Source organism: Phascolarctos cinereus, unplaced genomic scaffold, assembly GCF_003287225.1.
Source record: "Phascolarctos cinereus isolate Bilbo 61053 unplaced genomic scaffold, phaCin_HiC Scaffold_5;HRSCAF=322, whole genome shotgun sequence".
Taxonomy (NCBI): domain Eukaryota; kingdom Metazoa; phylum Chordata; class Mammalia; order Diprotodontia; family Phascolarctidae; genus Phascolarctos; species Phascolarctos cinereus.
Window position 1 is genome coordinate 332,999,919 of NW_027555958.1, and position 72,047 is coordinate 333,071,965.

The 72,047-nt window shown below is 39.3% G+C and overlaps 2 protein-coding genes across 2 annotated transcripts; one reads left to right on the forward strand and one right to left on the reverse strand.

The window, feature by feature from the left end:
* Positions 1–30,228: 30,228 nt before the first annotated feature.
* On the reverse strand, positions 30,229–40,511 carry EXOC8 (exocyst complex component 8). The gene has a single exon (XM_078156228.1). It carries the CDS (start codon positions 40,405–40,407, stop codon positions 38,230–38,232), a length of 2,178 nt encoding a protein of 725 aa, XP_078012354.1. The 5' UTR covers positions 40,408–40,511; the 3' UTR covers positions 30,229–38,229.
* Positions 40,512–40,842: 331 nt separating this feature from the next.
* Positions 40,843–57,631, forward strand: SPRTN (SprT-like N-terminal domain). Its single transcript, XM_021000426.2, has 5 exons — positions 40,843–41,165; positions 46,994–47,093; positions 51,288–51,416; positions 53,399–53,672; positions 56,778–57,631. The coding sequence occupies exons 1-5, from the start codon at positions 40,933–40,935 to the stop codon at positions 57,248–57,250; spliced, it is 1,209 nt and encodes a 402-aa protein (XP_020856085.1). The 5' UTR covers positions 40,843–40,932; the 3' UTR covers positions 57,251–57,631.
* Positions 57,632–72,047: the final 14,416 nt, after the last annotated feature.

Consider the following 72,047-nt stretch of genomic DNA (forward strand, 5'->3'; position numbering starts at 1 on the left):
TCATGCACACACTTTCATTGTTACTTATGTATTTATTTGTATTCTGTATCCAGATAAATATATTGATAAAGTAAAAATTCTTTATATCACCTAGACTCAGACCAACCATGATACTCTTTGGCCTTCTCCTTCCAGCAATCTTGCTCCAATCCACCCTGGCTCCTATTCTAAGGCTCTGGGCTTGTAAGTTGTGAGTTTTCCTTATCTCTCCTAGACAGATTCAAGACATTTCTCTCAGGCAGTCTTTATGCCATGTTGCTGTACACATACTCTTCTGGGCCCCCTGCCCAACTTTCCACCTGTAGCTCTGGAAGAAGTAAAAAAAAAAAATCAATCCTTTATTCCTGGGAGGGATGAGTCAGCCAATTGTTCTGTGGCTGAATTCATCCCTGTGACTTCCCTTACCAAAACACACCTCTCAAGCCACCTCTCCTCTACATATATTGTCTTCTATTAGAAAGTGAGAGCCTTAAGGTCAGGGATTATTTTACTTTTAATTTTTTTGTCCTCATCACTTAGCACAGGAACTATTAGTAAGTATTTAGGGGTTTTTTTATTGGTTCATAGCTTTATTCATTCTCATTTGCACTTGTTGATATGTGAATGTCTGTGACTGTTTATGAATATTAATACTTTTTCATTTGTATATCCTTTATTCCCAAAACAGATACTAATTTCTTGAAAGGTAGGGGCCTTGTCTTTTTTCATTTTTTTAATTCTTATAGAAGATCCTGATCCAGATGAGCATAGAAGGTTCTCACTAAATAGTTCATGAATTAATTAACTAATTAATTCATTAAAATGAGAGGAGAGAAAGAGGAGCAAAGAGCTAAAAGTTTTCAGGACAGCCGTGGTCAGAACATGGAATTTTTAAAAATCTTTTTAACAGCATTTTATTTTTTCTGATTACATGTAAAGACAATTTTTAATATTCTTTTTTTTTTAATTTTTGAGTTCCAATGCTTCCCTCTCCCTTCTTTTTGTCCCCCCTCTCTAAGACAGTAAGCAATTTTATGTAGGTTATGTATGTACAGTCATATAAAACAAATTTCTGTATTAGTCATGTTGTGAAAGAAGAAAAAGACCACAAAAAAAAAAAGTGAAAACAGTATGCTTCCATTTGCATTCAGACTCCATCAGTTTTTTCTCTGGATGTGGATACCCATTTTCATAATGAGTCCTTTGGAACTGTCTTGGATCATTGTATTGCTGAGAATATCTAAGGCAGAGGGGGGGAACCTGTGGCTGCACCTTTTGACTGAGTCCAAGTTTTACAGAACAAACCCTTTTATTGAGAGCATTTGTTCTGCGAAGTTTGGATTCAATCAAAGTACTGAACTTGAGGACCTAGAGGGGCCACATGTAGTCTGGAGGCCACAGGTTCTCCACCACTGAGCTAAGTCATTCATAGTTGATCATTATACAATATTGCTATTACTGTGCACATTGCTCTCCTGGTTCTGCTCACTTCACTTTGCATCAGTTCAGGTAAGTCTTTCCGGGTTTTTCTGAAATCATCCTGCTTGTCATTTCTTATAGCACAATAGTATTCCATTACATTCCAATACCACAACTTGTTCAGCCATTCCTCAGTTAATGGGTATCCCCTCAATTTCCAGTTCTTTGAATGGTCAAGACTTTTAAGAGACAAAGTCTTCACAGAGTTTTGAAAAGTTGAGTAAAAAGGCCTAGATGGCATAATAGTATATGTTAAAGTAGGGCTTAAATGAATAAATTAACCAAACCACTCTACTTCTCCTAAAATAAGGGATACCTTAATGAGGTAAGAACATGTATTAATAAAAAGTATCAATTAAAAACTTTGATCTAAGTGCAAAAATGTCCTTCAGCAACCAGAGTAACATTGAACAGGAAGTATGTTCAAATTGGCTAACAAATCTTGGAGTCTTCTATAAAATACTCCAGTGCAGAACTCATGATTGGAGCAATCACAAGCCAGAATAACACCCCATCCTCCAGAATTGAATCACTTGGGGATGGAGAAAGGGGGAAGGTTGGAGAATGCATCTGCTTCTGTGTCAGCTCAAATCTCCTCCCTTTCCCCTTTGGGTGGAGTAAGACCAAGTGAGTTTTGAATAGCTCCGAGAATTTTAGAATTCCATCTTCCCATCAGTGTTTTAGGATTATCCTCCAGGATTACAGCAACTGGTGGCAGTGTCTATATCCCAAGCTAAGAACAGACTAGGTACAATGCAGAGGCAGATTCATGGCTCTACAAGGAGACTAGCAAAGAAGCTATACCATACCTAAGGGGAATTTCTTGAACATCTGATAGGGGAGCAAGAGCTCCAAGTTACCCCTTTGCCATATATACTCTTACAGCTTGAGTTTACTTTCCCCTGAATTCATTATGTCCTGCTGAGAGAGTAAGTGCCAGGCTTTTGAATTTTTTGGATTTTGAAGTTCTGAATGTTTTGAACCAAATATTCTTGCTATACCACCTTAGTAAATATTCCTTTCTGAAAATTAGTTAGAGCTGGCTAACTAATTGCTATCAACTGAAAATCATAGTGGGAAGCACATCAGCAGGGACCCGTGAGCTATGTAGCATCAGAAAGATACCCTGCAATAGTTCAGAGATAACTTTAGACCCCTGAGGGGATATCTGGAATCTGACCTGTCAGTGCAAGTGAGAGTTAAGACAACCCTACTTGTACTTTAAGGTTTACTTAGTACATTCTTCATAACATCCTGGAGAAGTAAGTAATACAAGTATTGGTATCTCTGTTTTACAGATAAGAAAACTGAAAATGAAAAAAAAAAAGTTAAGTGATTTCTCTGAGGTTGCACAAGCTAGTTTCAGAGGCTGGATTTGAAGTCAGGTCTCCTGAAATAGCATTCTTTCCACTATGTCATGCTGAAAATGTATTTGACAGAAGGATTTAATATCAACTTAATTAGGAAAAGAGACAGAAGGCTACAATAGTTTACCCGGTGCTGACCAGAATCTAGACAGAGGAATTAAGGGAATGGGGAAAAATAGTATGTCTGAGTCACATAACGTAGGAAGAAGTTGTCAGTTTACATGACTGAATTGCTTTAAAAGATGGAAGGATGGTACAGAGACAAAAACAATTGAGGCTGTAGAAAAACTTCATCCAGTATATGAAATATTATAGGTATGAGTCTGCCCAGAATTTGTCAGAAAGTCTTTGTTCCTTTACCACACACTAACCCATTCCCCATATCATCTTCCCCACTGATTTCCAATAGGCTTTCAGGAGATCTCAGGCTATAAGAAATGAGACAAGATGAGAAACCGACCTTAGACCTTTGTCACATCCAGGACAGATCTGAGTAGGAATTGATTCTTATGCTACTAAAGTTAATAATTCTTCCCATTACTACCTTATCTTCTTTTCCAGCATAATCCACCCAATGCCCTGCAGAAACTTTGAAAGTACAATCTCCATCTCTCTGCCTTGTTCCTTTGATTCCTCGTTTCCCTGGATGAATTTGTAATTAACTCTGGCCATTGGAAAAATGTCAACACCCCAGCAGGCATTATTTCTGGATTTCTAAGCTCCACTGCATTTACTAACATAGCCTAACAGTAATTTAAATGTTTAAATTAAATAATTAGACTGCATAGTAATGGAACAGTTTCTGGAAGGAGTGAAATTAATACACCTCCCTTAGGGGATTGCAGGGAACAAAACATCTCCACTTATCTCTGCCTACCTGGTAGAACACTCTGGAGAAGTTCATAGACACTTGCACTACTAGTAGCTTCCACTTGGTCATTTCCCTCACTTTATCTCCTTCCTCCTCTGGTAGTATCCTTCAGAGAGATTGTTGATATAAGTAATACTATTAATAGCTAACATTTAAATAACATTTTAAAGTTTACAAAGCATTTTACATGCATTATGTCATTTGAACCTCAAAACAACCCTATAAGGGAGGTTATTAGTTAACATTAGCTCTGTTTTAGATGAGAAAACTGAGGCAAGAAAAGTTAAGCACTTTGCCCAGGGTCACCTGGCTAGTAAGTACTTGAGGCAAGATTTGAACTCAGGTGTTCATGATTCCAAGTTCAACATTCTATCCCCTGCACCACCTAGCTGCCTATATAATTAGTACTCAACTCTCTTCCACTGAGTCATAGACCACCACAGTCTCTGATGAATTAAAGCTGCAGACCAGTGAAATGGAGAGGTGCATGATGTACAAAACATGAGTGATGATGGCTGATGATGAGAAGGGGGAGGAGGAAGAGAAGAAGGAAGATGCATTCATGGATAATGATGCTGCTGCTGCTGATGGGTACAAGTAGACTGTGGCATATTATCAACAAAGTATTGTGCAGGAGAAGCAGCATAAAGGATATGAACTGAGAACTCTCATAGGACCTCAATATCATTAATTTAAAGTTGACATTAGAAGTCAACTAATCATACTCATTCATTTTACACATAAGGAAACTGAGAGCCAGAGAGATGAATTGGCTTGTCCAAGGTAAATGCCTGAATTAGTATTTGAGCCCAGGTTTCAAATCCAGTGTTTCTTCCAATGACAAGGAAATTAGGATCCATAGAATGTAAAGAGATCTAGATCAAGTCTGTAAGCCTACTGAATGGGCCCACTCAGAGACAGGGTCAAGAGTCACATAGGATGAGGTATTAATAATAATAATAATAGTTATATTAATTAGCATTTATGTAGGCATTAAGGTTTTCAAAGCCCTTTGCAAATATTATCTCACTTGATCTTCACATTTACCCTGGGAGGTATGTGTTATTATTTGTACCATTTTACAGATAAATGAGTTGTGATCTCTTTCAGAGATGAAATATCATACTCCCCAAAGTCTGAAAGCAAATCTCCTTCAGACTTATATAACTGGAATAGATATCCATATCACCTGAAAATATGCTAACTTTGTGAAAAATTGCCTGTCTGGGGTTTTATAAAATAAATAAAAGAAAATCAGATGTGGACAAGGGATATAGAAGATATTAGAGGTGTAACAGGGAGTTGATCAGGGGACTCTCAGTCAATCAAATCCCCTCAATACACTTGATAAAATTACTGGATATAAGGAGCAGTTGACAGAGACAATAAGATGTATGAAGGGGCCCATCTAGTTCTTTCTAAAGTTGATTCTTAACCTTTTCCCAAAGAGGCCACAGACCCTTTGGGATGTTGGGTGAAATCTATGGTCTCCTCAGAATAATGCTTTTAAAGGCACAAAATAAAATATGTAGGCTTTTAAAGGAAGTCAAGTAGTTATCAAAATATGTCTATTTTTATTTAAACCACAGATTAAGAGCCTCTGTAAAGTGCACTGCTTTGACTGCCCAGCTAAATGATATAAAGAAGTGTTTGCATGTGAAAAAATTCCTTGATCATTCTGATGCAACTATAGGGCATTAGCTGACTAAAGGATCAGCCCCCTTCTGGTCTTAAAAGCAAGAGCATGCTCTTGGATAGTAGCAGCGAGCCCAAATAGCTATGGAAGAAGACCTCAGCTCTTGAAATTGCTTTTCACCTTTTCCATTGTGCCTCTTTCATAGTGTACCTGGAGAGGGAGAGGATTTCTCTCCTCTTCCCTCCCCCCATTAGCAATTAAGTGGTACAATGACTAGAGCACTGAGCCTGGAGTCAGAAAGACTCATCTTACTGAGTTCAAATCTAGCAGACACTTACTAGCTGAGTGATCCTGGGCAAGTCATTTAACCCTATTTGCCTCAGTTTCCTCTGCTGTAAAATGAGCTGGAGAAGAAAATGGCAAACCACCCCAGTATCTTTGCCAAGAAAACCCCAAATGAGATAATGAAGAGTCAGACATGACTGAAATGACCAAATAACAACAACTGGCAGTGAAACAGCTCATCTGATAGGAGAGGCTACATCCAGCAGGAGTACAATGCAGAGCCCAGTTCAACAGTCTAACTGAGTCATGGAGAGGGGTAAGGCCAGAGAGCCATAAGGGAGTGATATGCCCAGCAGAGTGCCTTGAGCCTAGGCTAGCTGTCCGTCCTCTCCCTGCCCCACTGCTGCCAGGCACCAACCTTGGAAAATGAGTAAGGGGTGCCCCCCAGGGGTGCTACAGAGGCAAATTCTTAGATTTAAGACTCTTAGGCAGCAAATACCTCATCGGCTCTAGAGAATATGTAACTAACCCCTTAACTTTCCCGGTAACACCAGTAGATGCAAGGAGCCTGTGGCAGATATTTATTAATAGCGTCCCTAAGAATGTTTAAAATCAAGAAAATTTTCTGAGAAAAATAAACATGCTTGCAGCAAAACAGGGGGGGAAATGAGGAAAAAAAGCAATCAAGTCAATGTCCCTGAAAATCTCTGTGGAAGGGCCCAGGAAGGATGTTTGCCAAAATCATCAATTAATTAAATGGGGGCTTAAAGGATTAACAGTTTTTTAAAGTTTCTAGAAGGAAAAGGGTAGAGTTTTATGCCGAAAAGTGCAATAGGTTAGTCCTGGGACAATGCCAATAGCTCTAGCATTCTCGTGAAGGATCTCATATGCCACCTAAGGATAAGCAGAATGCCATTCTTGAAGATAATTTATTTAGTCTAGAGAAAGGATCATAGGAATGGAATAGCTATCTTCAAAGATTAGCAGATCTTTAATATGGAAGAGAGATTAAGCTTTGCTTGGCCCCAGAAGTTAGAACTCAGAGAAATGGGTGGAAGTCACAAAGAAATTGATGTAAGAAAAACCTCCTAAAAGAGCTATCCAGAAGCAGGATGGGCTATTTCATAAGGGAACTTTAAGCAAACGCTAGACGACCATTGTGAAGAAGGGATTCCTGAGAATTTCCAGCCAAGACACCTGGCTGCTTGAAAAAGAGGCAGACTGCCCAGTTCCCATATATCTACTTAAACAAGATCTTCCCAGATTGAATAATGATAAAGAAATCCAGTGAGAAACCACAATACGTGACTTCTTCCATCCCCAGAACGACACAGAAGTCATCTAAAGGCCTATGGGAAAGAGAAAAGGGATTCATCTGGCAACAGGGGCAGGACTCTGTTGCACTGTCTGTACTTGGATCCTGGGTCACAGTCCTGGGTCTTAGTGTCAAGAGTGAGCACTAGCACAACAGAACTTGCAGCCACAGAGGAGCAGCAAGCCTGGTTACAGCTCCAGGGTTGAAAAGAGTGCTTGTGGTCACTTATAGACCAGTGCACAGTACAGCAGAGTAGTAAACACACTTCTCCCTAGATCATACCACCTTGGAAGAGCCCAAAACTTACAGATCCCCAAAATTACCTCTGAAAACAGCTGTACAAAAAACCTGAAGCTTGGGACAGTGCCCCCTCCACTTGGTGAAGAAGAGCTCCACTTTAGTTAAAATTTAAGAAATAGGCTGGAAAATAAGCAAACAACAGAAAAAAAAAATTCTGACCACATAAAGTTACTAAAGTGACAAGGAAGATCAAAACACATACTCAGAAGACAACAAAGTCAAAATTTCTTCATCCAAAACTACAAAAAAAAAATGAAGTGGTCTCAAGACATGGAAGAGCTCAAAAAGGATTTTAAAAATCAGGTAAGAAAGGTACAGGAAAAATTGGGAAGACAAATGAGAGTGATGCAAGAAAATCATGAAAAAAGAATCAATAGCTTGGTAAAGGAGACACACACACACAAAAATACTGAAGAAAGTAACACCTTAAAAAACAGAATAGGCCAAATGGTAAAAAAGTCACAAAAATTCACTGAAGAGAAGACTCCTTAAAAAGTAGAATTGGTCAAATGGAAAAGGAAGTACAAAAGCTCACTGAAGAAAATAATTTCTTAAAAGTTAGAATTGGGCAAGTGGAAGCTAATGACTTTATGAGACATCAAGAAGCAATAAAACAAAATCAAAAGAATGGAAAAAAAACCAGCAGAAAATGTGAAATATTTCATTGGGGAAACAACTGACCTGGAAAATAGATCCAGAAGAGATAATTTAAGAATTATTGGACTAACTGAAAGTCATGATAAAAAAAAAAGAGCCTGGACATCATCTTTCAAGAAATTATCAAGGAAAACTGTCCTAATATTCTAGAACCAGAGGGCAAAATAGAAATCAAAAGAATCCACCAATCACCTCCTGAAAGAGATGCCAAAATGAAAACTCCCAGGAATATTATAGCAAATTTCAGACCTCCCAGGTCAAGGAGAAAATACTCCAAACAGCCAAAAAAAAAAATTCAAATATCATGGAGCCATAGTCAGGATAACACAAGATTTAGCAGCTTCTACATTACAGGATTGGTGGGCTTGGTATATGATATTCTGGAGGGCAAAAGAGCTAGGATTACAACCAAGAATCACCTAACCAGCAAAACTGAGTATAATCCTTCAGGGGGAGAAATGGAAATTCAATGAAATAGAGGACTTTCAAGCACTCCTGATGAAAAGACCAGAGCTGAATAGAAAATCTGAATTTCAAATAAAAGATGCAAAAGAAGTATAAAAAGGTAAGTAGGAAAGAGAAATCATAAGGGATTCAATAAGGTTAAACTGTTTATATTCCTACATGGGAAAATGATATTTATAACTCCTAAAAACTTTATTAGTAGTTAAAAGGAGTATACATAGACAGAAAGCAGAGGTGTGAGTTGAATGCGATGATATGATTACCTAAAAAAAAAAAAATCAAGGGATGTAAAAGAAGAATGCACTGGGAGAAGGAGAAAGGAAGAGGCAGAATGGGATAAAATTTCTGACATAAAAGAGGCCTGAAAGAGGAAATGGGGGAAGAGGGAAGGGGAGCACATGAACCTTACTCTCACTGGAATTGACTCAAGGAGGAAATAATACACACACTTAGTTGGGTATAGAAATCTACCTTACCATACAGGAAAGTAGGAAGGGAAGGAGATAAGAGAAGAGAGAGTAGGGGAGCTGATAGAAGGGAGGGTAGTTTGGAGGAGACAAAAATCAGAAGCAAAACGCTTTTGAGAATGGACAGGGTAAAAGGAGACAGAAAGAGTAGCATAAATGGGGAAATAGGATGGAGGGAAATACATAGTTGGTAATCATTACTGTTTCACAAAAAAAAATTTTTTTACAGTGAGTTTTTCTTACAAAGACTTCATTTCTGTAGGTCTTACAATGAAAGGTACTATCCATCTCCAGAGGAAGAACTGGTAGAGTCTGAATGCAGATCAAAGACACTTTTTCTTTATTTTTCTTGAGGTTTTTTTGTCTGTGCTTTCTTTCACAGAGTGACTTACATGGAAATGTATTTTGCATGATTACACATGTATAATCTATGTCACATTGATGGCCTTCTCAATGCGGAGGGGGAGAAAATTTGGAACTCAAAATTTGAAAAAAAAATGTCTAAATTGTTTTTACATGCAATTGGGAAAAATAAAATACTAAATAAAAAAAGAAAAGAAATTTAAGTGATCAAGATGGAATGTCTATCTTCTGACATTGAACAACTAGAGCTTCAAACAGTGGCTTTTTGACATTTTGTGATAAAGCATTTTTTTGCTCACAACAAAAGACTTTTGAGGTTGATTGACTCCCATAGGAGTTGATAATGATGCTGAAAATTTCCAGATGCTACTGCCCACATTTATTTTGCCTATATTCAAAATTGTTTAAAGGTGTATTCCATATGTCTGTCTCCAAACTTTTGGTTTGGAAAATTTCATCATCATAACCACAGAAAATATTAGTCCCATCCTCACCTGATGTAATCTGTTCATACTAGAAGTCTTCCCCTGCACGTCCTCAAGATGGTGGACAGAGGGCCTACAGACAGAAACAGCTAGAAGGATTAATGAATCCAATAAATGCATATCCTTAAATACCTAAGGAATTTTAACAATTCTTGTGCTCCTCCTTTCCTAGATTACTCATGACTGGCAAATTCAAAGGTGGCTGGGGCCTGATTATCCCAGATTGGTACTTTTGTAAAGCTCCCTGACTATTAAATATAAAATAATGATAGCCCTAGTCACCTTAAGTCACTCAGAATTAGCTTGAAACTCTAGGCAGCACTGGTTTCCTGGGCCTATTACAAATACTGTTTGATCTCTTGGAACCATAAGCAACACTGAGACTTTCATGGCAGTAGGCATATGTATCTGTATTTTGTGTCTGTATGCCATCACTAACCCTGCAACTGGATCAGCTGAGTGGGGCTTTGTCAATGTTCCTTGAAATCCCTGAATAGGTGGTAAACTATGTAAAACTAGAAGAGAATTAGCTTTACTCATCTGAATATGTGTGCCACAGAGATAGGGACCTAATCGATTGTGTGATGCTATCATTTAATCTCTAAACCATCTCTAATGTTACTTTATAAGTCAAAGACTCTTCTGTGTTCTAATGAAGTATCTTCACCAACTTAACTCATTTTTTAATACAATGAGGACAGTCAACATCCTAGGGATCCTTGGTAAATATGAGTGATGGTGTAGCATAATGGATAAAAGGTCGGCCTTGGGGTCAGGAAGACCTGAACTCAAGATCTAGGCTAATTACTTAACCACTCAATGCAATTCTTTAAGACTACAAATTGTAGAACAGTTGCTCATCTATATTAGTTGAGGAAGTTTTCTTACTAAGAGTTCCTTACATGAATAAAAATTTTTAAATCTAGACAAAAATCAGTAACAAAAATAAAAACCAGGCTATGCTTTCTCTTGGAAAATACATTGGTGATTGGGACAGTTTGAATAACTTTATGGTATGGGTCATCGGTGAGTGTGTTGACTAACACCTTGATAAGTAGAACTTAATTTTAAAAACAATCCAGACAATGTAGGCAGTGTTAAACAGTGGTAAGAAGATTGGATTTGGAGACAGAAGAGATTGGTTAAAGTTCCAATGTGGACATTTTCTACCTGGATATGACCTTAGTGAGTCACAAGCTGTCTGGGACTTAGTTTTATAAAATGAGGGGGCTAGAATACATGACCTCTTAACATTCCTATTGGTTCTAAATCTGTGATCCTAACACAGGCATACACACACACACACACACACACACACACACACACACACAGAGTGTATGTATGTATGTATATGTATAATGGTATATATATCATGGAATAATGGGGTGGGTGTGTATATATAAACACCAATAACAAATACAGAAGATTTGGGGGGAGGTAAGATACACACATTTACACTCATAATCTAGGCAGATTTCTTACATGAGGTAGAATTTTTCAAATGTGGAAAATGAGACAAACGGGTTGACTGATTAGAAGTGGAAAGGCTATCTTTCTTGATGTGTTCTCAATGTTACATAATTGTTTGATGACAGGTAAAGGGTAGGACCAGTGAATTAGCAGCTATTTAAAATTTATAATTAAAAAACAAATGAGAAATTCTTGCTGCCTTTTCCACTATTGTTACACATATTAGAATTAATGAAACTGGCCAGAAGCTAAATACTTAATAAGCATTTCTCCTTCTGAAGGAAGGGTAAATATGCATCATCTTCCAATTAACTATTGCCCTAAGCAATTACTTTGATCAAATGAATGGCCCAAGTGACAGGAATGTAAATGGCAGACATGGCCAGTTTCATTAATCGGGAAGCTATGTTTCCCTAAGCTCAACTTCCATAAACATCAAAATAATTTTTTGTGTTACTTCTGCCTTCAGGGTAAAAAGAAATACAAATGAAGAAACTCAAACAAGGAAGGATATACATTATATAAAAATGACTTATTGTGTCCTGTTTTTTAAATAGCAAGAAAAAAAAGCTTTTAATTTCTTGAGTCTTATTTACCTATCTTTATTTGAAAATAAGTTTGAAAAATATTCATAGTAGTACTGTTTGTGGTAACAAGAAACTGGAAACAAAGCAGATGGCCACTGATCAATGAATGGTAGAACAAATATGGCATACAAATGGAATGGAATATTATTGTATAATAAGAAATAAAGTATTAAGACTTTCGAAAACTGTGCGAAGGTTTATAATGAATTAACACAGAGCGAAACAAGCCAGACCAAAAGAACAAGATTCACAATGACTACAACAATCTTATATAAAAAATATCACTAAAAGGTAGTTGAATTCTAAATAAATAAGAAACCAGCAAAGGTCCCAGAGTCCAGTATATGCCATTTGAAACATACCACACCTACTTCCCTGTAGAGAGGTATGGGACAACTACCATAAAGTATTGTATACATTGCCAGATGTAGTCACTGTCTCAGATGTTTTTACTTAATTGTTTTCTTTTGTCACCAGAAAAGATTCACTCTAAAGGAGGGTTTGAAATGATATGCTATAAAGACAAGATGTATTAATAAAATGTATTATAAATGAATGAATGAATAACAAAGTTAGGCTGCTTTTCAGAATTATGCAGTCAAATATCTTCCCAAGCATATTCTGATCCTGAATACTTCAATGTTTCTTCCATGAACCAACATGAGTGTTCCATTCATCAACACAGATGGCAACATATCTATGCCTTACAATCCTGTGATATTATCTCCTATGCTGCATGCCTTCTTATTGGCTGTCCCCTATGCGTAGAATGCACTCCTTCACCTCTGTCTCTTAGAATCCCTTGTTTCCTTCAAAACTCAATTCAAAAACTGTTTTCTACAGCCCTACTATTGCCTTCCCTCCCCAAATTGCCTTGCATTAATTTTTGTATGTGTTTTGCATATCCTACGGGAACATGTTGTCTCTTCTGATATAATGTAAGCTCATAGAGCACAGGGACTATCTCACTTTTGTCTTTGTATATCCAGGGAACTGGCACACAATGCACAAAGCAGGTAGTTAATAAATACTTGTTGCATGTCCCTGTTTCCCATAGATCCTCCACAAAAGTTACACTCAATATGCTAGAAGCCTTACTCTAGGTCTTTTGTGATTTCATGGGTACCAGCGTAGCACACAGGTTGTCTATCTGTTATCACACTCTTCTCACATGACCAGCCTATTACTTTTGAAAGAATGAATAAATCTGGAGCCTTAATAAAACACAAAGGATACTTATCCCAACTCCCAGTCTCACAAATGAATCTAGTCCTCCTGTACCTTCTCATCAGGATGTTATGAGTATCCTGTCTGGAGTGGGGGTGGGGGTGGGGGTGGAGAACAGAATGTCTCTAATGGTACTGGGGTTTTTTTTTGGGGGGGGTTATTAATTTATTTTTAGTTTTCAACAATCACTTCCATAAGCTTTTGAGTTTTAAATTTTTCTCCCTCCCTCCCCACTTCCCTCCCCAAGACAGCATGCAATCTGATATAGACTCTACATATACATTCCTATTAAACATATTTTCACATTAGTCATTTTGTAAGGAAGCATTAGAACCAATAGGAGGAACCACAAGAAAGAGGAAATAAAACAAAATGGAAGGAAAAGAAGAGCAAATAGTATGCTTCAATCTGCATTCAAACTCCATAGTTCTTTTTCTGGATATGGATAGCATTTTCCCTCATGAGACTTTTGGAAATGTCTTACATCCTTGCATTGCATTCCCCACCCCTGCTCTAGACTAACCCACTTTACTTTACAGTTGAGGAAAATGAGGCTCAGAGCAATGAAGTAAGTTGCCCAAGGTCAAACAGATATTAAGTAGAAGAGCCAGAACTTGAGGTCAGGCCTTCCAGTTCTGGATACAGCACACAATTTACTGTGCCATCTATCTCTTCCCATGTGTCCCCGACTAGAAAATGAGTTCTTTGGTACTGTTGGCATGCCTCCCCCCCAGTTGGTAGTGCCTTACCCTCCAAGTTTACCTTGCATCTGCCTTATATGTGTACAAGATGTATCCTCCTTTGGAATATAAGGTCCTTTAAGAGCAAGGACTGTCTCTTTTGTCTTTGTACCCCTTGCACCTAGCACTCTGCCTGGCAAATTGTAAGTTTATTGATAAATACATTAATAAATGCCTGATTATATACTTGGCACTGAGAATATTGACTTGCACATGCACAGTAGTTATTTAACAAATGAATGTTTGTTGAAGAAATGCTTGTTAAATTAAGTGTCTACCACTTCTACTTAGATCAGCTTTTTTCAGTTTTTAATTTGCTACTTAATTTAGGGGTTTGCACGGTGGACCTGTGGATAGCGTGTCAAGCCTGGAGTCAGGAAAATTCATCTCCCTGAGTTAAAATCTGGCCTCAGACACTTACTAGCTGTTGTAACTCTGGGCTAATCACATAATCCTGTTTGCCTCAGTTTCTCCCTCTGTAAAATGAGCTGGACAAGGAAATGGAAAAACCACTCTAGTATCATTGCCAAGAAAACCCCAAATGGGTCATGAAGTCAGCCACAACTGAAAAAACAAATGAACAACTTAATTTAGAAGCAGTACTTCTATGGGGCAATGCTGCCCTCTCCTGGATATTGATTGACTCTGCCTTTTACAGTGTCAGCTCTACCAGATTAAGTTCAGCAATCACCATGGATGAGAAGAATGCAGAAAATACCACTTTTGGTAGCAGCCTTCACTTCATAGCTAATGCTTTGCAAGTAGCTTTGCAATTGTTTGAGATGTTGATATTAGTGATAAATATTGACTGGGAAACTACTCCATAAAGTCATATTTTGACAGCATTTGGGTTATTTCATATTGTTTTTGGTTTATTTGTTTTTTAGTTTTTGCTAGGCAATGGGGTTAAGTGACTTTCCTAGGGTCACACAGCTAGTGAGTGTTATGTGTCTGAGGCTGGATTTGAACTCAGAGCTCCTGAATCCAGACCCAGAGCTCTATCCACTGTGCCACCTAGCTGCCCCTTCATATTACTTCTGGGAGAAGTTTATCTCCAACCCATCTTCCCCAAGTGATCTCAGTTTGGTGGGGTTGTTATACTAGCAAATTAATAAATCACATTTCTAATAGAAAGCATCAGGTAAATAAATTTATATAGAGACGCAAAGCAAGTTTCTGGTGCCTGTTTTATGTTTGTTCTTCTTGTCTAACAATAAAACATGCCACAAATAAAAAGATAGGTCATTTCATGGTAGCAGGACATACAGAAAGACAGTCCTCTGCAAACAGAGAGAAGATGCCCCCCTGGCTGTTTTCAAAAGTGAGTCTTGAAAAAGACCATATCATTTCCCCTCACCTGGAGGAAAAGCTATTTTAAGACGCCTTGATGTCCCCTAGGACACAATGATGAGCAGCATGTTCAACTGAGAAAAGTTAGAACAGGCAACCCAAGACAGATGGACTGCAGAGGAGACACGGAAAAAGGTGTCAAAACAGCTAGCAGGGCCAGAATGTGAGTCTTTCCTATGTTGCTACCACCATTGCCCCCGCCTGTCACAGAGTGGTACAGTTGAAGCCAATTAATGCTAGCAGAACTTCCCTTTCCTTGAGACCTGATAAAAGATACTGGTAGGCCCTGTCTCTTCTTCTTCCTACTTCAGTTTGAGGAAATATTAAATCCAAAATTTTCTTATTCTTCAGGGTTTGTTCACATTTTTGTGTAATTGGTATTAATGCTAACTAGATAAAGTTATGATTAATCATAGCTATTTCTGAACTGTGTGCTTCATTATCTATGAATAGAGAATTGCAAAAAGAGATAGGGCAGTATGACAAGATGCAAAGAGGACAGAGAGCCTGGATTCACTCTCTCTAAATTTTATCAGAGTGATCTGGTTTGGAGCTCATGAGCTATAGAAAGAGGATCTAATGCATTGTTGTATTTTACAAATTTCTAAATATCAGAGGAAGGTTGAGGTGGGTAGATTTGGTCCTCTTTTTCCACTAGGGCAAAGGGCTTAAAAAATAGCAGTGGCTACTCTGGTGACTCTGGGCCGTCATGTTGATCATATTGCCTTTCCTCTACTGATTGCAAAGATCCTCCTGCCAGAGTAGAGCTGTGGTTAGTGACTGGAGAATAAGTCATAACCAGTGGGAGAAGAATAGGAATGGCTAAAAAAAAAAAAAGACTGGTGATGTCCACATTCCTAGAGGGAGTGGCTGGCTAGCTTGCTTCTTCTACAGCCAAACTTTACAGAGATATTCAGCTACATAATTAATATATTCCATATTCCTCACATAAAGATTCCTAGGATACTAATATTACATAATATTCATGAAGTTTTCCCTTATGTTTTCTTATACCATTAAACACTCCACTTTGGATTTGGGTTTATTTTGTTTGTTTTGGGGTTTTTTTGCTTTTTGGTGAGGCAATCTGGGTTAAGTAATTTACCCAGGGTCACACAGCAAGTAAGTGTCAAGTGTCTGAGGCTGGATTTGAACTCAGGTCCTCCTGACTCCAAGGCCAGACCTCCATCCACTGTGCCACCTAGCACATCTAACCCTTACTAGAGGCAGACCATATCTTATTCATCTTCATATATATGATAGCACTGAGTATAGCCTTTTATACTATATAGCTTTTCAATTTCTAGTGATGATTTTTCTCCTGAGCTCTACCCATATGTCTCCACCTGCTTGCTGGGCTTTAGTCCTCCTATATAGTTTTCATTTAGAATTTCTTGAAACTTAACTCTGGGAAAATGGGCTTTTTAAAAAATGATTTTTGGGCGGAGCCAAGATGGCAGAGTGAAAGCAGTGACTTGCTTGAGCTCTCCCCCAAGCCCCTCCAAATACCTATAAAAAATGACTCGAAACAAATTCTAAAGCAGCAGGACCCACAAAAAGACAGAGTGAAACAAATTTCCAGCCCAAGACATGGACGGTTGATCAAAAAGGTATATCACACAAGGCTGGTAGAGGAGCACAGTGTGGCATAGGCGTGCAGGCCTCAGAGAACTGAATTGCGGGCAGCTACGGCAGCTTCCAGACTCCTCAACCCAGGAACACCAAAGACAACTTAGAAGGTCAGTGGGAAAAGTCTGTTTCTGCGGTGCTGAGAGAGGAGTGCAGGGGCGCAGCTCCAGTTCCCCAAGAGCGCAGCCCTTTGTGGGAGGGGCAGGTGCCTTCTGAGCTTCCAGCACACAGACTGAGGGGGAATCCAGTGGCTGATCAGAGGGGGATTGCAGGAATCTGTCTGCTGGTGCTGAGGCAGGAATCTCTCGCTTTGCCCGTGCTTGGATCTGGGTCACAGTTCTGGGCAGGGGTCCTGGGGCGAGGAGGAGCGCTGGCACGGTGGAGCTTGTAGTGGCTCTACAGCGGGAACCCTCCTCACAGTTCCAAGACAGAAAGGAGTGCTTGTGGTCCCTCTCCAGACCAGAGCACAGACCAAGAAAGGAATGAACACCTCGCCCCTCATCATACCCCTTGGAAGAACTGAAAATTTACAGGGCCCTACAAGTATCTCTGAAAACAGCTGTACAAACCCCCGAAGCTTGGGGCAGTACATTCTTCACATTGGAAGCAGACCGCTACCTTAATAAAGAGTTTATAACTCAAGTAATTGGCTGGGATTATGAGCAAACCTCGTAAGAAGTGTCAGACCATAGAATCTTTTTTTGGTAACAAAGAAGATCAAAACATACAACCAGAAGAAGACAACAAAGTCAAAGTTCCTACATCCAAAGCGTCCAAGAAAAATATGAATTAGTCCCAGGCCATGGAAGAGCTCAAGAAAGATTTTTAGAAGCAAGTAAGGGAAGTAGAAGAAAAACTGGGAAGAGAAATGAGAGTGATGCAAGAAAATCATGAAAAAAAAGTCAACAGCTTGCTAAAGGAGACCCAAAAAAATACTGAAGAAAATAACACCTTAAAAAGTAGCCTAACCCAAATGGCAAAAGAGGTCCAAAAAGCCAATGAGGAGAAGAATGTTCTAAAAAGCAAAATTAGCCAAATGGAAAAGGAAGTCCAAAAGATCACTGAAGAAAATACTTCCTTATAAATTAGAATAGAGCAATTGGAAGCTAATGACTTTACGAGAAATCAAAACACAGTAGAACAAATCCAAAAGAATGAAAAACTAGAAAACAATGTGAAATATCTCATTGGAAAAGCAACTGACCTGGAAAATAGATCCAGGAGAGAGAATTTAAAAATTATTGGACTATCTGAAAGCCATGATCAAAAAAAGAGCCTAGACATCATCTTTCAAGAAATTATCGAGGAAAACTCCCCTGATATTTTAGAACCAGACAGCAAAATAGAAATTGAAAGAATCCACCGATCTCCTCCTGAAAGAGATCCCCAAAGGAAAACTCCTAGGAATATTGTAGCCAAATTCCAGAGTTCCTAGGTCAAGGAGAAAATATTACAAGCAGTCAGAAAGAAACAATTCAAGTATTGTGGAAACACAATCAGGTTAACACAAGATTTAGCAGCTTCTACATTAAAGGACCACAGGGCATGGAATATAATATTCTGGAGGGCAAAGTAGATGGGATTACAACCAAGAATCACCTACCCAGCAAAACTGAGTGTAACACTTCAGGGGGAAAAATGGTCATTCAGTGAAATAGAGGACTTTCAAGCATTCTTGATGAAAAGACCAGAGCTGAATAGAAAATCTGACTTTCAAATACAGGACTCAAGTGGAACATGAAGAGGTAAACCGGAAAGAGAAATCATAAGAGACTTATTAAGGTTGAACTGTTTACATTCCTGCATGGAAAGATGATATTTATAACTCATGAGACCTTTGTCAGTATTAGGGTAGTTGGAGGGAAAAAATTATATGTATGTATATAGATAGATAGATACATAGATAGATACATAGATAGAGGGCACAGGGTTAGTTGAAGATGAAGGGGTCATATCTGGAAAATAAAATTAAGGGATGAGAGAGGATTATACTAGGAGAAGAAGAAAGGGAGAGGTAGAATGGGATAAATTATCTCACAAAAAAAAAGAAAAGAAAAGGCTGTTACAGTCGGGGAGAAACAGGTGAAGGTGAGAGGGAATGAGTGAATCTTATTCTCAAAGGAGTGAGCTTACGGAGGGAATAACATACACATTCAATTGGGTATGGAAATCTGTCTTACCCTACAGGAAAATAGGGGGAGAAGGGGACAAGAGGGCAGGGGGATGATAGAGAGGAGGGCAGATTGGGAAAGGGGGGTAATCAGAATCTGAGGAGGGATAGGGTCAAAAGAAAGGATAGAATAAATGGGAGAACAGGATAGGATTAAGGGAAATAGTTAGCTTTTCATACCATGTCTACTACGGAAGTGTTTTATATAACTGCACATGTATAACCTATATTGAGTTGCTTGCCTTTTCAGTGAGGGTGGGTGGGGAGGGAGGAAGGGAGAAAAATTTGGAACCCAACGTTTTAAAAACATATGTTTAAAAAAAATGTTTTCACAAAAAAATTATTTTTGAAAAAGTCCTACAATTCTCTGGACCGGCCCATAGCGTTTAAAAATGGAGCTACCTGACCATGCCTTTTGGCATAAAAACTATGGGTTTACCAAATCACTCTGGCTTCCACTGAATGGCCAATGAATGGCCCAAACCTGTATGGCTTGTTTGTTTAGGTTTTGGTGGCTTAGAATGAACGTAAATAGCAATTGTTTGAGGTTCTGGCTAGAAACTTTGAGGGTCTTCCCCTCCCAGATTGATATTTGTGTGATTATAAATGAGGCCATCTTTTGTCTCAATTCCTACCTAACTCTTAGTCATTGAAAGGACATTGCTTCAAACAAACTGAGGCCTGGGAAAGATCTTAATGTAGAAAGGCCAAGGTCACCCACTGCATCCTTGGTTACCCTCTTGATTTATGTCTTGCCACTGGACTTTGATGACAACTTTGCAGTTTTGCCTCACTTAAATCCAATTCACTTCAAGTCAAAACATCACCCTGGTGATGTCATTGGTCCTCTTCAAGAATAAAGGTCGAACTGCAACTGGTCAGGTACTTGTATGTTCCATTAATACCTCTAGCTGAATATTTCTTTTTTTGTTTTTTTAGGCAATTGGGGTTAAGTGACTTGCCCAGGGTCGCACAGCTAGTAAGTGTCAAGTGCTTGGTTTGAGGCCAGATTTGAACTCAGGTCCTTGTGACTTCAGGGCTGGTGCTCTATCCACTGCGCCACCTAGCTGCCCCTCTAGCTGAATATTTCTAAAACCAAACTAATCATCTTTCCTCCAAAATATATTGGTTTTCCTGACTTCCCACCCTCTATGACTGGCTCCATGTCCTCCTAGACACCCAGTCTTACAACCTTGGAGTCATTTTTTTCTCCTTCCTGTCTCTGGATTCCCCTGGTCCCTAATATCAGCACAGCACCTTGTACATAGGAGGTACCTGAGAAAATATGCTGTTGGAAAAAGAATCACAGACTCATAGAATTTCAGTGTCAAGAGAGACCTCAGCTATCAACCTAGTTTAATTCTTATCAAAAGCATGTATTATATCAATAATATCCCCCCTCAAAGTTGTCATCTTCTAGCCTATGCCTGAAGCACGTTAAGGATGGAGATTTCACTCCTGCACAGTGCAATCCATTCAATTTTGGAGCATCTGTAATTTTTAGGGAGATCTTCCTTATATTGAAGCAAAATCTGACTTCATGTAACTACTACTCATGAATCTTAGTTCTGCCTTCTGAACCAACCACAAGTCTAATTCAAGAATCAGTGATTTCACTGGGGGTAGATTCACCTTTAAAAAACATACACAGTAAATCCTTACCGTCTTAGCAAATGGTCTTCATGAGTTGCTGTGACAAAAAAAAATTCTGTTTTCCAACCTTCTCATCATGAACCTCTCCACGTTGGTCTTTAGATGACAGACACAGTCCGGCCCTTAACTGCCTGACCACCTAGACCAGGGACATGGGGACTTCTCCTTTCCTCAAGGCACTTGGGTCCCTGGGTCCGTACTGGAAACTTTTCAGCTTGGTTGGCTCTGTTGCGACTTGCATGCCACTGTCATAATCTGTAAGAATTCAGGGGGCAGCTAGGTGGCATTTTTAAGAAAATCTCACTCGATGCCCATTATCACCAATACTATTCAATACTGTATTAGAAATGTTAGCAATAGCAATAAAAAAAGAAAAAGAAATTGAAGGAATCAGAATGGGCAATGAGGTAATAAAACTATCTCTTTTTGCTGACAATATGATGATATACTTGGAAAATCATAGAGATTCACCTCAAAAGCTAGTTGAAACAATTAACAATTTTAGCAAAGTAGCAGGATATAAAATAAACCTACATAAATCATCAGCGTTACCATATATCACCAACAAAACCCTGCAAGAAGAGATACCCCATTTAAAATAACCATAGGTAGCATAAAATACCTGAGAAAACACCTGTCAAGACATAATTATATGAACATAATTATTAAACACTTATTAAATAAAGTTAGATTTAAATAATTGGATAAATATTAATTATTTGTGGATGGGCAGACCCAAAATAATAAAAATTCTAACTAAACTAATCGATTTATTCAATGCCATCCCAATTAAATTACCAAAAATTATTTTATTGAGCTAGAAAAAAATCCTAACAAAACTCATTTGGAAGGTCAAGAATATCAAAGGAATTAGTGAAAACAAATGTAAAGGAAGGAGGTTTAGCAGCAGCAGATCTAAAACCATATTATAAGGTGGTAATTATCACATATATCTGGTACTGGCTAAGAAATAGAAAGGTGGATCAGTGGAACAGAGTAGACATACAATACACAGTAGTAAATGATTATAGTAACATTGTTTTGACAAATGTAAAGATTTGAGTTTATGGGATAAAAATTTACTATTTGGTTAAAAAAAATTGGGGGGGGAACTAGAAAGCAGTTTGACAGAAATTGGGCATAAGGGGCAGTTAGGTGGTACAGTGGATAGAGCTCCAGCCTTGGATTCATGAGGACCTGAGTTCAAATCTCACCTCAGACACATGACACTTACTAGCTATGTGACCCTGGGCAAGTCACTTAACCCCAATTGCCTCACCAAAAAAAAAAAAATTAGGTATAGATCAATATCTTATACCACTTACAAAGATGACCTAGATATAAAAGGAGACATTCTAATGAGGGAAACAACATGCAAACGTTTGCATGTTGTTTCCCTCATTAGAATGTTAGCTGCTTGAAGGCAGGAACAATTTTTGCCTTTCTTTGTGTCCCTAGTGTTAGCACAGTGCCTAGCACATAGTAAAAACTGAATAAGTGCTTGCCAACCTGACCCATGTTTTGGATATGTTTACAAACACCCGAAGCCCTGCTGGCTACTTGCCTAGATTCTGTTGGCTGTGAATTTCTAGATGTCTCTGCTGATACTCTATCTACATTGTAGCTATTCTCTATAGTATTTAGGTTGGTATTCAAACAGTTTTATTCCCCCTGCCCCTTCTTTTTCAGTCAAAAGCACTTTTGATTAGATTTGCAACCACCCTTACCATATTGTTTTGGGTTTTTTTGGGGGGGGGTTCAGGCAATTGGGGTTAAGTGACTTGCCCAGGGTCACACAGCTAGTAAGTGTCAAGTGTTTGGTCTGAGGCCAGATTTGAACTCAGGTCCTCCTGACTTCAGGGCTGGTACTCTATCCACTGCGCCACCTAGCTGCCCCAAAAGAACTCTTATAAGGCAAGAGTTCACAGGTACTCCTGACTTCAGGGACCGTACTCTATCTGCTGCTCCACCTAGCTACCCCCCTTACCATGTTGTTTTGAGGCAAGTTCTTTATAAACCTTTGGGTGCTACACAAATGCTAATAATTGTTATTATTCAGTAAAAGGTGAGTGCAATTAGATCACATTTTTAAAATTGTGCAATGGTTTCATTAACCTCGAAGTGTCACTCTCCACCAAAGGCCATATTTTTAATATCGTAATTATAACGCTGATGGATAAAAATCCTGGAACACCATCATCCCAGCAAACTTTAAACTGCAGGTGACCCAAATAGTCATAGAAAGATATATGGTAGGCACATTTAGCATAGAAGAACTGCTGGAAGTGCTGAGGTAGGGGTACTTATCCTTTCTTGTCCTATACCCAGTTAGGCAGTTGTGGACCTGGTTTAGTCCTGCAGAGTCTGCCTCTAATTAGAGTAATTAGGCTCCCCTTTCTCACATTCATTGGCTTGTCAACAAACTCCCATCCTGACATTTCTCAGACAATTTTACTAACGTCTTATGTTATGATGTGTGTTTTGAGTCACCCCAAAACATGGAACAAATGTACTCAATGTACTATACAAATCACACTTATAGAAGAGGTAGCTTATTCCTATGCAGGGACAAATGCTAAACAAAGAAAGAATCATTGTGAGCTTTAGCAGTACAAGCATAATTCAGTAACTCAACTTATAATTACTCTTATAATCTGCTGGGAATCTGGTACTTAAATCTTATGGGGACATCAAGCATTTTGAAACACTGCTAATTAGTCATTCTGCATTTACTTCAAGTTCAATCCAATCAACTCTGTTTTTAAAACTGGCCACTCCTGATAGTGGCCAATCTCATCAAGTCCACTAAAGTCATTGCTGAGAACTCTTCTGTTGCCACCCTTCAGTTCCGGCCTGCAGATGATACCTTCGTACCCCTCAGAACTCACAAGGTCACTTGTTCTGCATGTATATATTGTGGGATCTTTGGAAAGCATAAGCATAGAAGAAGCAAAGGCAGCCACATGCTCATGGTCTTATAGAGGCTATGTGATAGCAAGGGCAATCACCCATGGATAGAGCACTGGGCCTGGAGGCCTGACAGCACCTACCTCCCAGAGTTGTTGAGAAAATATTTGCAAAGTGCTTCATATAATGCCTGGCACATACTAGGTACTTAATAAATGTTTCTTTCCTTTCCCTTCTTTCCCCTTCAAGATACAGATGGAGCCAATTCACATAAACTTCAGTAATGGAAAGGGGAAGGGACTCAAAGAGCCTAGTAGTCTGTTTTTGTAAATCCCTCTTCATCATCACACAGTGCAACTCCTCAGCAATGAATCATACATGGCCAAAAGCTACTCCCAACATCCCAAGCTTTCGCCTGAATTACTGGAACCAGGTAGGAAATATCTAGGTAGGTTCCAAGGAATGGTCTTCGTAGTTCAATTAAACCACTGGAAGTATATTACCAATAATAATTCATATACAGGAAGTGACATTAAAAGCATCATCATAGGAACAAAAAGGAAATAGGCTGGTTTTATAGTAAAAGAGAATACAATCCACGCGTTACATTGGCATGTGGAAAATATTTTAAAATTCACAAGAAGACTTCCGGGACACTGGGCAGATGCTGTATGGAGGATTTGTTGGAGGACATAGGTAAAAGTTGCACAATATAATAAGAGATAAATAAATTGTAATATCTACCGGAGAAAGTAGTCTCTATATTGATGAAATTAGGGATCCATTAAAATCTCAAACTATCATTTTTTTTAAAGATTGTCTCCCTGGGGCAGCTGGGTGGTGTAGTGGATAGAGCACCAGCCCTGGAGTCAGAAGGACCTGATTTCAAATCTGGCCTCAGACACATAACACTTACTAGCTCTGTGACTCTGGGCAAGTCACTTAACCCCAGTTTCCTTCCCGGGGAGGAGGAGGGTAGGAGATTGTCTCCCTAACACTCTCAGGACAGAAGTACACAAGTCACTTGTGGGCTCTATCCTACTACTAATCATCATGGGAACTTAGACCTTCAATGAGCTGGTCTACTTCTGCTTCTAAAAGCTCACCTAACAATGGTTCACCAAAGCTCACTGTAGCTCAGAACTCCCAAGTTCATGAGATTTGCCAACTTTATCCTCCCTATTAGGTGGTATTTCAGGTGTGCACCATTACTCTTATTATTAGGTAAAATTCAATCCTATTCTAAAAAACAAAACAAAACTAATAAAAACTAATGAGTTAACTCCAACCTAAATTTCTGTGATACCTAGAGTCACCACAAGATGTCCCTATCCTCTATCTTAATAATTTCAATTCTTTCATTTGTTAGAGGGAATTATTGAAGGTATTACATGGTATTTTATTGATTCAAATATAAAATAGACTTTCCCCCCAAGTTTGGCTTACATTAAATTTTAATTTGGTTTCTAATCATGTTTCCAGTAGTATGGATTATTTTCATATTTCCCCCTATGTATGAACTCCAGCGAAGCATTACTATGTCATTGTTTGGGAACAAATATCTTGAGAAATCAATGGAGTTTCAATTCATTTGAAAGTCTAGACCATTTTCATATGCCTCCGTCCACTATATAACAAAAGCTGTCTTTTAAGAGAATCTCATTTTAAAAATGAGACTGCTATCCTGGGGCAGCCTGCATTTGGACATCATTCACTGATAATCATCTAGCTCCAGGAACTCAGCAAATTCACAAGGCTTATATTCCCTCAAAACAGAGAGTATGGTACAGCAGAAGAAGCACTGGGTTTGGGATTAAAAGCCCCATTCTGAAGTCAGAAGTTACTTCCTGTGTGACCTTAGGCAAGTCATTTAATTTAGGGCCTCAGTTTCCATAGGTGCCAAACGGCTGAATTGGACTAGATATTGTAGTACAAAGTGAAAAGAATTCTGAATTTGGAGTCCAAGGACCTCAGGAGCCAACCTCAGCCACTTGCTAACTCTGTGACCTTGGTGTACCGCTCTGGACCTCAGTTTCCTTTTCTATAATAAGTATCCTGCTTTGTATCCTGTGATGTTTTAGCCAATCACTAAATTGGATTAAGCATCTACTATGTGCCAGGCACTGTGCTAAATGCTGGAAATAAAGGAAAGCTAAAAGATGATCCCTGATCTCTAGGAGCTTACTACCATCTAATGTACCCAAAAACTACCTAGCCCTTTGAATCAGATTGTTACCCGATGCAAAAAAAAATCAGATACCATTCAGTAAATCATTTCTTAGCCTTAAAGAGATGTGGAAATCCTATGAATTCAATTCAACAAACAATTACTAAGCATCTGCTCTACCCCAGACACTGTACTTGGCACTGGAGATACAAAGACAAAAACTAAATGGTTTGCCCTCAAGGAGCTTATATTCCACTGAGTAGGAAATGACACCATACAGAAGTAAATAAATACAAAATGTTGTTGCTATTCATTTGTTTCTTGTTTGTTTGGTTTTTTCCCCAGTCATATCAGACTCTTACACAATTTTGGGTTTTCTTGGCAAAGATACCACAGTGGTTTGCCATTTCTTTCTCCAGCTCATTTGACAGAGGCAAACTGAGGCAAACAGGGTTACGTGACTTGCCCAGGGTCACACAGGCAGTAAGTGTCAAGGGTCTGAAGCCAGATTTGAACTCAGGAAGATGATGAGTCTTTCTGACTCCAGGCCAAGCACTCTAAGTAATATAGCACAGTTTCAAGAGGGGGAAGGTAGTGACATTTTCTAAAACTCCCTGCTGACCTTCTAATGTACTAGATAGATTCCACTTCTTTGTTAGTATATAATCATTTTCATGAGGTGGCTAATCTTCATTCATAAGCCTGTGCCATTCGAACCAATTTGTTACAAGGTTGTGAGATATTTGCCTCCATTAGCTGGCTCATTACTAAGGCAATCAATTTGTCTGCATGTGAAGAATTCTTCTTTTGGATAATAAAAGAATACGATACCAACTTGCTAAGAACTCCCACTGTATCCCTCTCTTTTTCCACCTGTGCCCAGGAATGTGTTACATCTCTTGATTATTTTGTGCAAATGGCTTTTCGTGATTTTGTTTGCTGAAGTTTCACTGGACAGGAAACCATGGAAAAAGTTCTGGTTGTTCTAACATGATGCTTTTCATTTGACTCCCTCTGAGTAGGGATCAGAGAGCTCTTCCTGTAATTGATTAGAAACAAAGAACCCAGACAGACACTTCCTTAAAATCTCCTCAGAGAACAAGGGTTTGGGGGAGCTTCTCCATAAAACGAAGACTACGGGAAATCCTACGTGCTCTCAGAAGAGAACCAGTTTCTCTTTGAAGTAGGATAGGGACTTACAGACCTGTGATTTCAGTGATAGGGGCAACTGTGGCATGGTGGAAGAGAGCACTGGACCTGGAAACAGGAAGATCTGATCAAATCCTGCCTTAAAAGTTTACTAGCTGGATGACCCAGGCTGAGTCATTTAAGCTCTTGTCTACATCAGTTTCTTCAACCAGAGAATGGGGATAAAAACAGCACATGCCTCCCAGGGCTGTTGAGAAGACAAAATGAGATAAAATTGTTAAGGTGCTTTGCAAACACTAACATAGTGTTAATGCGAGTTGTTGTTATACAGGCAACTGCCTAGAGATAGTAACACTCAGGGAAAAGAGTAGGCTGGCCTAAAAACAAGCTTTGGTGAGAGCAACTGTTAGTTGTGTTATCTTATTCCTGTTCAATATGGCACACACCACTGCCAGATAGGTAAAGTTCTTTGCAAATGTTTACGTGTTATATAAGTGTAAGCTATTATTTATATTACATTCTATCGTTAGAATGTTTGTAACTTTCACATAATCAATTTGGCCAATGACAGAATAAAAATCCAGTCGTTTACCACCCCTTTTATCCCTGTGTGATTGGCCAGGGTCTACCAAGAAGAGTTCAGTCCATGGACCGATAGACATTGCCCTAATAATGATATTCTACAAGCTCGGAAATGCATTATGTTAGCATTATGAGTCAGCAAATGCAAAATTGGAAAAGACTGGTTGAAGTACTACCATCATCTCCAGAAAAACTATTAAAAAAATCAGCTTCATGGCAGCCTGTTTAATGAGACCTGATGAGGTCTATGTGATGCCTGATATTAAATTCTACATGGCTGAAAGCTGGTTGTTATCTCTCGGGACAGGTAAACTTGAATCTTGAAGAGCTGTACTAGAATCCTTCATGGAAAGGTCATCCAAGATAGAGATTATCAGTCCAGATATTGAATGATGAGTGAATGAATGAAAACACATTATTAAGTACTTACTATGTGCTAAGCATTATAATAAGAACTAGGGAGATAAATAGGAAGAATCTTTTCTTCCAAGGAACTCACATTATAATTAGGGAAGAGCACATATGAAAGAAAGCTCAGCTGCAGGGTAAGCAGAAAAATCCCTGAAAGTCCTAAAGATACACCAGAGTGTCACATGGCAAGGCCCAGATTGCCTTAGGTTATGTCAGTAAGTCAGATGATGGTTCTGGAGGGTTTGCAAGATGTAGGGTCAAACCATAGGGTAAGGTTGAGAGGACTTTAGGAGGCAGTAGCAATGCAAATGGCAAAAACTGGTGGAATTCCAACTAACAGAAAGGAATAGAGTTGGTGATTCCCATCTCATCCAAGCCATCTGAGTGGTCAAGCAGTATAGCTGGGTTCTGGGAGGTCTTGGCCTGAGGGATGAAGGGGCAAAAGGGGAAAACATGAAGGGAGGACAATTGTATAAATATCAGATCTTCCCACCCCATTAGAGACTTCTTGGATGAGTCCTAGATGGTGGGAAGAGACAGTGCAAGATGGGGAGAGTAGGAGACAAGGAAGGGGGCATGAAAGCATCCTGCTTACAATGTGTGCCACAGAGCAATATCCTTTCAAAGTCACCTGGGCAGTATAACTCATTTTTTTTTTCACTGTTACAATAGTGATACATATAATTTTTAGCATTCTTATAAAGCTTTGGGTGAGGAGACTTCAGCCTTTTTTAAGCTAGAGTCTTTCCCAGGTTGAAACTAAGGTTTGTCTGAGGCAACACCCATTCAGTGATGGCCTAGTTTACCTCTGCAAATGAATCCAAGTGGCAGGGGAAGACCCTCAGGGTTTCTAGCCAGAACAGAAACTATCCCTATTTATACTCACTCTGAGGCATCACAACCCAAAAAATGAGCAAGTGAGATTTGGGCTAGGACCTGTTATTGGCCAATCCGTGAGAGCCAGAGTGATTTGGGTTTAAAGGTATAGTCAAGTAGATCCATTTGAATCCCAAAGGGACATACAGCATAATGAAGTCAAGCTTTATCACTCAAATTTTCAATTAGATCTAGGAGCTCATCAATTTGGATATTCTTTCCAATGATGCTGAGGCCAAACTATTTGAGAAGGCCATCTACAATATGTACATCCACTTCCTCTCCTCTCACTCTCTTCTTAACTCTCTACAATTTAATTATCAGAGATTGGACAAAGGGGGTGGGGGAGGTTGGAACATATGGAGAGTTCTGTGATCTTGTGGGTGACAGCAAGATTAAGGGTGTGTTCAGTCTGTGAGTAGCTGAGGTAGAATTGAGGAGCAGATCATGACAACTGAGTAGATTAAAACATTGGGAGATTAAGGTATTTTAAGGATCATCAACATGAAATTTTTAGTGCTCAAACGTGAGGTCAGGAGTTAGTGGAACTCATTAAGAAAAGAGGGAGAATGCTCAAGGGGTTAGTCAATAACAGCCACCACACTATCTGGATTAGGTAATAATTTTGGATAGAGTAAATCTCAAAGGAGGAAAGATTGCTGAATGATTGCAGTAGAAGGGAGTCTAATAGTAGTAATGGGGAACAGGAAGTGTCATATGATCATAACTATTTACAATATTTATCTCATAGTGTCACGGAGAATGATGCCCTTTGTAGCTAGATGGTGCAGTTGATAGAGTGTTAGACTTGTAGTCTGAAAGACCTGAGTTCAAATCCCACCTCAGACATTTCCTTAGCTGTGTGACCCTGGTCAAAGCAGCCTCAGTTTCCTCATCTTTAAAATGAGGATAATCATAGCACCTACCTCACAGGTTGTTGTGAGGACCAAATGAGATAACATATGTAAAGTGCCTTAAAGTGCTATATAAATGCTAGTTGTTGACTATTATTATTATTGGGTCCTCCACTGGCACAGGTGAGTCAGGGGGTATGAGAGATGTAAAAAGCACTGAAAATAACGGGAACAATGCAATATCATTTAGGGGGAACCTGGTCTAAGAGAGAGCTGGAAGATGGAAGAAGCATAAACATAAGAGGTCCAAAAGGAAGAAAAGCTGGTTAATTATAGAATGGTAGTTCTGAGTTCACATTGGAAGGGCAGGCAAATATGGAGTGGAACATTGAAGAAGTAGGGTTAAAGTGTATATGGATGCAACACCAGGAAGCAGAGGATGGAGAGAGAGGTTTCTTCTTTGGTAGACTAGGAATCAGTGCCAGAGGGACAGGGAGACAAGAGGGTGTGGAAGTTTGGTAACCACTGAGGAATAAACTCAGACTGCTCTGGGATGAGAAGAGCCCTACTGATCAAGGTATTTGAGTAGAATAGAGGATAAAGACATAAACAGAATTTAAGGGTAGTAATGGGACATCCAAGTGAAGCTATTCAGCAGTTAGATATGGAATTAGATCTTAGGGGAAAGGATATAGATAGCTAGAGATTTGGGAGGCACTGGCTTTGTAGTCATGGAAGTATAGGAGATCTCCAAGGGAGAAAGTATATGAAAAGAAGAGGCTGAAAATAGTAGTAATAATGATAGCTTTAATGATAGCACTTACAGGTTTGTATTTTACATGTTTCATCATTTGATCCCCTCAACAATCCGGTGAAACTGTGCCAATATTATCCCCATTTTTACACATGAGGAAAGCGGCTCAGAGGTAAAGCAACTTGCTCAGGTTCCCATGAGTAATAAGTGTCTGAGCAGGATCTGTTTGGTCCCAGGTGCTTAATGTTAGGCAAAACTTCTTAACAATTAGGGTTGTCCCCAATCTTAGAAAAAGAAACTGAATAAGTCAACAATAAACTTCCTAAGAAGAAATCCCCAGGGCCAAATAGTTTCACTAACTAATTTTAGCAAACATTTAAATAACAAGTAATCCCAATACTATATAAACTATTTGGAAAAATAGGTGAAGGAGTCCTACCAAATTATTTTTCTGACACAAATATGGTGCTGATACCCAAACCAGAAAGAGCCAAAACAGAGAAAGAAAATTATAGACCAATTTCCCTAATGAATATTGATGCAAAAGTTTTAAATAAAATACTAGCAAAGAGATTGCAGCAATATATCACAAGGATCATACACTATAACCAGGTGGGATTTATATTAGAAATGCAGGGCTGGTTCAATATTAGGAAAACTATCAGCATAATTGACCATATCAATAACAAAACCAACAGAAACCATGTATCTCAATAGATGCAAAAAAAGGCCTTTGGCAAAATACAACACCCATTCCTATTAAAAATACTAGAAAGCATAGGAATACATGGAGCTTACCTTAAAATGATAAGTAATATTTATCTAAAACCATAGGAATAAGCTACAAGCCTTCCCAATACAATCAGAGGTGAAGCAAGGATACCCATTATCACCTCTATTATTCAATATTGTACTAGAAATGTTAGCTATAGCCACAAGAAAAAGAAATTGAAGGAATTAGAATAGGCAATAAAGAAACAAAACTATCACTCTTTGCAGATGATATGATGTTATACTTAGAAAATTCTAGAGAATCAACTAAAAAAGTACTTAAAATTATTAACTTCAGTAAAGTTGCAGGATACAAAATAACCCCATATAAATTATCAGCATTTCTATATATTACCAACAAAGTCCAGCAGCAAAAGATAGAAAAAGAAATCTCATTTAAAATAACTGTAGACAAGATAAATACTTGGGAGTCTACCTGCCAAGAGAAACCTAGGAACTATATAAACACAACTACAAAACACTTTTCACACAAATAAAGTCAGATCTAAACAACTGGAAAAACATTAATTGCTCATGGATAGGCCAAGCCAATAATAAAAATGACAATTCCACCTATATTAATCTATCTATTCAGTGCCATACCAATCAAACTATCAAAAATATTATTTTATACAGCTGGAAAAAATAATAAAAATTCATCTGGAAGAACAAAAGGTCAAGGATATCAAACGAATCAAATCGAAAAAAATGTGAAGGAAGGCAATCTAGCCTTACCAGATCTCAAACTGTATTATAAAGCAGTAATTATCAAAACAATCTGGGGCAGCTAGGTTTTGCAGTGGATACAGCTCCAGCCTCAGAGTCAGAAGGACCTGGGTTCAAATCCAACCTCAGACACTTGACACTTACTAGCTGTGTGACTCTGGGCCAGTCACTTAACCCTATTGCCTAGCCCATAAAAAATTAAAAAAAAAAACCTATCTGATACTGGCTAAGAAATAGAGTGGTGGATAAGTGGAATAAATTAGGTCTAAATTATATTAAGTGACCATAGTAATACAGTACATGATAAAGCCAAAGATCTAAGCTTTTGGAACAAAAACTCATTATTTAATAAAACTGCTGGGAAAACTAGAAAAGCAGTATGGCAAGAACTAGATATAAGCCAACATCTCACACAGCATAGTAAGATAAGGTCAAAATGGGTGATACCATAAGAAAATTAGGACAGCATGAAATAATCTCTGTGGATATGAGAAGAATTTATGACCAAATAAGAGATAGAGAGCATTACAAAATGTGAAAAAAAAAATAATTTTGATCATACAAAATTAAAACGTTTCTGTACAAACAAAACCAATACAAATAAAATTACAAGGAAAGCAGAAAGCTGCGGGAATATTTTGCAGCAAGTGTCTCTGATAAAGGCCTTATTTCTCAAATATATAGAGAACTGAGTCTAATTTATAAAAATACAAATCATTCCCCAATTGATAAATGATCAAAGAATATGAATAGGCAGTTTCCAGATGAAGAAATCAAAGCTATCTATAGCCATATAAAAAAATGTTCTAAATCACTATTGATTACAGAAATGCAAATTAAAACAACTCTAAGGTACTACCTCATACCTATCAGATTAGCTAATAAGACAAAAAAGAAAAATGATGGGTTTGAGAGGATGTGGGAAAACTGGGACACTAATACATTGTTGGTGGAGCTGTGAACTGATCCAACCATTCTGGAAAGCAATTTGGAACTATGCCCACAAGGCTATAAAACTCTGCATACTCTTTGATTCAGCAATACCACTGCTAGATCTACATCCCAAAGACATCCAAAAAAAAAAAAAGGGGAAAGGACCTATTTGTATAAAAACATTTATAGCAGCTCTTCTTTTTGCAGCAGCTAAGAATTAGACAACGAAAGGGTGCCCGTCAACTGGGAAATGGCTAAACAAGCTGTGGTATATGACTGTAATGCAATATTACTGTGCTATAGGAAATGACAAGGATGATTTCAGAAAAACCGGGAAAGACTTACATGAACTGATGCAAAGGGAACAGAACCAGGAAAACATTATATACAGTAACAGCAATATTGTTCAATGAATTGTGAATGATTCCGTTCTTCTCAGCAATACCATGATCCATGAAAATCCCAAAGGACTAATGATGAAGTGTACTATCCACCTCCAAAGAAAGAATTGATAGGTTGAATGCAGACTGAAGCATGCTATTTTTCACTTTCTTTCACTCTTTTTCTTTTATTCAAGTCTTCTTGTACAAAATGTGGAAATGTTTTACATGACTGCACATGAATAACCTATATGTGATTGCTTACTGTCTCTGGGACAGTGGAGGAGAGGAAGGGTAGAATTCAGAACCCAAAACTTTTTTTAAAAGTTTAAAAATTGTTTTAACGTAATTGGGGGGGGAAATAAATAAATAAATAACAATTAGAGTTGTTTGAAAGTGGAATGAGATACCTAGAAAGGTTCCCCCTTCCTTGGAAGTTTTCAAACAGTGGCTTAATGACCACATCAGGTATATCACAATGTGAGCAAGCCTTATTTCCCACCCTTTCCTAGTTCAGAACCTCTCACAGAATCTAGAGCTATGACTCCAGAAGTCATCTATATAGTCCATCCTGTGAGTGAACAGAATCCCTGACAAAGTCCTCCAGCCTTTGCTTAAAGACTTCTACTGATAAAGGAGGAATCCACTACCTCCCAAGAGAGCTGCTTGGTCCTATTCTAGGCCACAATTACCTGCTCGGTCATCTCATAGACACACATCAATGTGCTAGTACTAAACTATTAAACAAACGGTCCTGAGTCAGTCTTAAACTTTTCAATGTACCTTCAGCATGATTTACAGGCCACTGCAGTGGTGTCAAACTCAAACAGACCCTGGTGGCTGTAAATATGCAGTCAATAGACTTAGAAAACTACAAATTAACATTATTTGTGTTATACTGTATTTTTATTGTGATAAATGTTTCCCAATTTTATTTTAATCTGGTTCAGGCCTACCACTGTGGGAGTTTTGTGGGTATAACCCAAGTTCGATATCTCTGGTCTAGAGAATGGCTTAGGAGAGTTAAGTCTGCTCAGGGTATGAATTTGAGATATGAACAAACTTAAGAACCTGTGTTATTTGTATAAGCTCATAAAGTACCACCATCAGTCTGAAGCTAACTGTGCAAGGTAGAGTTTCACAGAGCCCAATAAAGGCCATAAGGCCTTATCCCTATGAGTACAGGGCCAAAGTCAGCTATGGGGTGGGTCAGATTGTCTCCTACAATTACAATGCTCAAGCATCTCACAGCATAGATCTGGAAAGGAAATAACAGAAAATGCCTTGCTTCCCCACTCATCACTTTCCCATGACCATTAGAAAGTGAGGGAAACTAACACATAGTCAGAGACGGGAACTTGCTTATAGAATAAAGAAAAGTTAGGAAGCCATTTTTGTTAGCTGCAGGGAGGTTGGGAAACAGGGACAGGGCTAGAGAGTGGCACCTTTCCAGCACAAATTTTACTGTCCAAAGAGCGGGAGTTTTTCATCACCCTCCCATCTAAGGCCTCAACTGGCCAGAAAGGCTATTTTTCTTTCTTTCTTTTTTTTTGGCTAGGCAATGTGGTTAAGTGACTTGCCCTGGGTCACACAGCTAGTAAGTGTTAGGTGTCTGAGGCCGCATTTGAACTCAGGTCCTTCTGAATCCAGGGCCAGTGCTCTATCCACTAGCTGCCCCCAAGGATATCTTTCAAGCCTTTTCAAACCTACTTTGCATATGAATGTCTTGTGTATAGTCTCTTCCTCTTTATCCCTCCATAGTACAGGCATTAATTTACCACAGAGAGGGATTTACCACCAAAGAGGAATTAAAATTGGTAGGATTCTGTTCATCTTAATGAAACATCCTGTGAAACTATAGAAATCCAGCAGTACATTTCACTTTTGGATAATTCTTCTAATCAGTCAGGCAGGATTCTTTACCCTCTCAAGTATGTTTATGCTGTTTTGATGTCTTTGCCAGTACCGTTACCTAGTATGGGAAAACTCTTTCCTTGTCCCCACCTTTCTAAATCCTTCCTATTCTTCAAGCTTGAATCTCACCATGATGCTTTCTCTAACTACAGCATTCCACGTTGACTTCTACCATCTTGGAAATCCAACCGTAGAAGAGTCAGTACCACAATACAGTTTTGTTTCCCCAGGGAGATAGACAGAAGGGTAAAAATAGTGCAGGAACAAAATAAATACTTCTTGACTGATTATATGTAACTGTTCCCTTAGCAATCATGTCATATTTTCAAAGAATCCGATATTGGTCATTTTATCCCTAAATTGTGTGGCTGATAATTCCTTTTTGAGTAAACTCCCTGTTTGGAGAATTCTGTGACTGAATATACCTGGATTTGGTATAAAATGTATTTTCAAGTAAATTCACATCCCCTATTTGTGAAATGCTTTCTAAACAGCACAAGTCAATCAAAAAAAGAATTTCTTTAAGTCATAATGACCCAATGAATAGGTGGAATAATCAAGATACCTACAGTTTTTTTACCCTTTAACTAGTTTTTTCCAGAATAGAAATTAAGTAACGAAATTTAACAGAAACTAAATATAAAACATTAATGATCAAAGAAAGGAAATACAATATGACACCATGATATTTTGTCCAGTGTAAGAAACTTTGAGGTTTTTTTTTTTTAAGTTTCAATGTCCATTCACACCACAGCAATGCCAATATGCAAAATGTGTATTTATACAACACTATCATTTATGCCCCAAATTTTCAATCAAAAAATGTCAATACTGCCTAGATTAACTATCATAGATAGTATTTTAAACACAAATGGGTTTGAGTTGGTGGAAGTTATGTAAAATGGGGCTTTGAACAAGTAACAAGCCTGAGTTCCACAGAGCTTTTCTGAAGAGCAATTATTTAAATCATCTGTGTTTTCCACTCCTCCTGAAGTAGGAAAGGCAATCAACTCGAGCTTTAATATTACAATCTGCATTCCATTTCAAAGTAATTCCTAACTACATTCAGTTTTTAGAACCTGCTTTGGAACTTAACAGTAAAGAAAAAAATCAAGCTGCACCACTCTGGGACCTAATGTTAATTCACTTCTAATAATGCTACACAAATTGTTCCAACTTGGCAAAAAGGCCACCCTGACTTTGGCGAGCTTTAATTATTTGATTACTCTAAAACACCCACCAAAACCATATTTCTACAACCATGGTAAAGCAGCACATAGCATAGAAAATTCCCAAAGACTCTTGTTTTTAAAAAGCAGCCTATTCAAAGTAAGCGTTAATAAGATGTGTGTACATCTCTTAAATTTTCATTACTTAATGCCTTATTTTTGAATAAAAAAAACCAAATGTGCCAGCATTTCACATATCCTAGATCATATATTTACAGACTTTTTGATTCCACAAGATTTTAAAGACATTAAATGGCACGTAAAAATTCTAATACTGCCCCTTCCCCCAACTTTTTTTAATTTAATCTTCAATAGCATTAACCAAGGTACATTTTAATTGTCTCTGCCCACCTGACATATCTGGGTTTCTTCCCATCAAAATAACCCTGGTTTCATAAGAAACTAGCCAAATAAATCTGAAATTTTGGTACCTTTTGACATTTTAAACACAGCTGGCTACTTTAGTGTATTCATAATTAAGTCATGAAGCCTTGGCTACAGGGAATCCATCTACAACTATACATACTTTTCAAATTATGCCAACTTTTAAATAACAGAAAAGACACCATCAAAAATGGCTCCTGTGACAGAAATTACAACTAGGAGCCAAGGAAAGAATAGGCTGCAGTATTCCAATACTCCCTCACGGCATGGAACATTCTGGGTTCTCAAAGGCTAAGCCAACAAAGCATACACTCTGGAAGGTTCTACCAGATTTAGTCCCCAAGACAGACTAAGTGTGTTGTCTAAGGACAGAATGCTGTTTACAAGGTGACAAAAACATTTTAAATGGCTCTTGGTCCTGTGTGGTCCCTTTCTGCTTCCTGTGCAATCATGGTGGAGTGGCCAAAATGAGGCAGAGCATAAGAACTATTAGCTATCCATCAGATAACTGAAATAATGAGCAGAAATGGTCTTGGGAAGCCCAAGACTCTTTAAAAGCACTTGGTATTTAACTAAGTTGAAGCATTACATTCATTTTAAAGATCAACCAAGAATAAGTCTTAGCAGTTGTTTCTACAACATTCAAATGCAACTTTCTTGAAATCAATATCAGTAAAATGCAGCAGAATACATTTGTTTGAGAAATAACATTCTAATCATTCTTTTGATACCTCATTAAGAGGTTTGATTCCTCAATAAGATCCTTTTCCTCACCTGCAGTCTGATAGTGTATAATCCAAAAGTGAAACTGTCAAGCAGCTAATGGTGTTAAATATTCCTCACACTGTTATATGTCACAAAGAAAATGAAATAAAAATTCATAAAATTCAAGAATAACAAGAAACAAATGACTGTCATAGCACTTTGATTTTCCAAGCATTTTTTCCAAAGCAGATTTTTAAAAGATAGTAAATAACTAAATGTACATTTATTCAAATTGTGCTAACAAAATTAACTGTACTATTTATTTTTATTAACTCTTTTCCTTCTAATACATTAAAATAATTGGCATACTCTTACAGTTTCAACAAACTAAACCGGTGTCTTAAACATTTTTGCCTGAAACTTGCCCTAAGGTTAAATTTGCTAATTTTTTTGACTCTACCCACATAGCTAAATCACATTTTTTTTAAAAAGGGAAGCATATTAGATTAACAGTTATTTTATATGGCACTATACCTTGGAAGATACACAGAATATTCTTCTGGTAATCTAGTGACTTACAGAACTTGGAAATAAAGTGTTATGTTTGATTTGCATGAAATTATAGATATTTCTCTGTGCTGCATAAATACACACCACACAAATACAATAAATGTGATTTGGCCCCTAGGATCATGAAATATAGTACTGTGGTATGACCAACAATCTATAAGGAATTGGGGGAATTAAAGAATATATTAGATGAGTTCAAATTATCTTAATGGTTTTTTACTCCTTTGATAAAATTTCACCATTTTTTCATTCTTCACATTCTCATCTTGAACTCGTACATAAGAGATGACCTTTTTCACTTTTATTTTTTAAACTATGTTCTGGAATATAAAGATTTTAATGTGTTATATAAATAATATACTAGTGATGCTGTATATAGACAAACAGACCTCTCTGGGACAAAAAAATACAAGTGCTGTGTATCAGACCACTGAGGTTGTACTTTCAGGATTTACTCGAATAAGTCTAGATGCATTCCTCAAGTCTTGGAGTTGCTTGGCAGGTTTCCCTACACCTTGTTCAAACCTTTTTTCCACCACAGGGAGGACTGTTTCATATAGAAAGGATGCATTTTGTCTGATAAAGGCTTTCTTTTCTGGGTCCTGTTCACATCGAAGACTGTAATCCACATGTTGAACTGCAACCAAAATTATTTCCACCAGACTCTCTAGAAGCACCATATGCAGCTCTGGAAAATACAACTTCAGAGCTTCTTCCAAGAAGCCCATAGTTTGTTTAGTGAAGGCCACTACTGTGTAGCTTAGGTTCACCCAGCAGTCATCTCCTGTGTACTGCTCAAAATTGCTCACCCCACAGCTTTTCATCTCTTCTTTGAGTTTCCCCAAGGCCTCTGGAGTCATCAAGTTCATCCTCCTCCACATTTCCTCAGAGTTTCGGTGCTTGGTGGCCTCAATTATAATTTCTTTATAACTGTGCAAAGCCCCTTGGATGTCCTTCACCAAGAGAGCATGGATGATGAAAGTAAGGTCTAACCCAATATCACCCAATTGCTGGCAATGTTCCTTAGCCACCTTTACACACTCAGCTGCTGTAGACAAGCTCTCTTTGCTGTCAAATACCTGCTTGCTAAAAGCATCCACAAACATGCCCATAGCTGAACGGGCCCAAACAATAAAGGCAGAGTAGCAACCACTGTTGGTGCCTGCAAAATCAGTCTCAAACTCCCTAGCAGTCTCAAGAAGGCTGGTGAAGAACACATGGCATAATTTATGAATATAGAGTAAAGTGGCACCTTCAATTCGAAGCTGTCTAATGGCAGTGTGCACAGCTGCTGCCCTATTTCTCAGAAACAGTTCACAAGCCTTGGTACACTGGCCAAGTCGTATTAACTGAGAAACTGCCCTTCGAGTGGCCTTAGGACCACCTCTTAGAGAACGATCCGGGGAAAGTTCAAAGACTAGCACTTCAGTGAGTTGCCTGACTCGCTCATCCACTTTGGCCTTCAACTCCTTTACAGGAGGTGGGCACGGCTTGCCCTCCAGATAGTGGTTTAACTTATCCAACAAGTCCACTGCCCCTTCAAAGTCCCTCTGGGCAATACAGACATCCAGATCCTCTGGCAACTCCTGGATCCATTCCATTGATAAGTCCACTTTCTCCTCAACCTCCGGGGAAGTAGGCTCCTCCTCTTCTTCATCATCCTCAAACGGGTTTGTGGCCTGGGAAGAAACATGGGGTGGGCCCCGCGGAGCTGCCGCCTCCTCCTGTTCCCTCCGTCTTTTTTCGCTGAGGGCCCTTTTGGTTTCCTCCAGCACTTCCAGCCACTCCCTTTTGATCTTGGCATTCTCCGCCTGAAAGATTCGGCTCTCGGGGAACATCAGCAGCTTGAACATGTCCTTCATGGGCGGGTTATCCTTGACATTCACCACCGCCAATCGGTCCAGGGGGTAGAGGGCATTGTAGCGATACATGCCCCTGCGCTGGGGCAGCCAGGTGGCCACCAGCAGACAGTCGTTCATGAGAAAACCATGCACCCGTTGCAGCTGAGCCATGTGGTCCGCCTCATACTCCACCAGGTCTCCGTTGTAGACCAGGTACTGCCCGGGGGCCTCCAGCAGGTGCCTGCAGCCCTCCACTTTCTCCAGCAAGGTGGTCAGCGTCCGCTGCTTGCCTTCCTCGCCCGCACTCTGGCTGTCCCGGGCGGCGCCTCCGTGGCCGGAGAAGAAGCCGGCGGGGCCGCGGAGGTGGTCTCGACCTCCGGGGCCGCCGGCGCCGCCTTCTTCGGCCCCGGCGGCGGCGGCGGCTCCCGCGGCGGCGGCGGGGAGCAGGGTGAGCGGGATGCTCTCGAGGCTGCTCTTCTGCTCCGTGAGCAGGTGGCTCAGCTGGTACATCTCGCTCTCCAGGTAGGAGATCTCGCGCGCCGTCTCGATGAACTGCCGGTAGTTCTGGTACACATTGCGCTTCAGGTTCTGCGCCGTTTCCTCGGCCAGCGCCTGGATCCGCTGCCGGTGTTCCTGCAGGTCCCGGTCCCCGTCCGACTGCTGCGACAGCTGCTTCACGTACAGCCGCGCCTCAAAACCGCTCGACTCCAGCTGCCGCCGCAGGCGGCTCGCCCCGCTGTCCGACATCGCCATGGCCATCGCTTCCCCCTGTCACTGTCACGGTCTCCGCAGCCGCCGAGACCCACCCAACTCCGACGGAGTTCAGGGACCTAGGGAGAAGGGCGGAAGCGAAGTGGATGCGCCTGCGCGGGGAGGAGTCGGCCGGCGCTGGCTGCCAATGATTGCGTGCGCGACGAGGGCGGGCTAAAGGAACGTCAAGAAAATGAAGCCACTTGGCTGCTGCGCCTGTGCAATAAAACAAAAAACAAAAAGAAACCCACTGAAGACTAAGAAGAGGAAGAGGAGGAGGAGGAGGAGGAGGCTGAGAAACTCCCTTTCCGGTCCTTTTGGCTCTGACGATTAAGCCCTTTCAGTGCCGGAAGTTGATTGTTTTGTCGCCTCCGCCTTTTCTTGTACTCTCGCGAGATCAGTTTCCGTTTCCGACAAGCTGATTCAAAACACTGTGGTTCCTCCAGTAGGAGCGCAGTGGCGGCGGACTGGTGTGTGAGGTTGCGTCTTTCGCTGTTTTCCGGGTTCCCTCCCCACGAGTTCCTTCCCGCTCTTATGGCCGCGGTGGAAGAGGACTTTGTGCTGGCCCAGAAGCTGCAGGAAGAGTGGAACACGGAGGTCCCAGCATTGGTCCAGCCCCGGAAGGAACCCAAGTCGCTGGTCGACGAGGCTTGGGAGCTCGTGGACCCCAACCCCGATCTCCGAGCGCTGTTCGTGCAGTTCAACAAGCTGTATTTCTGGGGGCGGCTGGAGGCGGTGGAGGTGAAGTGGAGCTTTCGAATGACGCTGTAAGTAAATCCCCTGTCGTGCTGTGGGGTCAGGGGGAGGGGGACTCTAGAAGCCCGGGCTGCCCCGCCTGGGGACGGTAACTGCGCCCCCTGGCTCCCAGTGCGGAGCCGTCGGTGGCGAGCTCCTCTGCACCGGCCCAGATTTCTTCCTGCAGTGATAAGCCAAAAATTAGTTCTGCCCTCTTGTCCTTTTATCTCTCTCTCCTTCCTCTTTGCTTTTAGATGCAGTGAACTGGGTCGGAATATCTGAGGAGTTTCGTAATTTTGAACCTATCTTGCACTGAAGCAAAATCTCATTGAGAACATAGGTATCTATTAGCAACATTGCCGCTTGAATCAAATAATAGTGGCCTTAGTGTTTACAAGTGCATCACTTCTTACTTATGCTTCAGTAGTAAGAATTATGTTTTAATGGATGTGGATCTTTCTTACTGCTGCAGAGCCCTCCAGACTTTGGTAGATATGAGCTTCTGTGATCCTCTCCCGCCTTTTAACTCTCTTCTCTCCCCGCCCCCCAGCACTCAAAAATCACCACCTGGTAATCAGTCCTCTATCATAGTGGTTGGATTTAGAGTTTGAAGGGACTTCAGAAGTCATCTAATTCAGCTTGGAATCACTGGACCTGAATTTAGTTGCCACCTCTGCCAAATGATACGTGTTTGACCTTGGGCAAGTCACTTAATCCTTCTTAGAACTTAGTTTCTTCATCTGTTAAGTTGAAAGGGTTTAAATCTTCCATCCTGCCTTATTTGGGAAGGATAATGAGTTCTGTTTTAAACATGTTGAATTTGAGGTATCTCAGGAACATCCTGTTTGAAATGTCCAGTTGGCATTTGGTCATGTGCAGTTGAAGCTCCAGAGAGAGACTTGGGCTGGATCGCTACATCTTCGAGGCCTCTACATGGAGTTGATAGTTAAACCTTTGAAAGCTGTAAAGAAAAAAGAGAGGTCTAGGAGACCCATAGTTAGGAGGCATAATGTAGGTGGTCAACTAGTAAGAGAATGAGAAGTAGCTGTTTACATGTAGGAAAACTAGGAGAAAGTAGTATCGCAGAAACAGAAAGAGTGTTCAGAAAGTGCCCTTTTATGTGAGAAAATTTTTACCATTCCACCTTTTCCTGTCCTCCTCCTCCTAGGGTATCCCCCTTTCTCACCACCACCACCCCTTTTTTAAAAAAATCATCTCAGTGATTTAGACTTTATGTCCTCCATAGATTTTAACTACCCTAATAATGGTAAAGTTCTTAGGAGTCACATGTATCACCTTCCCATATAAGAATGTAAACAGTTTAACTTTACTGTGTCTTTTATGATTACTGTTTAATGTGTACCATTTTATTCTTCTCTTGAGTCATGTGTTTAAATGTCAGATTTTCTATTCATCGCTATTATTTTTATCAGGAATGCTTGAAAGCCTTCTATTTCATTAAATAGCCTTTTTTTTTTCCTTTAAAGGATTATACTGTTTTTCTGGGTAGGTTATTCTTCTTGGTTATAATCCTAGTCTCTTTGCCTTCCAAAATATCATTTTCAAAGCCTTCCTCTTCTTTAACATGGAAGCTGCTAAATCTTGTATGATCCTAACTATCTTTCCATAGTATTTCAGTGGTTTTTTTCTGGCTGCTTGAAATATTTTTGATTTCATTCTGGGAGTTTTCATTTTGGGATTGCTTTGGGTAGGTTCTTTCAGTTTCTAATTTGCCTGGTGGAACTAAGATTTCCTTGATAATTTCTTGAAATTTGATGTCTAGCTCCCTTTTTTGATGATGTCTTTCAGGTAGTCTAATAATTCTTAAATTATCTCTTCTTAATCTACTTTCCAGGTCAGTTTTTCCAGTGAGAGAGTTTACATTTTCTTCTATTTTTTGTTTCATTCTTTTGACTTTGTTGTTTCTTGATGTCTCATGGAGTTCTTAGCTTCCACTTGCTCATTTCTAATTTCTAAGGAATGATTTTCTTCAGTGAGCTTTTGTACCTCTTTTTCCATTTGGCAAATTCTGCTTTTTAAGGAGTTCTTTTCTTCAGTGAATTTTTGTGCTGCTTTCACCATTAGGCCAATTAGGTTTTTTTAAGGTATCTTCAGTATTTTTTGTGCCTCTTTTACCAAGATGTTAATTGTCTTTTCATAATTTTCTTGCATCACTCTCATTTCTTTTCCCAATTTCTTCCCTACCACTTGTATCTGTTTCTTTAATGCTTTCAGGACTTCTTATTGGACTTGGGTCCAGTTAGCTTTTTTTTTTTTAAGACTTTGCTCTGTAGCTGTTGTATTCTTCTGCCACTGTAGTAGCTTTTTATAGTCAAGTTCTTTTTTTTTGTTGTCACTTGTCCTTTTCCCATCTTCTTTTTGATTTTGCACTTTGTTAAAGTTGGACTCTGCTTACCTGGGGGTGGGGAGGCCCTGTCTCAAGCTTCAGGCTTTTTTGTGTGCTATTTTCAGAACTAGTTCTAGGGTTTTGCAAGTTTTCGGTGCTTTCCCAGGTGATGGTGATGGTGATGGTGATGGTGATTCAAGATGAGCCGTGGTCCCACTCTCTTAGTCTTTGATCTAGTCTTTACCGAGTAAGGGCCCCTCCAGAGAGTTACTGGAGTTGCTGCTGCTCCTGTCATCCCTACTTCCAAGGTCTATTGCTTATGCTGCCACTGCCAGCCCTGCATTCTGAGCCAGCTCCCACCCCAGTGTCACAGACCTCTTCTGCTGACCTGCTAAGTTGTCTTAGGCCAGAAAAATGTCTCACTCTGACCTTTTGTTGGCTCTTTGCTGGCTGCTCCAAAGTTTGATTTAAGTTCTGCCACTTGTTTTATTGGATTGTCTACAATCCATTTATAACTAAGGTTATGAAAGTTAGGTATATGTTTTACACCATTTCTGTATATTGCTTTATTCTGAAATATTTTGTTCTCTTTTTAAGTTCTCTTAAGTTAGGGCCCTGTCTCTAGGATTAATTTTGCTTAACCCATTTTTATGCAACCTCTTCAAAATGGTAGTCCTAACGCACAGGTTTGACCATATCACTTTACTACTAGAGAAGTTTCTCTTGCTCCCTATTGCCACCAGTATAAACTATAGACTCCTCTTTTCCTCATTTAAAACCCTTCACTGTCTGATGCAAGCCTGTCTTTCCAGGCTGATTACTCATTAGGCCTTTACATGGATTCTCTTGTCACAGTCAGATTGGCCTACTTGCCATTCCCCATACATCCTCATCCCCTTACCATCTGATCCTGGACTCTGCCTCTGGGGGCTCTGGGCTTAGTAGATGAGCTTTCTACCTTACTTGGGGTGCAACGGCAGAAGCAGACCTTTACTTCACTCCCCCTCACCTTGTCTTTATCCTTTACAAGGTAAACTCCTTGAGGGCAAAGGATTATCTTGTTTGCTTGTATTTGTATCCCTAGTATTTAGCACTATCCCTAGCTCATAAGTAAGCTCTCTTAAGGCATTCCTGAGGTTCCTTTTCCTGTCTTTGATTCTTTTCCTCAGGCTCTACTGCCCCCCATCTCTGGTATGCTTACCCTCCTCATCTCTGCCTCTTAGAACACTGAGCTCCTTTCAAGGCTTTCAGCTCAAGTGTCACCTTCAGTAATAACTCTTTCATGATTCTGGAATTGTTAGTTCCTCACCCCAAATTACTTTGTATTTATTTTGTATGTATTTCTGTGTACATGTTGTTTCCCTCCAGTGTAATATAAGCTCCTTAAGAAGAACAGACTTTTTTATTCGAGTACAGGTCCTGGTTTATATAGTAATCACTTAAATAATGCAAATAATGCTTGAATAATTTACTCACTCAGGAATTAGAATGGGACTTTGAAGGACCAGGAACTGTTACCTTATTTTTTCTTTCATGGGTTGCCATGGCAAGGAATTTATCACCAAATGGCTAACCTACTGGAGAAGAACAAATTGGGACCAAGGCTGCTCCTCAGGAAGCTGGCATCAGCAGTCTGTTCGCTTGACTGTGCTGGAACCCTTTCTATCATGGTAGAAATTGGCACTGTGCTTCACTGGCACAGACTTCAAGAACCTAGGGTCACTTCCCCGCTATGAGGCATTGAGTAGAACTTTATGATAAAAAGCTACTGTGAATTCAGGAATGCTTTAAAATTTATGTTTCATTAATCACAAGAACAACTACATAAATTTGAAATAGCAATATAACATGCATGAGACATTAATTCCACAAAAAAATGTTTATTTATAAGCTTGAGAACAATTTACAATAAGTCTGTGGCCCCTAGTTGGGATCTATTTATCTTGACCAATTCTCTTTTACAGGTAAGGGAGCTGAGGCCAATGAAGGCAAATTCTGCTTCCTGCCTTGTAGCCCAGCCTTTAAGAAGAATAATATATGTTTATCTTATTTGTGCTAGCTGTCGTTTTAGATTATGATGTTTCCTTTGAAGGAACCATATCTTTATATATACACATTCAAAGGGGAAAAAAGCTATAAATATAATTTTAGCTTTCTTATTGAGACCTCATCTGCTTTTAGTTTTTTTTATTTTCTTTTGAAGCTTTACCTTCCAATAGGACCCCAAGTTTCAGTGGCTCTAAAACAATTAGTTGTTGCTCTCAGCATAAATTTGTCCTTGTTTTATCTCCTTCCTTTCTAGGAACTAGAGAGTTATAGTAGGTGAGGAAATAGCAGAATATCAGTTGATTCTCCGAGATAGTAATAGAGAGTTATAGAGCAAGCTTGCCACCAGTCCAAGGAGCTATTATCAGTTAGTGTCTGTTCGACTATTACTGTGCTAACAAAAATCTAGTAATAAGTGGCATTTGCCTAGCATTGTAAAATTTGTAAGGCCCTTTCCAAAACCATTTCATTGGACCTTTACAACAACTTCGAGGTATGTACACGTATTATCAGTTTTGCAACTGAGGACACTGAGGCTCAGAGAAGCCGTGTAACTTTTCAGTGTCCCAAGTGGAATTTTCATTCATTTTTTCCTGGCTCCAAGTCCAATATTCACTACTATACACCACCACCTCTCTAGAAGTAACAATAGAATCAGGAAGAGTATTTAATTGGAGCAGAAAAGGAAACATAAAGCATATTTGAAATAATTTTTCAATCATTCCTCAAGTAAATTATTATCCTTATTCTTTTCATCCCACTCTATCAGAAAATTAGAGAAACTATGCAATGTTTTGGCAACTTTAAGTAGCTGCTGGGTGTAGTTTTTCTTCTGTAGCTCCTATGTACCATTGGCAAAGCCTACCCCTGAATAACAGAACTGACCCCTTGCTTATCTTGTTTTGTGTTTGGCTCCCACTTTCTTCCTTCTATCTCCTTGCCATGATAGCATCTTCTTGCCAATACAGCATCCTTCAGGAATTCAGAATTTCAGTTCACTTGCCATCTGGCTAATCCTGTCTGACTCTCAGAGTGCTAAAATGTAGAACTAGAAAGGACCTTTAGATAATCCAGCCCAATCCCCTTATTCTACAGAAACTAAAGCTCGAAAGGACAGGATAATGCTGGGGTCACACAGGTAATAAGTAGCGAAGATTCAAACCTGAGTCCTTTGATGACAAATTCATTTCTTTTCTTATTGACCCATAATGCCAATCATGAAAATTTCTACAAAATGAGTCATTTCCTACACTGTTTTCCCACAGACTTGATTATAGGATTTGAGTGAGCCCATCTTTAGCTTTTGCAGTTTAACTCTCATAATAAAATCATCCAAACCTAAGATAAGATGCAAACATCTGAGAATAGATTTGCTACACTCTGTAAGAATTCTCTGCATGTGATATTTCTATGAATTTCTAGTAAGTGTAACTAAAACTTGAATGCATTTTTACTTGTCTTTTTTAGATGTGCTGGATTTTGTAAGTATGAGGGAAAAGGTGGAATGTGTTCCATCAGCCTTAGTGAACCCCTTTTAAAATTGAGACCAAGAAAAGATCTTATAGAGGTAGGTATTCACAGATAAATCCTGACTCTTATCTTAGTAATTAGATATTACAACTAGAAGGGACTTTGGAGATATATTTTTATTTCCTCATTTTATAGATGAGTGTCTTAGGAATGCCTTAGCAGCTCTCCTAAACTCAGGTAGCAGAATGGTGCAAATGAGTAACCCAACATGAAAAGTATAAAGGAAAGTTATTTAGCTTTTAAGGATATAATCAAATTAAGGATATAATTATCAAATTCAAGACAAGTATACCTTGATAGTCCTGGTTCTGTTTTCACACAAGTTTGGTGAGTATTGACCTCCCCCAGTCACCTTTTCTCTCTCAGAGACATGCTTAAAAAGCTGACTGGAGGAGCAGCGAGGTGGGGCAGTGGATAGAGCACTGGCCCTTGAGTCAAGAGGACCTGAGTTCAGATGTGGCCTCAGACACATAACAGTAGCTGTGTGATTCTGGACAAGTCACTTACCCCCAATTGCCTCACCCCACAAAAAAAAAAAAGCTGACTGGTACAGCCAGCATAAAAGAACTCCCCTCATTTGAAGAGGCCAAAGAATTCTCACTCTCCACTTGTTTTGATCCCCAAATGCTAGATGCTTGTTATCCTGAGGGTCACTGTCAAAATTGTCAGCATAGGGTCTTTGTTGCTTGAAGCAGTATGTCTTTCTCCTCCCTAGCTTTATTTATTTAATTCTGATTAAAATTGACATTGACACACACACATTTGCTTTTGAGCTATTTGGTTGGTTACTCAACTTGCAAGGTAGATCTGTGCTGGAATGTAGAAGACTTTTTACATTGTTGTGATTGTCTCAAATGGCTAAAAACTGGTGCTGCAACATTACACTGTTATAAACTTTGAATGAATTAGGCTGACTGATAATTTTGAAGAGTTCATCCCTGAAGATTTTTACTGTGGCATCCTTTACACTCACCACAACAACTCAGGTGTCTATATCCTGTCTCCCTCTCTCCGTATTCCTCTCCCTAATCAAATTGCAACCATCTGCTTGTTTATGAGGCTGAGAATCCTTAGTGGCCGCAGAGCAGAATTAGGTCAGTTTGGCTATACGTTTAAATGTTAAGTACCTGTACTGCTGCTTCCAAGATGAAAAATTTATGTACTGTCCTAATTACATTACCAAGAGCTTGAAGGTGACTTAGACAAAAACCAGCAATATTTTTTTTCCAAGATGGAGAAGATCTAAATACATGACCTCGTAGATTATCTAGTTCAACTCCTGTACTTTTCAGTTGAAAAACTAATGACATGTTTGAAAGTAGGAAGAAATAGTTGGGTTTTCTTTATAATTAATAAGGAAAGGTTGTCATTTGATAAAGTAGGAAGATAATGGCCTCAAGTGAACATTTGCAGTTGGGCAAAAGGCAGAATGTTAAAAACAGAAGAAGAGAGTAGTAGCAAAAAAATAAGTGACAACAGAGCTTCATCCTTAAAGATAAGCTAAACCTTAGGCAGTAGAAAACAGGAAACTCATCAGTATTCTGCTGAGTCAGCTAAAGGTTGAGTTTAACAAAATTTTCACTTTAAAATGCTAGCAGAAATAAATTTTATGGGTTACACTTTGATGTACACTCAGTACTGTCAGAGAAGCTACATGTTCAATATAGTAGATTTATAGAAATGAAGTTTCTTAGAATAGTGCTTTGGTCTTTAAGGGACTATGAATTCCTTGATGTGAATGCTTCTTTCACCTTAGTGAAGACAGTATTTGTGCATATTTGGGCCTAAAAAGGTGCATAATTTGTTGGTTTTCCTTGTGGGGACAAGCCTTTTCACTCATAGCTAGGCCAGCCCCCAAATGATAGAAATACTTTCTGTCCTTGATCCCATACTTTTTCTGGCTTGTTCAGATCTGCTAGTGCTTATGTTCCAATGACATGGCCTTTGAGACCCCAAGGTCACCCATGTACCAGAGACTGGATTTGGAATAGGGTGAAAGTCATAAACCGTACTCAATAAATATTAAATCAATTGACTTGAAGTCTAGAAACTAATGTGTATGTGTGTATGTGTGTGTTTAAAAATAAATTTAACATGATTAACAGGATATTGATAAAACCTTATTTGCTTTGGAAGTTTAGAGTGAATCTCAAATTTGTGACCTATTAGTATTAAATAAGGTTTGTTTTATGTATGATGTATTTTGCATAACAACCTAAGAAAAAAAATTTGTTCAGCCTTTGTATAGTTGATAAATAGTTTTTCCAATAGTTTCTCCACTATACACATCTTGATGCCTTCACATGGGCTTTCACCAACATGTGGAATGCCCTTCCTCCTCACCTTTGCCTCTTAGAATCTGTAGTACACCTGAAAGCTCAGCTCAGGTGCCCTGTTTCCTTGAAGCTTTTTTTCTCTCCAACTGCAAAGACCTTCCCCCTCCAACATGCCCCCCCAATTACCTTGCATATAGTCTGTATCCTTTTTATTTATTTTTTTTATGTATTTGTTGTCTCCCCAGTGGAAGCTCCTTAAGAGAAGAAACTTTTGTTTTTTTCTTTTGTGTCTCCAGTACCTGACTTTTATAGTAGGTACTTAATAAATGTCTGTTGATTGATAAAATTTAGAATATCATTGATAATATAGAAGCTCATAATATTAATGCAAATTATAGCAATAACAATTCTGATTAAAATTGACATTGACATAAACTTGAAAGATTTTGAACAGTACATTATTATAAGACTTCATTAATTTTATCAAGCTGGTTTATTTTTAAGTTACAACAAGTTATATTTAAAATAGGTAAATATACCAACATACAAGGTAACTAGCTGAAGGAAGGAAAGATACCAAAGATATGGGGAAAAAATCTCAACCTTATTTCTACCCCCAAAGAAGGTGACCTGTATGCCTATTCCCATTTGTACAAAATTTTTTGGAGAGATTTCTATATATAGATTGAAGGTATACTCAGTAAAGGTGTATTAGTAGGGAACAAGAAGGCTTTTGCAAATGATTTTCAACAAAAGGTCACATCTACACCATTGACTACAAGATGTAAAGCATATAAGATCCTGTTATGCTTGTTGTTTATTGATTATAGAAAAACATTTGACTTAGTACAACAAATGCTGCTTACAATTTGTTCTATAACAAAGTGTCTCCTGTCCACATATCGAGATCATTCAGTATTCTGTGAAAGATTTAAGAAGAGAAATAGCGCTATTCAGTTCCCCTCTGATAATAAATATCAGGCAAGGTATAAAGCAGGGAGGTGTGTGCTCAACAAAATTATTCACCGTAGTGATGAGATCTAATATAGAGTCCTGGTCAAGGAGGGATTCCCTCTAAATGATGGAATCTTCCAGATGCCCCTGCTTGCAGATGAAATGTTAGTGATCACAGCAAACCCTGTGTTACCTCTTTGAAGAGATCTGTAATTGCTCGAAGGAGTTTGACCTATTCACCCACACAGGGAGAGTCAAATAAATGAGAAATGTCTATTGCTCAGATTTCATCAGGTCTCTGAATGGTCACCCAGTAGAGCTTGTCCAACAGTATGTGCATCTGGGACAGACAGTATATAGATGGAATATAAACTGGGCCCAGACTTGAAAAGAGGAGGAGAATGGGCTTGGATTTCTTTTAGGAAATTGCAAAGTACTTTTATTGACCTCAAGCTTCCCATAAAAGCAAAGGCCCACCTTTACAATACAAACACCTTATGGGTGGTGGTGGTGATGTGCAGCAGTGAGATGTGGAATACCAACGGCTCAGAAGAACTAAAAATGAATGTCACTTAAAAGGCAATGGAAAGGGGAGGGGCATGGTGGATGTGAGCAGGCTGCAGCATATGACCAGTCAAGAATTCCAGAGAAGAACAGGCGCAAAAGATGTCATCAAAGAATTATATGACACAAAGAGAATATGGGCAGGTCAAGAATGGCTAGAGTGCCTGACTGGTACGCCCACAATGTCAGGAGAAAGCAAAGAAGGCTTCTAGCATGTTGGAGATGCATATGAATATTGAGTAAATACACACAGTGATATAACAGTGTTAGGGCTTTTGTAAATTTTGTTTTCCCTCTGCTCACTACCTTCTCTCTCATCCTCCAAAAAAGAAAAAAATATTAAAGCATAAGCATCACCTTAGTTTAACAATATAATTTTTCTGCATTTTTCTCATAAAGGTCACAAGTTGAGTTGGTTTGCTTTTATCCTGTTTCAGACACTGTTACATGAAATGATACATGCATATTTATTTGTCACTAATAATGATAAAGATCGGGAAGGTCACGGCCCAGAGTTTTGTAAACATATGCATCGCATCAATCGCCTAACTGGAGCCAATATAACAGTAAGTACCCCACCTTTGGGAAATTTTATGATTGTGTTTATGTAGACAAATCAATTTTAATAAAATTCAAGGAGCGAGGTAGAGGAAGATGTTCTATTTACAGACCAAAAAATTGAGTCATAGAGAAGTTGTGATTTGTCCAGGACCATGTAGTTGAGTCGGTGGCAGAGCCAGAAATAGGTCCCAGGACCTCTGTCTTCCATTACCAGATGAATGCCATGTATTTTACTTCACATAGTTTTCTTCATGGAATAAACACATATTTTTGTTAACAGATTTCAAGTCAAAAGTGAATGGCAATCTTTTCATAACAGTAGTGTTTATTGACTTCCAAGTGTAATAAGGACACATGATGGAGAACAAAACATTCCAAGATGTTTACCTTCTATGCAGTTAGATGTCTTAACTGTAGTCAGAGTTTAGAGTTAGTTCCATAGTCAGGAAAAGTGGCTGATGTTGAAAATATTTTTTAGAAGATCTGTTTAATCATGTAGTGTTCTATCCCAGGTACTCTTTAGGAAGTAGAAACTAGAGACAAGTTCAACTGTGTTGTGATTCAGATAAGTTAGGCTGGTGTGATTTTACTGCTGTCATCATATAAATTCTGGAGGTATTCAGCTGATCATTCCTGACCGAGCCAAATATCCAGGAAGACACACACATGCAAACATACATGCACGGGTGCACGCGCACACACATGCACGCACACACTCACCTTATGAATATAACATAGGAAGAAATCTAAAACAAATGCAGCAAACTGCTACCATTGTTTCATCTCCCTGGCACTCGATGTCTGATCCTCTGATCCATCCTTTCTTTGATGATTAATTTGTAAGAACTCTGAGCAAAAAAGGGAGCAGTCCTGAGCTCTCCTTCACCAACATCTTTGCTCTTGGTACTTTCTTTTTCCCAAAATTAATGCTTTTTGAGTAAATGAAATTTGCTTTTGAGAGGATGAATGATTGTTGTTTGAGTGGAGAGGAATAAGGAACCGGGAGCAGGGTTTGCTGCAAAACAGTTTTTAAAAATTCAGCTTTCCTCCCCACTGGTAGCTTATCATTGATCAAGAATTAGGAAATTAGTTATTCTAAGCAAAACCACAAACAGTTAGACACAGTTTCTTCCATTGCCACTGTCTTGTTACATGGAAAGGAGCAGAAAGAACATTTACTTACTGTAGAAAATTGTGTGCTACAATGATTTCTACATTAGAAGCATTTGGTCATTTAGAACTTTTTGCTAGAATAATATTTTCTGTGGTGTGATTTTAGTTCAGATAATATAGCATCCAATTAAGTATTACTTCAGCCTTACTTATTTTGGTGGTACATAAGCTTTTCTTAGGTTTTGATCATTTTCCATCTGACCGCTGAAAGCAATAGAATCCAGAGTTATTAATATTATATTTCAGACTGAGTTCCATGAGGGCAGGGGAGATTGTGTTCTAATCCAAACTTTGTCTCTATTCCCCATTCCAAACACCCAACACAATAACGTGATATGTTTGTTGAATTTGCCGTTGAATTGAATGATTCAAACATTTCCTTAAATTTATTCAGCTCAGAAAGGATTTGTTTCCTCTGTTTGTGATCAAAATTCAACTTTTGATGCTTTCTGTCCAAAATTAGAACCTTTCAGAAGCCCAGGGGAGACTAAGAAGGTAAAACTATTAGCCTTAGAATTTTAGAGTTGAAAGGAACTTGGATGTTATTTAGTTTAACTTTTCTCATTTTGCAGATGAAGATGAAGAAACTGACACCCAGAAAGATGAAATACTGTCAGGCCAGCGTCATGGGCTGTGGGAGTGTCAGCACTGCATAGAGCCGGTGTTTTCTGGCTCTTTCCATTGTGCTATGCTGCCTTCCAATTTCTAATATATAATTTCTAAAGCACAGCAAGGTTGCTCATTTTAAATTATTTTGCATAGGTGTTATTGTTAATGTGATGAATAAATGCTAAAAAAAATTTTTTTGATGCAGATATACCACAGTTTTCACAATGAGGTGGACCTATATCGTCAACATTGGTGGCGTTGCAGTGGACCCTGCCGGAACAGAAAACCCTACTATGGTTACGTGAAACGGGCAATGAACAGAGCACCCTCAGCTAAAGACTTTTGGTGGCCTGAGCATCAGCGAACTTGTGGAGGCACATACATAAAGGTCAAAGAACCAGAGGGTTATTCAAAAACAGGCAAGAAAAAGACAGAGCTAGAAAAGCAGCCAGACTCTGGAACAGAAAGTAAAGATAAAGGTACCCTGACTTACGTTCTTCTGCCTCTTCTCCGTGGCATAATAGTAATAGCTACCATTTATATAACACTTTTTTGTTATATAAAACATAACTCTTTACCTATGTTGTCTCATTTGATGCTCACAACACTGTGATGTAGGTACTTTCCCCTATTTTGCAGATGAAGAAACTGAGGCCCTGAGGCAGGATTTGAATTCAGGTCTACCTGATTCCAAATCTAACACTGTACTGTGCCCCCTGCCTCTGTGATGTAATGTTAGTACTTTTCATATTATTAATTGGTATTCAGATAGCATTTAGCTTAATTTTAATATGAATTTGAAATAGGAAAATATTTTAAACTTCTGACAGAAGATTCTAGTTTTCATGAGATCATGTTAGGGGAATCTGGATTTCAGTTTATTCAAGTGAACAAAAGTAAAAATATTTCCCATTTATATTTGCTTTGGGTCTCCTTCCCTATCATTGCCTTTCATTGAACAGTACCCACAAATATGAGGAAACAAGGCAAAAAGATGATCAAAATGAAAGCAGTAATTCAAGTAATAACGCTAGACAATGACGCCTAGCTTATACCGTGCGTGATATCATTTAGGTTGTGCCCATGTGGTTTCTGTCGATAGTTAGGAGGGTTTGCCTTTATTTGTGTCCACATCACTTCCACAGTGCCTGGTACATGGCGAGAGGTTAGTAGATGCTTGATGACTTACTATTTGTCTTAGGTGGAGAGGATAGGTAAAGCATTTGTTAACCACTTGCTGTTTGTTAGGCACCGTACTAAGTGTTGGGCAGGCAAATACACTCGAGCAAGACAGCCCCTGTCCTCAAGGAGCTCACATTCTAACGAGGGGAAATACCTCTTAGAGAAGAGCTAGAGAGTAAGGGGGAGCATGAAAATCAGAGTGGAGGCATCGTGTTTGGTAACTGAGAACTAGAAAGGAAGGCGGAGGCATGATTCCATGGGGTGAGTCCAGAGTGGTTCCCATGGCTGAAGTCCAGACTTCCAGGGTGGATGAATATCAAAATGGAGATGGCATAGCTCAGAATTGGTAGCATGCAGTTACTAGTCATTTGTTCTCGTGTAATTTTATTCTCCATTTTGATTTTATTCTCTATTATTATTTTGCTTTTAAGGAAGTAGCATTGCATTCTTGCATTCACATATCTGTGAAGAAACTATGCTTCCTATTTGTGAGTGGTAGGTGCCATTTGAAGAAATATAGGGGTGTACTCTGCCTCTCTAAATAGAGGTACAGGAAATTATTTAGCAGTCAAGAGACTTCACAGTGTAATAATTTTACTGCTGTACTTTTGGCCAAGATGGTAACGTCACACCAAAATTCAGGGTAGGTATTCCCCCATCTGACATCAGGAATTACTTTTGTAAAACACACATTGGGTGAAATGACATTACAGGGAACACTTCATCCATAGGATCCATAGCCTAGAGGTTAGACTCTTCCCCTCACAGGTTAGCTTCCATCCACTTTGTACAAATCTTGTGTGTACCTGTTGATGTATTATCTGTGGCACTAGAATACACGTTCCTTGAAGGCAGGGACCGTTTTTGCCTGTGTTTCAATCCCTAGCACAGTGCTCGAATGTTGTAAATACCTAATAAATGCCTCTGTTGGTTGATTGGAAGGGAGCTGAGAGGCCATCCAGTCTAACAGTCTCGATTCTCAGATGAAGGACCTGAGATCCAGGATGATAAAGGGTCTGGCCCAAGGTCATAAAGAGTAATGGTCAAAGGCCAGATTTGAACCCAAGTCCTTTGCCTTCAGAGCCACTGCTTTTTCTGCTGTACTACATTGCCTGCTTAGTTTATTAGGAGCCACATGATAAATATGAGAGCAACCAAAATGCACACTACAAAAGCTTAAATTAAGTTTTTACAGATGCCTCACTTTGACTTTATGATGATAATACTGACCTCCCCTTGCCCTGTGCCAGAAGTCTCTTCTGGTTGGCAGAGGAGTGACTACAAAAGGGCGTTGCCTTTCCTGCTCATCCCCTTGGTGTGCTGGAGCTACAAGGCTTGCAGATTCTTACAAGGCTGTGCTATTCCTACGTATGTTTTTTTAAAAAGTTAATTTATTTGTTTTTAGTTTTCAGCAATCACTTCCATAAGCTTTTGAATTTAAAATTTTTCTCCCTCTCCCTCCCCACCTCCCTCCCCAAGACTGCACAGAATCTGATATAGGCTATACATATACATTCCTATTAAGCATATTTTCACATTAGTCATGTCGTAAGGAAGAATTAGAACCAATAGGAGGAACCACAAGAAAGAGGAAACAAAACAGAAGAGAAAAAAGAGCAAATAGGATGCTTCGATCTGCATTCAAACTCCATAGTTCTTTCTCTGGATGTGGATAGCATGAGACTTTTGGAGATGTCTTAGATCCTTGTATTGCTGAGAAGGGCTAAGTCTGTCAAAGTTAGTCATCATACAAAGTGGCTATTATTGCCTATGCACATTTTTTTCCTTTAATGGCTCACTATAGCCCTCTTGAAGAGAAGGCAGTGACTTAGAGGATAAAGTTGCCCACAAACTCTACTTCAGTGCCCTGGCCCTGAGCTTCTGATTAGCACTGTATGAAAGACTTTAAATCAAGCTTTTCTCTGCTACTCAGGATAGAGAATTGTATTTCTGGAATTTACTTTTTCTTTGAAGATTAGCTATGTTTGGAAGTGCTTAGAATATATAAAGGATATTTTTGTAAATAATGTATAGGATTCATATATGGTATATATATTTCACATATATAAGTTACTGTGTCTAATTCTTTCATTCTTGATGTTTTCTAGCCATCTGTCTTTTTCTTTCACTTTATTTTTGATCATGGTAGATTTCTGTCTTAATTCCACAGAGAATTAGCTCCTAAAGAATGGGAAATTTTAAATAAGCTTAACTCTAAAAAACTGCTTCTAAAGAAACTCATTTTTCCTCCATTAACAGCTTATTATTGTATAGCTCCATTTCATCTTAAAATCACCTTTGCATTTTGAAGTATCCATTAGCTTAGGTGAGTTAGCTTAATAAAGGTGTTCCTGGCTTTAAGTGAATGGAAGAATCTCATAATTAGTGACCTTCTTTTGCAGGTAAACTAAAGGAAGGAGGGAGCCAGCTTTTGACTCCGTTCAGTGGAAAAGGGTATCTCCTGGGAGGAACAAGCAGTACATCCTCACTTGGGAAGGTCATCAGCCCACATGCCATTAATCAAATCCAAGAATTGCCTGATCAGAACTGTCCACTGGTTGCCACGAGACCTAATCATAAAACTGAGTTTAAATCAAATTTGTCTCAGGAAATTAACAGCTCTAAAGATAAATTACCAAATAAGAGACCCAAAGTCGAAAACAAAACTGCTTTTGCCAATTTTTTTATCAAGAAAGAGCAAATGAACAGCATGTGTACAAGTGATAATGGCTCAAAATGCAGTTCATTCCCTGTCACCTCTTCTCAGAATTCCAGCAGTTTAATTAGTCACGAAAAAGCAGTGAGCTGCCCTGTTTGCCAGACTCAAGTTTTGGAGACAGAAATTAATGAGCACTTGGATTCCTGCCTTATGTGAGAAACCATTGCCAAAGCTAAGAGCTGCAAATGTCTTTGGGAAACAAATTTGTCTTAATTGTGCAGCAAAAATTAGTTCATAAGAGTATCATGCCAAATAATCAGAAAGTTAAAATGTTGTGAGTAATAGTGTGTGTGTTTGTGTGTGTGTGTATTATAAAATTGAGAAGGCGCTTTCTGTGGCTTCCAAAGTTAATTCTATATTTTTCTGTTACCACAATTTGAATAAATACTGGTTGTATATAGATGTCCCAGAAGTCCTTGTGTAATTTTAAAGCACCCTCTGTAGTGGTGCTAAATTTATGTGTTTCACATGGCACAGTTCACAATTTGTTGACTGAGTTTTATTATTTTGCAATTATGAATAAAAAGGATTTCAGAATATTGTATATAAGATAATAACTTGTTTTTCAGACATTTAAGTCTATTGTTTGTATGTCTTCAAAACTATGCCATTTCAAAGTTGAAATATATATATATGTACACACACACACACACACACACACACACACACACACACACACACATGTGTTGAGTCCTTTCAGGTGAAAAAACTCTCTCCTGAGAGGAACCAGCAGTGCGTCCTCACTTTAGGGAACTCATCAATTCACATGCCATTAATAAAACCCAAGAACTACTTCATCAAAACTGTCCACTGGTTGCCACAAGACCCAATCATAAAACTGAGTTGAAATCAAATTCATCTCAGGGAATTAACAGCTCTGAATAAGAGACTCAAAGCCAAGCTATAATATTGAGATGCTATCCAAAGAATTGAGAATGGTTTTCAGAGTTGCAAACACAGGGGACAAAACAAAGTTTAAAGCACTTTTTTGAACACATCTAACTTTCAAGTACAGGAAAATATATATCTTAATATGGTTTTGTTTGGGGTTTTTTTGGTAGGCAGTGGGGTTAAGTGACTTGCTCAGGGTCACAGAGCTAGTAAGTGTCAAGTGTCTGAGACCAGAATTGAACTTGGATCCTCCCAACTCCAGGGCCTGGACTCTATCTGCTGTACCACCTAGCTGCCCCTGGGTTGTTTTTTTTTTTTTTTTTTTAACATTCTAGTTCTTCACCATTAATATTTTGTGAAGACTTTGAGCAAGATTAGATTTTAGGCTTACCTGAGGTTCAAAGATGGTAAACTGACTTAATTGCTGTTGCCATTTTGCTGACTAATGTGAAAGAGCCATTATAAGTTTGCATGCTAATTACCAAGTGTAGGTAAGCTATCTCCTCAGGATTTTAGTATGTTGGAGTTACGTATGAATAAGAAAGGACTGATATGTATGCACGCATAGTAGAAAATCATACATAATGGTTATAACCTTTAAAGAAGAATGTTTTGAAGTGTAGTGTACAGTTTTTTCAATTTTCTTGGCTTTAAGAAAAATTTCCTAAGTTGTAATGATGAGACAATGAGCTTTCTAATTCAGTTTACCATTTATTTGAGAATAGATGGGGTATGTTAACTTATTTGAAAAACTAGTATTTATGCAGAAATGTTGCTGTTCTGATATGAATCCATGAGTAGGTTAACCTCCACAAAAGTCCTACTTCAAAGCTTCATTGGGATGTGGCGATGACTCTGAGGCTCTTGAAGGCTCTGCAAGCACAGAACAGAACTTTAACAGGTTCTAATCTATTACAAGGAGAAGCATCTAGGTGGTACACCAGATAGTGCTGCACCTAGAGTCAGGAAGAGCCGATGTAAAGCCTGGCCTCACATACTAGCTCTGTGATTCTGAGCAAGTCACTTAACCTCCGTGCCTCAGTTTCCTCGCTTATAAAATGAGAATAATAGCACCTACCTCCCAGGGTTATGAGGATAAAATAATGCTGTAAAGGGCTATGTAGATCTTAAAATGCTATTTAAGCCAACTATTCTATAAATGTCAGTTTTCTTTGGTCACATCTACAGATCTCTCATCTTCCATCTCATTTTCACTATCTCAATCTCAGTCTTTTTGTTTTAAATCTCTCACTCGAGGCTTCAATCTCAGTCACTCCTCTTCAGTCTTGCTTTTATCTAAGATCAAACTCTGTTTGACGTTTAAAGCCCTTCAAACCTGGTCCCAAGCTCTTTTTCCAGTATTAGATAATACTCCTCTTCACGTGCTCTATGACCCAGCCAAACTATCTTTCTTTAATTGTTGTATGACACGCTCCCTCTATTCCTGATGCCTGGCAGAAGAGACAGCTGTAGCATAGTGAATAGAGGTGTAGCCTTGGAACCAGGAAGACCTGGGTGTAAGTCCAACATCTGATACATATCATCTCCATGACCCAGGGCAAGACTCTTGAGTTGCAGAGGAGCTGCTGACCTACATTGTTAGAGGGAGTCTCCTCACCTATGTGTTCTCTGTACAGATGAGAACTTACCCTCCTGTTCCCTCTTCAATCTCTCTTGTTGGATCATTATTTATCTCCTGCCTCCTAAACGTGAGTTTCCCTCCAGCTGTTCCTGGATCCCTTTCTTGCTTTGTGAGCTTATCTGCTGCCATGGATTTAGTTCTCTCCATACCTATGACTTCCAAATCAAATCTGCCTGCTTTAATTTCTCTCCTCGGGTGGTAGGTAGTGCACTGAATAGAGCCTGGGCCAAGAGCCAGGAATACCTGAGTTTAAATCTGTCCTCAGACACTAGCTTTGTAACTTTGGGCAAGTTACTCAGCTCTGTTTGCCTCAGTTTCCTCATCTGTAAAATGAAGTGGAGAAGGAAATGGCAAACCACTCCATCATCTTTAAGGAAACATGGAGTCACGAAGACTCAAACAGGTTGGGACTAAACAAAAAAATCTCTCTTGGATTCCAGTCCCATATTTCTAACTTGCTGCTAGACTTTTCCAATTGGATGTCCTGTTGATAATTGAGACTCAGCACTATTCTCATCTCCCCTACCTGAACCCTCCCCTGGTCTATACTTCATTATCCCTCAGCTGGACTTTTATAATAACTTACTACTCGGTCTCCTTACTTCTAATATCTTCTTCCTCGTTGTTATGTAGTTTTTCAGTCATATTCAACTCTTCCTGCCCCCATTTGGGGTTTTCTTGGCAAAGATACTGCAGTGGTTTGCCATTTCCTTCTCCAGCTTATCTGACAGATGAGGAAACTGAGGCAGAGTGAAGTGACTTGCCTAGGGTCACACAGCTAGTGTCTGAGGTCAGATTTAAACTCAGGAAGAGGAGTCTTCCTGACTCAGTCTATCCACTGTGCTACTTAGCTGCCCTCTTCCCTCTCCACTCCATCCTTTAAAGAGCTATCAAAATAAACTTTCTAAGGCTCAGGTCTGACCATGTCACCCCCATCGTCTAATACCTTTAAGAGTTACCCTATTTTCTCTAGGATATAATACAAACTCCTAGCATTCAAGATTCACTGCAATCTTTCCCTAACCTATCTCTGCATAGATCTCTCACATCATGCCACTTTTTGTGCTATACGTTCCAGCCAAGCTGGAATACTAGCCCAGTGGTTTTTTTTCTAAGTTGCAGTAATACCTCCTCCATCAAGCCTTCCTGATTCTCAAATTTCCTTGTACTCTACTTCTCTGTGCACATAATGTATCCCTCCAGTGCTAGAAAGGCAGCAGGTGTCAACTTTTGACCCTCTGGCACTTGATGAGCACATTGTGCAAAGTAGATGCTTTATATGTGTGGAATTGAATTAGAGAGGAGACCTCAGGAACCATAAGGAAGTTAAGTATATTTGCTAGCTTTCATAAAAAAAGTTCATCTAGGGGCAGCTAGGTGGTGCAGTGGATAGAGCACCAGCCCTGAAGTCAGGAGGACCTGAGTTCAAATTTGGTCTCAGACAAAACACTTGACACTGACTAGCTGTGTGACCGACCTTGGGTAAGTCACTTAACCCCAATTGCGGGGGGGGGGGGGGGGGGGGGAGGGGAGTTCATCTACCCTGACAGGTGGTGCTTGGTGGCCTGGTGATCTGTTTACTGTGAAAAGATTCTCGAGGTTTCGTGTAATTTTTAGATTACAAACTATGGGTGACCTTTTTTTATGCTATTAGGGATTGAGCAGCAATAATTCAGATTTTAAAATGGCATTTTTTTTGAAATGGCAGTTTTTGAAATGTGTTTCAAATATTAATGATAGTGAAGAGTGGGAAGGAAAAGTGGTTTAAAATATTTTAATTAAAAGAAATTAAGCCATCCATAGTAAATATTTCACATACTTATTTTATATAATTTCTTTCCTAGCTATACACAAATACTATTCCCTATAGGGTGCCACCTATATTCAGGCTATTTCAGTGTACCAAGATTAATATAGTGTAATTGACACTGGCTACTTAATATATTCTTTAAAAACATTCTTATTGTTCTCCTAATCTGTTTTTTCCTCTGATCTAGTTTGTATTGTGGCAGTGATAAAGTAATTAACTTGCTATGTAGAAGTTTTAGATCCATTTTCCTATTCCTAAAATATGGAAATTAGCACCAAGGGGATTTTAAAAATTACTATACATATATGTAATTGAATGAATGAGCGTTCATTAAGCACCAGCCAAGCACTGCTAAACATTGGGGATACCAATTACATGCAAACAAGAGTCCCTGTCCTCAAGGAGCTTACTTTCCAATGAAGGAAGACAACAGCAAGAAGTGTTTTGGACTGGGAAGTCAGAAATAAGGAATGGTGACTGCCCTACTACTTCAGTTGGTTTACATGTCCTTAATGGGAATTAATTTGATTATTTACAGGGTGTTAATTTGATTACCTTCTCAGAACTGGGAGAGGGAGGTAGAATGACTTCAGTGGCATGTCATAGAGACAAGTATATTTCATAGGGTTGACACCTTAAAACATTTTTTGAAGGTTTTTCTATCTTTTCTCATTAGACCACACTTGGTTAGCTCAGGTTATTATATATTATATGAGACAGATGTTGAAGTGGATGGTGGGATAGCTTTGGAGTCAGAAGAACTAGATTCATTTTGAACCCGCAGATACCTTCCCCCTCTCTCCACCCCATCTTCAGAGATACCCAATTTTTGTCAAAGGCATCACATACTTCAAGTCGGCCAGGCTGAAACCCAGTGTTGTCCCTTTCCAATCCATCTTCCACTCAGTTGCTGGGGTGACTTTCCTTAAACACAGGTCTGAGTATGTCACACCCTCTCTCCCATTCAATTAACTCTAGTGCCTCTATTACTTTCAGGATCAAATATAAAATATTCTGTTTTGAAATTAAAGAACTTCAAAACCTCGCCCTAATCCACCTTTCCTGTCTTATTACACATTATTCTGCTCTCCTTCATACATGCCAAACTGGCCTTCCTACTATTCATTTACAAAACTCCATCTCCCACCTATGTATCTTTCCACTGGTTTCCTTCTCCCTCCCCACCAGGCCTGGAATTTATTCCCTTCTCACCTCTGTCTCTTAAAATATTCATTTCCTTCAAGATTCACCTCCAAAGCCACCTTCTACTTGAAGCCTTTCCAGATCCACCCACCAACCTCTTCCCAACAAAAGTCACCTTGTATCTATTGTGTAGATATATAACAATATATGTATGTGTTGTCTTCCCTGATTAGAGTGGAATCTCCATGAGGGCAAGGACCCTTTCACTTTTCATCCACCAACAAGCAATTATTAAGTGCCTACTCACGCACTGTGCTGAGCACCAGGGATTCAACGGAAAGGCAGCAGAGTCCCTCCTCTCAAGGAGTTCATAGTCTAATGGGGGAAGCAACATGCAAACAACTATGAATAAATAAGGTTTACGTGGGAGAAGCTGGAGGAACTGGAGGGAATCCCAGAGAGAAGGCACTAACTAATATTAAGGGAATCAGGAAAGGCTTCTTGCAGGAGCAGACTTGAAGGAAGTCAGGCATTCCTTCCGTGGAGGTGCTGAGGGGAGTGGTCATTCCAGCGGGTACTTTTGTCTTTGTATTTCTCCTCTGCCTAACTTACCTAGGTTCCAGGCTTGGCCCCTTGACAGTACCCTCCCTTTCTTTCTTCCTTCTCCTTTCCCAATCCCTTTTATGTTTTGACTTTCCCTCTTAAAATATAAGCTCCTTCAGAGTAGAGACCATCCTTTTAGCCTAGTGCCTGGCACATAGCATAGTGTATTTGTTGTTCAATCGTGTCCGACTCTTTGTGACTTCATTTGGGGTTTTCTTGGCAAAGATGATGGAGTGATTTGCCATTCCCTTCTCCACCTCATTTGACAGATGAGGAAACTGAGGTAAACAGGGTTAAGTGACTTGCCTAGGGTCACACACAGAGTCTGAGGCCAGATTTGAAGTCAGGAAGATGAGTTTTCCTGAATCCAGGCCACAGTGCCACTTCGATGCCGTGGCACAGTGTCTAGCACTTTAAAAATGTTTAGTTGATTAATTATAGTTTTGCCTGTAACACTAGTTGTATGACCATGGCTAAGTTAAGTCACTTATCAGGCAGCAAAGATTAAAACCGCAGATAAATTGCTTCTCTGTATCAGGTGAAGGGAATTTCCTTACCAAAAGTTCCTGATACTGATAAAATGAGAGGTGCAAGCAAAAAGAAAAAGTGGATATTTTGTTTATTTATATATCCCTCTACTTATCTCAACCCTCTACTACACTTGGTTGAGAAATGTGGGTAAGCTTCTAAGGGCATGGTTAACTCTCACATATGCTGACCAGTGTTTGCGTTTGCAAATCCAAGCAAGGCCTTTGTATTACACACTGACGCTAGCCTAGAGGTCACTGAGTTAGTTTAATATAAAAAGAGTGAAGCCAGAGAGAAAAGGCAATGGGTGATGTCTACCTATGTCATTTAGACCTGGTCTAAGTAGAGGTGACTTACCCTTTGCCCCTTCCCCATCCCCCACTCTCACCCCCATCAGAGAAGCCTAGTGCATCTGCCAGTGAAAGATTTTCACATATGAGCTTTAACTTGCCTCTATCAATGAAATCACAAGTCCTGAACCTATCCTGAACTACCCTGGCTAGTCCCTACACTGTTGTATGATTCCCTTCTCAGGTTTTTGCATACTTAGGTGTTCCTCCATCTCCACCAACAGACTGTCACAAGCTGTCCTTTGGCCTGGAATGAAATTCCCTCCTTTCTAGTGAAGTCCTACTGCTCCTTTCCTGTTCCCACTCTACCTTGAACTATATCTATGTACAAAATTGTGTTCCCTGTAACGGAGCTCCTACAGGGCAAAGATTGTGGGTTTTTGGGGTTTTTTCTCCTGGTATCTCAGAGCTCAGCACAGTGGTTTGCATGTAGATAAGATATTGTACTGAATTGTCGATGGAGCATTTCTCGTAAGAAGTTGCAGTGGGTCACTCAAAGAATGGGACAGCCCCAGTAGCTAAATAGAGCGATGAATAATCTCAGTTGAAAGATGAGCCTCAGGAGGTATCACAGATGGCAATATTCAGCAGCAAAATCAAGTTTATTCAGGATGCAGTGAGTTGGTATCATTACTGTAGACCTATATCATTTAGATGTGGTCTGGGTAGAGGTGACTTACCCATTGCCCTTACCCCTTAAGGGCTGTATTTTGGGGAGCAGGAACAGGGGCTATAACAGAAGTGGTTCAGTGGATAGAATGCTGGGCCTGAAGTCATGAAGACCTGAGTTCAAATCCAGCCACCTAACTTCTGCCTGTTTCCTGTGGGGCTAATAACAAGGCCTACTTTCCAGGATTATTGTGAAGATCAAATGAGATATTTGGCAAGCACTTGGCACAGTGCCTGGCACATACTAGTCATTATATGAATGTTAATTATCATTAAAACCAAGTGTGAAAGAACCTTAGTAAAACTTCTCTCTCCCTGAAAGTGCTTAAGAAGCTGGTTGAACCATTCTTTAAAGAAAGGAGTCCCCAGTTAGTAAACCAGATCTTGATCTTAACAAACAAGATTTACCAGTAGGTCTTTAGGCCTTCCCTAGTAAATTTCCCAATACATATATACGTATACATATATATGTACATAAATTGGAAAGCTGGGAACTGCTACTTCACAGTAAATGTGAGAAAACTGATGACCTGCCTACCTAAATAATATCTAATCCTTGGTTAGAGCTTCTGCTGCTGTCTGATTCAAGCATTAATGCTATCTTTGGGAGGAAAATGCAATCCATAAATATTTGGAAAATAAAAGAATTGGACACATTAATGGCACTCATACTCATGGGACTTCAGCTACATGTGCCATTACTATGAAGAGCCACAGATTTTTTTGTTTGCATTTTAGTAAGCTATTAGAAGGTGTTAGAGGTCACACCTGTCAGCAACTCTGAATTAGGCCTACCTGAATGTGTAAGCTCCATCTTAACACTAGGTGGTGCTCTTAGGAAGTTATTTTTCTCTTCAAGAGTAAAAGCAAAACCACCAAATGGATGGGGAGGGGGAGGAGAGAAATGGCCAAGAACTGGAAAAAGAATGACCAGTTACGATCCCATAGAAAAGAAAGCACAGGTCACAATCTCAAGCCCTAAGAAGGGAAGAGCAAGCTGAGATGTGTGCTTGTCCAAAAGACAGGGGAAAGCTTCTGACCCCTTACTTACCATCCAGATACTTGACCTTTTCACCTTTCTGCTAAATGAAGGTACTCCATTTTCTAAGGGCACAATGACAAAGCCCAACAGGAAATCTTCCACCCTAGCCGAGAACTAGACTTTCCTCCTATTTTCATATTATAGTACTTTGCCTAGAAAACATTTTTTCCACTTGTTTACTGAATCTTATTTAGGTTAAACTAAAAGCCCCTCCGAGGACAGGGATCTTCCTTCTCTGTTTCCACATCATTTGCACAGTGGAGTGTCAGGTACCTTGTAAATTATCAGTGTTAATTAAAAGGAAAAAAAAAATCTCACCCATCCCAGGCCCTCAAAGTAATTTCAAAATATTGGCTCCTCTTCCAATCTTTGAAAATAAATACTATTCTGGGGGCAGCTAGGTGGCGCAGTGGATAGAACACCAGCCCTGGGGTCAGGAGGACCTGAGTTCAAATATGACCTCAGACACTTGACACTAGCTGTGTGACCCTAGGCAAGTCACTTAACCCCATTGCCTAGCCAAAAAAAAATAAACAAGAAAGTAAATACTATTCTGTACTGGAGATCTGTTTCACCTACTCCAAAGAGTTAAGTAGTATTTTGAAACAGCATGATGTAAGCTGGATGGGGCGCTGACACTGGAGTCAAAAAGGTCTTGACTCATTGCCTTCAAATGGCTTCTACTTGATTATCTGTGTAACCATGGGCAAGTCATGTAACTGCTCTGTGCCTCAGTTTCTGTAAGATACGGGGGTGGAGGGAGGGACTTAATGGCTTAAGGTCCCTTCCAGCTGTGTGATATGATAATTCTACCTAAGAGATGTTATCACAAGTTTATATAAATACACAGATGGTTGATTTTTGACCTAACGTATCATAGGAAAGAGCTTTTTGATCAATGCTTACTCGACTGCTACTGCTCACAAAGTGGTCTAAAGTAAGAATAAGAATTTAATTCCATTATCTGTAGCCCTTTTCTCTAAGAACTACTGCCTTAAACCTTGTCCAGCCATGACCCTTGTCCTACCCCTCCCGCATTCAACAGAAACTGCAGCCATTCTGCATGGCATTGCATTAATCTTGTTAGGGAAGTTTTATTGGCTCTTACTATCTGTTATGAACTATATTAGGCTTTCTAAGTGAGTGTGAGGTAGTGGCAGGCATGCTGGATTGGGGCTCAGGGAATATTTTCAGCATCCCAAACATTCTGTTTACTATGTGACCTTGGAAAAAATCACAACCTTTCTGGGCTTCAGTTTCCTCATTTGCAAAATGAGGAAACTGAATTACATTATAATTTCTAAGGTTCCTTTCATCTCTAAGTCTGTGATCCTATATGGAGTGGAAATATGCCTTCAAGAAGCCACAATATGAGAAACATGATTTAGTGCTTGTAAAATTTAAAATCTTCCCCCACCACATTCCACCTTAGGCTTAGAAGACTGCCTTGAAGTTAGGAAGACCTGGTTTCATATCCTCTGATTCAGACTGTGTAATCTTAGACAAACAGGGGCAGCTAAGTAGCACAGTGGATAGAGTACCAGGCCTACAGTCGAGAAGACTCATCTTCCTGAGTTCAAATCTGACCTCAGACACTTACTAGCTATGTGACCTGGGCAAGTCACTTAATACTGCTTGCCTCAGTTCCTCACCTGTAAAATGAGATGGAGAAAGAAATGGCAAAAACACTTGCCAAGAAAATCCCAAATGGGGTTACACACAACTAAACAACTACAAAAAATCTTGGACAAATCACTTAACCTTTAAGTGTTCCAGGCAACTCTAAAGTGTTTACATTCCAGAAGAGCTACCCTTCTCCATGGGTAGAGGGAGTTTGCCCTCACAGGAGTTCTAGATGTTTGGACACACACATCTATATCTACATATCAGGCACTTGTTATATACTGAATGTACATGCACACACATACACACACACACACACACACACACACACACACACACACACACCTTACTAGAGAGACAGTTACTTAGGGCTGGGGAGGCTGCCTGGTTTTGTGGAGGTTTTTTTTTTTAATGTCATGTAATTTTTTATTCTTACAAAGCTGTTATACAATAAGAATTTGAATTTGAAAAGCTACTTCCAAACAATGACTGAATGGATTGCATGGGCTTCACAACTATGATAAAATAAGTCACCTCCCTTTTTTTTTTTGCGCTAGGCAATAAGGGATTAAGTGAGTTGCCCAGGGTCACACAGCTAGTGTCAAGTGTCTGAGGCTGGATTTGAACTCAGATCCTCGACCCCAGAGCCAGTGCTCTGTTGTGCCACCTAGCCCTATCTTCCATTTTTCAAACTAAAATGCCTTAGCAGGGAAGCTAAATGATCGGCTAATCATATGGCAATTCTACAACAATGTCAGAAATAGTGAAAGTTTGTGTCCGTACCTTTTCTAGACTTTTAGTTCAGACTCCCCAAAATTATACTGAATTTCATAAGCACTAATCAAGGGGAATCATCACTTGCCAACCCTATGTTTATGAAATTGCTTAAAATCTCAAAAAGAATCAACTACACAAAGAATACATGTATTAGAGGCCATGCATCACCTAAGTGCTTTCCCTTTAGGTCATCTCCAGGTAGTGAAAAACTACCTACCAACTTGACTTCACCTCTAGGTCTGCCCTAATAAAAATCTTATCACTGATAAGAGTAGCAATGAACACCCTGTTCCTATCTCTCTGCCTCTTCAGGAATACCAAATACAAAATTATCTGGGTCATAGCCATAATAAGGACTATCTCTACTGTATCTTAACAAGCATTTATTAAATGCCTGCTATATAACACGTGTTAATCTCTGGAGAAACAAAGAGAGGCCACAGTCCCTGATCAAAAGGAGCTCGAATTCTAATGGGGGAAACAACATGCAAACAAGGATGTACAAGCAAGTTCTATGCAAGAAAAACTGATGGTAATCTCACAGTGATGGCACTGGCAACAAAGGAAACCAGGGAAGGCTTCTTGCACAAGATGAGACTGTAGTTAAGGCTTGTAGGAAGCCAAAAGGTGGAGACAAGGAGGGAGAGAAATGTCAGGCATAGGTGGGACAGCCAATGAAAATGCAGAGTTGTGAGATGGAATTTGAGGAATAAGAAGATACATGTCACTGGGTCTTGAGTTACATGGAGGAGAATAAGGTGTAATAAGAATGGAGAAATTGGAAGGGGCCAGATAATGAAGGGCTTTAAAAGCTACAGGATTTTGCATTTGATCCTGGAGGTAACAGGGAGCCACTGGAATTTATGGAATAGAGGAATGGTATGGTCAGACCTGCACTTTAAAAAAGATCACTTTGAGATAAATGAGAAATGGTTGAGGGGATATGGGAAAAATGGGACATTAATGCACTGTTGGTAGAGTTGTGAACTGATTCAACCATTCTGTAGAGCAATTTGGAACTATGTCCAAAGGGCTATAAAAGCATGCATACCCTTTAGCCTAGCAATATCACTACTAGGTCTGTATCCCAAGGGATAAAAAACAAAAAAGGAAAAGGACCTATATGTACAAAAATATTTATAGCAGCTTTTTTCTGGAGGCAAGGAATTAGAGATTGAGGGGATGCCCATCAATTAGAGTATGGCTGAACAAGTTTGTGGTATGTGATTATGATGGAATACTATTGTACTATAAGGAATGATGAGCAGGATGCTTCCAGAAAAATCTGGAAAAACTTGCATAGGCTGATGCAAAGTGAAACATACAAAGTGGCAGCAATATTGTAAGATGATCAGCCGTGGATGACTTGGCTATTCTCAGCAATGCAACAATCCAAGACAACTCTGAAGGACCTAGGATGAAAAATGCTATCCATCGCTAGAGACAGAACTGATGGCGTCTGAATACAGATCGAAGCATACTTTTTCTTGTTTTGGTCTATATTTTCTTTCACAACATGACTTATAAATTTATGTTCGGCATCACTACACATGGATAACCTATATCAAATTGCTTGCCTTCTCAATGGGGGAGGAGGGTGATGGAGGAAGGGAAGGAATTTGGAACTCAAAGTTTTAAAAATGAATGTTAAAAAATTATTTTTGCATGTAACTGGAGAAAAATAAAATACTCAAAAAAATTAAAATAAAAAAGATCACTTTGATAGCTCAGTGGATAGTGGAGAGAGACTTGAGGTAGGAAGATCGACAGGAGGCTACTGTAATAGTCCAGATGAAGGCTTGTTAACAGGGTGATGGCAGTGTCAAAGGAAAGGTGGTATATATTGAGAGAGAAACTGATAGAACATGGCAACAGATTGGATAGGGGTGGGAAGTGTATAAAACCTAGGTAACTGGTGCCCTCTATAGTAACAGAAAAGTTTGGAAGAAGAGAGGGTTTGGGGAAAAGATAGAGGAGCTCAATAATAGACATAATTAGTTTAAGATGTCCATGAGGTCCATTTTACAGATGAGGAAATAGAGGCAAAGAAATATTAAGTCACTTGCCCCGGGTCTCACTGCTAGTAAAGCTCTATAGTTGGAATTTGAATTCAGATCTTCCTGACTCCACACTCGGTGCTCAATCCATTGCATTACCTAGCTGCCATCTTTCCTGTACTTAGTCCCAACAGTAAAATTCTCTCATTGATCTGAGCCAGAAATGAAACACTTCAAAAGAAAAACATCTTCCTCAGAAAAATGTTAGGGTTGAATTCCTGAACATCTATTTTGGCCTCCTGTTACAGTAGCATAAGTTCCTGTATCAGACTATGATTTCTATAACGGTTATGTACCTAACAACTTTATTAACTCGTTGTATGTACAACTATGACTAAACTCAATTCAGGTGAGGACACTGCTGTTCTGAGATGTGTGAAAAAGATGCTATTTATGATAATACAATTGAGAGGTATAGCCTTGAAAAATTGCCTTGATCTTTTTCAGTCCTTCCTTTTTTGACAGAAGAGTGATGTATATCCCAGGAAAGATGAACTCTTATGAAATTTAGTGCTTGAAGAGACCTCTCAACTTAATTTATAGAGTAGGAAGATGAGGCCCAAAATGACATAGGCATTTTGTAACAGAAGCCAGAGATATGACTGGCCTTAGGACTTAATCTATCTTGAAAGAATAAAATCAGAAAAAAAAATTTTCGATGTCTTACCTATTGCTGATGTGAGACCCTTAAGGCTAACCTTTGGACTCAAAAATCAGTGACAGCACACCAACTTGCAAGGACTTCACATTTTTCTTGTACACAGAAAGTCTTATGAACCATAGCTGCTAAGACAAATTTCTTGAAGCTCTAATTTATTGCTATGAAGTTTAACATCTGATTATGCCATTGCGTGATGAGAAATGAAAAGTTCTGTTACATTTAAATTAACAGGATGTGGAGCTTTTATCCACTTGTGATCGTTATTGGTTTCAATGTAGGTATAGGATGATCTTGGGGACCCTACAGAAATAAATGCTAATGTGTTCAGAAAACTCATTGTAATGAAATCAGTCTTCCAATTCAGGCTGCCAGCAATGCTGCCCAAGAAAAGAAACGAAGAAAAGTCATCTGATAGTTTGTCTTTCCCTTTCCTTTCCTCCATATGCTTCAGTTAAGTCCAATAAGCTTCATTTTAATGTACCAAATGTTAATGGCTATACATATTGGTGAGGAAATATATAAAAAAGTCTCACCTGTTTTTTTTTTTAGTAAGCAACAGTTAGACCTCAAAAGCTACCATCAACTTTGATCCATTATTTTAAATGGGAAAAACTACAAAGAAGTTTTTTAAAAATCAAATGAGAATGAAGGTTCACTAGGAAAGTGCATATAGTAGGGACCCCAAGTTTCTGACCCTAAGTCAGGTACAGAATCAGTGTGATAAAAGGCTTCAGAAATAGAGGGGTGCAGTTTTTTGAGCTGTTACACAGGCTGCCAGGAATTGTGGAACAGGTGTACTAGTCCTCTGAGAAAGGAACAGAAGCCACCACCCGGGAGCAGAAGGAAATTACAAGTGGCCTGGGCTGGAGGCGGAACAATACAAAGTGGGACAGGACCTACAATGGTCATCAGGGACCCAGGACATCTGCTGGGAGGGAAGAACTTTAGGAGGTATGGGCTACAGGAAAAGAAACCCTGCATAGACTTTCAGAGAAGAGAAAGAAACGTGAGGAAGAGGAACTTCAATTGCCAAGAAGCCCCTGGCTAGACAGAATCTTCTGAAGAGCACCTAAGTAACAGACCATGCAGGTCTTTAATGGAAGGGCTGCCCAAGTGCATTACTATTTCTAAGGTCTTTGTGATGTGTGTTCTATTTG

What these genes read in the sequence shown, in the direction of transcription:
- EXOC8 (XM_078156228.1), bottom strand. Translation starts at nt 40,407, where the DNA reads ATGGCCATGGCGATGTCGGACAGCGGGGCGAGCCGCCTGCGGCGGCAG.
- SPRTN (XM_021000426.2), top strand. Translation starts at nt 40,933, where the DNA reads ATGGCCGCGGTGGAAGAGGACTTTGTGCTGGCCCAGAAGCTGCAGGAA. An exon ending in CAAGAAAAGATCTTATAGAG is followed by an intron (nt 47,094 to 51,287) that starts GTAGGTATTCAC and finishes ATCCTGTTTCAG; the next exon opens with ACACTGTTACATGAAATGAT. An exon ending in AACAGAAAGTAAAGATAAAG is followed by an intron (nt 53,673 to 56,777) that starts GTACCCTGACTT and finishes CTTCTTTTGCAG; the next exon opens with GTAAACTAAAGGAAGGAGGG.